Source organism: Pan paniscus, chromosome 10 (genome assembly GCF_029289425.2).
Source record: "Pan paniscus chromosome 10, NHGRI_mPanPan1-v2.0_pri, whole genome shotgun sequence".
Taxonomy (NCBI): Eukaryota; Metazoa; Chordata; class Mammalia; order Primates; family Hominidae; genus Pan; species Pan paniscus.
The window spans coordinates 76,118,742-76,190,830 of NC_073259.2; the positions used below are offsets into that span (position 1 = coordinate 76,118,742).

General features: G+C 38.8%; 2 protein-coding genes across 2 annotated transcripts; one reads left to right on the forward strand and one right to left on the reverse strand.

Moving 5' to 3' along the window:
• Positions 1-39,676: 39,676 nt before the first annotated feature.
• MRPL21 (mitochondrial ribosomal protein L21) lies at positions 39,677-40,793 on the forward strand. Its single transcript, XM_014347229.1, is given in 3 exon segments — positions 39,677-39,869; positions 40,431-40,509; positions 40,511-40,793. Coding segments are annotated over 3 exon segments (555 nt in total).
• Positions 40,794-51,901: 11,108 nt separating this feature from the next.
• IFNG (interferon gamma) lies at positions 51,902-56,765 on the reverse strand. The gene is made up of 4 exons (XM_003808705.4): positions 56,558-56,765; positions 55,253-55,321; positions 54,975-55,157; positions 51,902-52,549 (listed from the first exon to the last, which is right to left on the reverse strand). The coding sequence occupies exons 1-4, from the start codon at positions 56,669-56,671 to the stop codon at positions 52,415-52,417; spliced, it is 501 nt and encodes a 166-aa protein (XP_003808753.1). The 5' UTR covers positions 56,672-56,765; the 3' UTR covers positions 51,902-52,414.
• Between the last annotated feature and the right edge of the window lie 15,324 nt (positions 56,766-72,089).

Here is a 72,089-nt window from a genome sequence, read left to right on the forward strand (position 1 = left end):
TGGTAACTTTGAGCTGTTTCAGTAGCACCGTGACAGAATAAACATCCCTTCCCTAAGAAAGCAGCTTACAGCTAGTATTTCCACAGAGTCAGTGCCTAAAGCCCAAGAGGCTCTCATGAATTTCATATGTGGTTTAACCTACAAAGATTTGCATGTTTCCTTTAACGTAAAACCAAGTCAATTGATGAGAAGCTGCTGTGTCCATCACATATCTTCTACCAATTTCCTAAGGCATGGCTTTTCTCCTTTCTAAAGAATTTTGTTTTTGGTAACTCTGGGCAACTTTTCCTCATCCAGTTGTTCACAATGAATTGATGATTAAATTGTAAGAGTGCCACGTTAGTTTGGGACTTTATTTTCTGGATTGAAAAAAGAGAGCATACAGGCATTTTTAGCAGAATGAGAGAAAACAATTCATTTACTGTTCCTCTTCTCACTCCCTTTACTTCTGCTTTCCTTACTCCTTCTTGCTTCTCTCTCACGCGTATGCACTCTCTCCTGGGTGAGACATATAGATATGGATATAGATATAGATATAGAGATAGATGTATATATTTACACACATACATACATATATAAAGACATTTTGATAAATTATATAGATAAATTTTTCATTTTATATATAATAAAAGTAAATTATATATAATATATATAATTTTTCAAAGTTACTTGATGTAATCAAGTTATTTCTAGAGGCTGGGCATGGTGGTTCATGCCTGTAATCCCAGCACTTTGGGAGGCTGAGGCGGGCAGATTGCTTGAGCTCAGGAGTTCGAGACCAGCTTGGCCAACATGGTGAAACCCCCGTCTCTACAAAAAATACAAAAATTGGCCAGGCATGGCGGTGTATGCCTGTACTCCCAGTTACTCAGGAGGCTGAGGCAGGAGAATCTCTTGAACCTTGGAGGCAGAGGTTGCAGTGAGCCAAGATCATACAACTGCACTCCAACCTGAGCAACAGAGTGAGACTCCATCTCAAAAAAAAAAAAAAAATCTAGAGATAAATTAAGCCATATTTAATGTCTGGACACCAGAGGATCTAGATTGGTGAAAACTCACATTGCATCTGAGGATAGCTAGCCTGCTGCAGTGATTGATAGAGATGTTTTAGTTAAGACCCTGAACTCCTTACCATGAGATCACAGATAGCCCTCAGGCTTGAGGATGCCCAAATTTAATAATCACAGGATGAAGATCTCATATAATGAAATTTATAAAACATCCTATTAGACCTGCGGGTATAAATATGATATCAAACTTTCTCCCAGATGTGAATTTAAAACAAGACCTATTATCCGTGGCATCAAGCTAAAATAATATGTATGGATTACATTTTTTAAATAAATTATGCTATAGTTGAAGATCAGATATATCCAAAGGGCACACTGATACATATTAAAACTTTAAACAACTTTTTATTGGAAGAAGTCTTAAAAAGCTAAAGAAATGAGTCCAATAAGCACTTTGATTTTTGTTTTTTTGAGACAGGATCTCACTCTGTGGCCCAGGCTGGAGAGCAGTGGTTTAGTCACAGCTCACTGCAGCCTTGACTTCCCGGGCACAAGCAATCCTCTCACCTCAGTCTCCCTAGTAGTTGAGCCTACAGATGCACATCACCATACCTGGCTAATTTTTCTAATTTTTGTAGAGATGGGGTTTTGCCGTGTTGCCCAGGCTGGTCTTGAACTCCTGGAGAGGAGTTAAGCAACCCACCTGAGGTTGCCCATCTAGGAAGTGGTGGAGCTGGGATCCAAATCTGTGCACATATACCCCAGACCGAGCTTGTGAGCTCAGATTGCAGCTCCTGAGTGAAGAGATGCTCTTACCACCTAAATCATAGAAAACATGGATGCTGTCAAGCTCAACTTCCTTCATCTTGGCCATATCCCCTTTTAATGTACCTACCTATATTCTCACTCATTACATATATGCCTCCTTCTCCACTTCTGTCTATAGAGCTAACCCTTAAACGTGCGATCTTCACTCATCTCCTCTACCACCTGATACTACTCATCTCCTCTCTCCATCAATCTCTTGTTCCCTTGTCTTAATTGTCTACCTCCCCAATGGCTTTCCCTTAAATTATAAAATGTGAAATCCACTGCCATCACTAGGGGAAACCTGCTTCTCTCTGTATTGACTATCCAATTTTTTTCCCTCTGTTTACAATCACATTTCTTGAATAATAACTTGCATTCATTTTCTCTCCTTTCTTACTTCACTCTCACCCTCAATACTTCCATCAGCTGCAGGCTTCACGGGCTCTCTAAAATTGTTCTTAATAAGATCCAACATTACCTTCTATCTGTTCGCTTAGTCCGATAGATCATCAGGCCTGATCTTACTTGGCTCCGTAAGATATCTGACATCACAGCCAACACCTTCCTTCTTGAAAGCCTCTCATCTCTTCACTTCAATGACATCTCTATTTCTTCCCTTCTCTGTCCTGTTACCCAGCCATTCTTCTCAAATGTTGGAGTCTCCAAGATTCTATTCTTGAACTTCTTTTCCTACTCAATGTGTTCTCCCCAGATGATCTCTTTCTTATGGCAGTTTCAGGCCTGAATTTCCAATGACAATTGTTATCAACAACATGATATTTTATCAGCCACTCAAACTGTGTAGCCCAAAATGAACTAATTGTCCCCCGACCACAAATTCTCATGCATTCCTTGCAGGTTAATTATATCACAACAAACTAACTGAAATCAAAAATTGGGAGTCAACCTCGATTCTTTCCTCTCCTTTATTTCCTACCGGTCGTGAAATCTTTGCTAATTTAAACTCCTGGATATCTTTGGAATTCATATCCTCCTTCCCTCCTCATTGTCATATCTTTCTTCAAAGTTGTGCCTGTATTATTGTGTCATTTTAAAATTTATTTTCCTGAACTTCTGCCATACCTCTTAAATCAACTCTATATGTGATCCTCAGAGTGATACTTCTAAGACACAAATTTGATCAACCATGGTAGGCTAAATAATGGCTCCCCCAAAGATATTTACATCCTACCCTGTGAATATGCTACCTTACATGGAAAAAGGGGCTTTAAAGATATGATTGAGTTGAGAATCTTGAGATGGAAAGTTATCCAGTATTATCTGAGTGGGCCCAATGTCCTCACAAGGGTCCTTATAAAGTGAGAAATAAGAGGATCAAAGTAAGTAGTAGGTGATGTGACAGCAGAAGCAAGAGGTTGGAGTGATTTAAGGAAGTGGGAGATCAGGAAGAGTTAAGCACAAAGTTAACTTATACCTTTAAAAAAAGGAAAATTAAAGACAACAAGCAGATATATACATTATATAAATAAACACAAGAACTTGTTAAACTTGTGAAACACAGGACTACCTAAGACAAATGTTTCCATTTCTACTCTAGGCTATATGAGGAATCTATTTTTCTCTTTTTCTTAGAACTCTTACTCTGCAGGATCAAAATGTCAAGCAGTGACCACATAAGTGGGAAGTAGATCAAGACATGCTTACAATTACATTCTTGTGGTTGGTATAAAATTCTGTACCACAGCCATTCCTTAGAAGCCAGCTCATGGGATCAAACAGACAAGCAAGCTCACTTCTCAAGCCCACGATGTTACGTATTAGTCCATATTGGTGAGTTCCTTTGTGCCCAAACTTAGCTGCCGCACACTACAGTGATAGGAAACTGCCAACAGTTTTTTGTCAAACCCACTACAGTGGATCCCACAATGGGCTGAGACCTCGTCTAGAGTCATCAGGTTTTCCAGGATGTGCAGATGGCCTGGAAACTTGGCCAAGAGGTAGGGATCAGCACTCTTTAGTAAGCTGTATATCCACCAAATGCTGTGACACAAGGAATGGGCCTCAAAATGTTTCAGGCCAGCACAGCTTTGTCTTTGCAAGTCATTTTTCAGTGGCAGTTAAATATTGTGGCAAAGCCAAGGTACAAACTCACATGCATTAAAATATGCTTATGAGTAATAATACCGTAAGTATTTCCATGTGCATTAGGTGTCAAGAACTTCACACACATCATTTCATTCCCTTATCATGGCACTCAGTGTGGTGGGTATTACTGTATCTGTTTCACAATAGGAAACCCAGTCTCTGAGATGTTCAGTGCCTTTCCCAGTTACCCAGCTGGTAAGTGGGAAAGTCAGGACATGAATTTTCAGTGATTTTATTAAAAAGGCAGGATGATACAGTGATTTAAAGGCCTAATTCTAGACCCAGGTTGCTTAGATTCAAGTCCCAGCTCTGCCATACTCTGTTAGTATAACTTTGGCCAAGTCACTATGCCTCAGTTTCCTCATCTGTAAAATGGGGATCATAATAGTATCTACCTTATGGTACTATTACTTTATTTATTGTTATTGTGAGGATGAAATTTGTTACTATAAATAAAATGCACTGCCTGACATATGCACTACATAAGCATTGCAATTATTATAATTGATTCCAAACTCATTGATGTCTTTATTTCAATCTTCCTCTCCACCGAGTGTGTGTGTGTGTGTGTGTGTGTGTGTGTGTGTGTGTGTGTGTGTGTGTGTGTTGAAACTTAACATCTGGAATGGAGGTGGAAGGCAAGACTGAGAGATTGGAGATGGTGTCAGAGAGCTCCTAGCAGGTATGTCAAGGCTCTGATCCAATCTCTGGGCTAGCAGAAGCCTCCAGCAGCTCTCTGGGGCAGGAGCATAAGGAAACTCTAAGCTCTGTACTTCTGCTTTAGCACTAAACCAGTACAATGTAGTCTCCCAACCAGGAAATGGATGGAGACTCCAACTCAGATGCTGTAGATCTTTGCTAAGGCCATTCAATCCATTCACAATAGAGTCAAAATGAGATCTCTGGAAGTTCTGAAAACTCTTATTGTGATTCAGGTCACAGAATTAATTTTCTGATCCTATAAGCTCAATATCTATGTCCTATCTTGAACCCTTTATCCACTTTTATGTACATAAATCTTTGTCTTTATCAGTGACTATTTTAGAGTGTACCCCTAAAAATAGCATTAAGTACAAGGATTTAACATTTTAAGGCTCATCATCCATACTGCCAAACAGCTTTCCAGAAAAGCTGTGTCAATTCGCACTGGCTCTGCCACATCTACCCACCACTAAGTATCATGATTGAAAAACGGAAATCTTTGCAGTTACAGGGACAGATAATGTCAGATTGAATTACCTTGTGTTTCTTTTATTACTACAGAGGTCAATTTTCTCATATCTGCAAACCATTTGTATTACTTATTTTTAAGGTATTTATACTTTCAGTACATTTTTTCTGTTGGGGGATCCTGCTTTATTTAATGATTTCTACAAGATCTTTTTATAGTAATAAAATTATTCTTTGGTTATTTTGATGGCAAATGCTTTCCCAGTAAGTTGTTTGCCAATTAATTTATTTACTTTAAAGTATTTTCTAATAGAATCTTTTGAAGTTTTCTCATAAAAATTCAGAAAGTATTATTTTATACTTTCCTATATCAAACTGACGTATTTAAAAAACACATCACTCTTATTTATTATCTTTTGGCTAAAATTATACATTTCTTAAAAGGTACACAGAAATTTAAGTTTTGTCAGAATTCCAGCTCTTTGAGGAAGGAGGTCTGACTATTCACTCCCCACTGTGTCCCAAAACCAAACCTACAGCTGTTCCTAGCACACAGTAGGTATACTATTTATTATACTAATAAGTTCAGTATTATTTTGGAATTTGTATGAAAGTAGCAAATCAGACTCCCAAATACTTCCCAGGAATAAAAGACAATTACTGCTGACATGCAAGCTCTCCAGTGAGATTGCCTGGTTTCCTGGTCAAGGTATATTTCATTGTTCTAATTTAAGAGCTTGTAAGCTGGGTGCTCTTGTTTTCTTTGTATTTCTAATTTTTTTACAGCATAGATAAATCAAAATTCCATGTGTTTCCCATGGTCTACCTGATAAACATACTTCAAAGATATGTCTGCCCTTGCTCTTGGTCTCCACTGTCACCACTCCAGTCTAAGCCAGCATCATGCTATCCTGACCTCCTACAGTGCCCTCCAACCTAGTCCTTTGATTCTTCTTTTGACCTCTTCCAATACCTTTCCATACACAGCTTGAAGCATGAGCATCTTAAATCATCAATCTGATGATGTCACTCCCCTACTTAAAACCTTTTGTTGTTTCCCAGTATTTTAAGGATAAAATCCAAAATCCAAAGTCCCACATGTTCTGGGTGCATCTACATTGTGAAAAGACCTTCTCCACCTTTCCTATTTACTTTCACTATGCTCAACCACACTGGCTGCATTTCAGATCCCCAAATAAGCCTCCTATTCTGCCCAGGACCACCCCATAGTCTGCTGCCTCTGTTCAGACAGCTCTGCACACCTCCTGCCTGGCCAGCTCCCTGTCATCTGGCCACTTCCTATGTATCACCTTCCCCTATAATATGCTCCTTCCCCAGGCTACCTTAGGTGCCTATCTTAGTCTTTCCAGCACCCTATGGTCCACCATACTTTTAGAGCATTTTTCACAGTTTGTAATTGTGTATTTAGTTGTATAATTCTTTGCTTTACCTTTCCCCGAAAGGACTGTAAGTTCATGGGGGCAGGAATGGGTCTGTTTTGCCCATCACATATCTCCAATACCTAGCAAAGGCCTGGTACATATTTTGCACTCAAAAAATGCAAGCTGAGAAAATGAGTGCATGAGAACAGCTCAAGGCCATCCTCTCCCAGGAAGCCTTCCTCACTTATGCCCAGGCCACTGGGTTACTTCCCTTTTCAAATACTCAGTAACATTCTTGTTTGCAATAAGACAAAATAAGCACCACTTATTTCGTTCCAGATGATGTATTGCACTGTAAGAAAAAATGCTTCTGGTTTTTATTTTTAAAGTCTTCCTTATTTTTCCCCCTACAGTGCTCATTGAGGGCAGGATTTGGCTCCCAGCTCCTTCTGGAACCCAATTTCCTTCCATGTTCCCTATCACAACCCTACAGACACTGGCCTCCTTGCTGTTCTCAAATACCCTTGACACATCCTTGCTCAGAGTCTTTGCTGTTCCCACATTTGGAATTCTCTGCCCTGAGATGTTTGAATGTCTGCCTTCCTGCTCATGCAGCTGCTGCCCAAAGGTCACCTCTTCAGATAGCCTTTGCCTCCACCTTCTCTCCCACTTATCTCAATCCTGCTCTATTGTTCTTCCCAGCTGTTGTCACTATTTACCATTACACCACACATTTACACATGTTGTTTATCATCTGGCTCCCTTGCCAGAACACAGGCCCTGTGAGGATATGGGAACTTTTCTGTTTGATTCCCACCATGTGCCTGGCATGAAGTATTTCCCTTTAAATACTTATCAAATGATGGAATTTCAACTCCAAGGAGAACCTAGAGGCCTAGTGTAGATAAAAATGAACATAGTAGATTTTAGCTGGTTTAAGAAACTAATCCAGCCTTCACTTGAGGATCGTAACTCAGAGAAGGAAGGCAGGCATTCTTTAATCAATAGATTGCTTAAGATGCAAAGAGGCAAGTAAAGGAAAGAAGTTGGTTAAAAAATAAAATAAAGTAGAGAATAGTGGAGAAGAGAAACTAAAGTGGATGAAAGACAAAAATATGAAAATTGCAAGGATCAGAAATCCTTTCAGTAGCTATGTGACAACCAGAAAGTCAAAGTCCTGACTTGCTCCTCCTCCTGACAAAGGTGGCTCTGAATGAAGGGCAACCTCTCCATGCCGGCAAATCCGCTCAATGTTCATGCATTCGATGAAGTATGCCACACAAGATAGTAATCAGAGGAAACTCCCAAAAATCAAAATAAAAAGAATTAAAACAGTGAAGAAAGAATTATGGATAATAATAAAAAAGAAATTAGATGATAATGGGGAAACATATAACAGTCTCACAATGAAAAGAATATTTCCTTTATTAAACATAACTGGTATTACATCATTACATCAAACGGGTTGACCTGTTCAGAGTTCCCAAAAAGAAAAGGGTATAAGATGTTGTCACATTGAAAACCACCCCAAATCTATAACTTGAGATTTGCATATATATATGAAAACATAAACAATTTGGGTGTGTTAAGGCCTTGTTGTAACAGAGCAGTAAGAACTGTAATAAATTGGGGTGGGTGGGAGGTTTGCTGCTGTCTGATTGTCTGACTCAGAAAACAAGCCCTTAATCAGTTATTGACCAGCCCTGTGTTTTGATTGATTGCCCAATATAAGATTAGAATTATGTTGGCAGTTTAATATTCAATTGTTGAGGAGAAAATAGCTATGTCTATAATATCACATCCGGTCTCAGAATCTGCAACCCTCTGAAACAGTCTGGCTTCTACCATTAGCCATTACTTTGACCTTAGCTGATCAAACTTCTTGTATCTCAAAAATTAACTTCTATCAGAAATGAGTTCTTAAAATTCTTATTGACTTCCTTGATAAACTAATAATTCAGACTACACAAATCTGACAATAAAATTGAGAAAAGTCCAGGCACAGTGGCTCATGCCTATAATGCCAGCACTTTGGAAGGCAGAGGAAGGAGGATTGCCGGAGGTCCGGAGCTTGAGACCAGCCTGGTCAACACAGCAAGACTCTGTCTCTACAAAAAAAAAAAAAAAATAGAAATAAGGCTGGGCGCGGTGGCTCATGCCTGTAATCCCAGCACTTTGGGAGGCCGAGGCGGGCGGATCACAAGGTCAGGAGATCGAGACCATCCTGGCTAACATGGTGAAACCCTGTCTCTACTAAAAATACAAAAAATTAGCCAGGCGTGGTAGCGGGTGCCTGTAGTCCCAGCTACTTGGGAGGCTGAGGCAGGAGAATGGCATGAACCCGGAAGGCAGAGCTTGCAGTGAGCCAAGATCAGGTCACTGCACTCCAGCCTGGGCGACAGAGCGAGACTCCTTCTCAAAAATAAAATAAAATAAAATAAAATAAAATAAATAAAAGTTTAAAAACACGTTTTAAATGGAGGAAAAAAATTTGTTAATTATGGGATTGATATTTACATTGCAAATCAAGATTTAGGGAAAAAAGAAGTATATATATAAAACTCATAACTGAAGAAAATCTAAAGTATGAGGGAAAAATGGAGTAAGCAGTATATTAAATATGATTGTCACTTGTGTATTTAACTTTTCATCTTTTTCTTTGAATAAACTAACCATTCATTAGTAATAAGTGATAGCACACATTATTTATTTGTTCTTTTCCAAAAATATTCAGTGTAAACTATAAAACCCTCATATACAATGATAAATTCAAAACACATAATTTTACTTCTGGTCCAATTTGAAAAGCCATGCAATTAGATGCAAAGTCTCTTTCATTGGTCCCTGGAGCTCCAGAAGTTATATCAGTGAGTCAGCATCTCTCCTCCTGTTTCTCCCTTGATAAAATGAAACTTACTGGGTGAAAGAAACAGAAAAGAAGGCAGGAGATCAAAGGATCAATTTCTTCTTCACTGATATTTTTAGAAGAGCTATGAAATTTTGTTTACAGATGAGCTTCATAATTCTCACCATGATTTGAAGGTGGAAAGCAAAACAGTGAAAGAAATACACAAGTGTTAGAGCCTTAAAAATGACATTGACAATTATGTTATCATTTTATTAATTATATTCTCTGAAGCAGAATTCAGCATTTCCACCCACGTTTTCGTCACTGTGAATTCTTGAAGGAGAGTGTAGCATTAGAGTATTTGAAAGACATTTATCACTTTATCATGATATGCATAAGCTTAGGTGAGAAAAATTCAAATGATTCTATGGTTGTCTGATGGTTCATTTTATAATCAATGGTTTTAGGATTCTATTCTGCACTGTATTAATCTGCTTAGGCTGCCATAACAAAACATCATAGAGTGGGTGGCTTAAACAACAGAAATATATTTCTCACAGATCTGGAAGCTGGGAAGTCCAAGATCAAGATGCTAGCAGGTGAAGTTTCATTCTGAGGCCTCCTCTCTTGGCTCATAGACAGCTACCATCTTGCCATGTGCTCACATGATCCCTTCTTTGTGTGTACAAGGGAGTGAGAGAAAGAGAGAGAGAGAGAGCAAGCTCTCTGGTGTTTCCTCTTTTAAGGTCACTAATCCCATCAGACCAAGGTCCAACGTTCATGACCTCATTTAACCCTAATTAACTCCCCAAAGTTTCATCTCCAAATACTATCACATTGGGCATTAAGGCCCATTTGAATTTCAAGGGACACAAATGTTGAGTCCACAACATGCACGATAAGGCACATATGTCACTTAGTCCTTAAGTCACTAAATAATATATATTTTAAGAATAAAAAATCTAATGTCCTAATAATTCAGGTAATCAAAAATATGAGTATATTTTATACATATAAATGTTTATTTTGCATATAAATAATATATATAATACATATACATATATACTATATATGTATATGTATATTTTATATATGTAAAATATTAAGTTCAGTTCCTTTATATAAATTAATAAGCATCAATTAAATGATGAGTCCTTTATATTCATTTTTCAGATGTCATACTTGAGAACCACAGAAATGAAATCTTGCTCCAGAACACACAGCTGGTTGGTGGCAAGGCCCCGCCAGCTGATTACCAGTCCAGTGCCCTTTCCAGCAAACCACACCAACCTTAACTGGTATGAATGCATCTCTACATATCAGTCAATAAAGCATATAATAACCTTGGGTCATATTAGAGTTTGAGGGATAAGTCCTAGGTTCTACATCACTGACCTCTAGGAGCCAACACAGATATCAGAGACCTGAGCCCTATCTCAAGACACTACAGACAGTGATGTGTTACACTGGCAGACATCCCCAATGCAATGGAAGAGGGCTTCAAGCAGGCTCTTTAAAACCTTTTCCAGACTCATAGATGCTGCTGGAAGGTTCAGGAACTAATTCACTTTGAGCAGAATAGGAAACATATAGTGATCCAAGTTCCTAAGAACCCAGTAGCCATTTTAAATGGAGACAGACACCAGAGTTTCAATGGGGGCTACCACCAGGAGGAGCTCCTGAGAGCCTCTGCCACACAAGCTGATGGTAGGAGCCCAGGTGACAAAAGAGACTGAGGGCACCTCCCAAGGACTACTGCAGAGGGTACTGTCAGACCCCATGCTGAGGGAGAGGGGCAGTGGCTGTGCCTGGCCAGGCTAGCGACCAGAGATTATGTGTGTTGGTTCTTTTCTTTCAGAGCATTTATCTCAATTGCAATCAGTTAATTACATTATTATATGGTTAAAGTCTGTCTTCTGAGCTGGATCATAACCCCCACAGTCCACAACGGTTTCTATTATCTTTACATTTCCCCCCCAACACCTTGAATAGTATCCAGCCCATAGTAACTGCTCAATAAGAAGCTGTTTAGTTGAGAAAAGGAATGTCAACTACCTTTTCTAACACCTTCGGGATGAAGAATGTACAAGGAATGAAGGTTAGAAAGAGGAAATAGAGATTGCTAGTCTTCCATTTCATTCTTCCTTGAGCAATGTGTCTCAAAATATGATGAAGTTGAAAGCTCTAAAATGGGCGGAAATTTAAGTAATAACAACAACAACAATAATACAAAACTTTAATTTGCATCTTTAATGCATTTTATTCTTCCCAAGTAATAACATATACTCATTTTCATTTGGTTTTCATGATGTAACAGTTCCTGTTTATGATAAGGAAACTGTCAGAGAGATTATAACTCCTCCAGTATCACCAAGCTATGAAAATATGAAACCAGGATTCGAATTCAGGTCTCACAGTTCCACACCCACTATTTTTTCACTTCAACTACATTAAAACAATAAAAAATATTAGTAAATGCAAATGTCTGAAATAAATTAGGAAAATCACCATTTTAAAATTAGCAAGCTGCTTCTGTCTTCTAGACTAGAGATTTGGATTTATCTTTGTGGCAGACAGTCCCGTTGTTCTGGGAAAAGGAAAAAGAAAACATATGCTTGAGAGGGGCTCTGTGGTTATGCAAGTAGAAAGCAAACATCTGCTCGCCTTTTTTGGAAAAGACTAGAATGCAGTGAAACATCCCTAATGTTCATGCGTCCTTCATTCACTCCGTATTTACTGAGTACCATGTGTGCAAGTCATTTCAGAATGAGACACTGGATGCCATATAATAAAGTCAACTAGGAAGGTCTTTGATAAACCTTTATTCTTGTGAATTATGTTTCAGAAAGAGAAATGTTTTGTTCCCAGTGAACATTTTGTCTGTTCTATTTAACCTACAACCTATGTGGACCCCCTTGCAAAGTGGGTGTATCAATGTTTGAGCTCTTTGTAGAAGCTGAGGAGTTGGGAGGAAGAGACTTCCGCAAGGAAGTACAGACTTGCACATCCTGAAGGAAAGACCAACACTCTCTCAGGGTCTGGTGCCACGCAACCCAAGCTAGTGTAAAGAATCCCACTGAAAACTTTGTTTGAGAGGAAGAGCCAGATGCCAGGAAGCGTTAATGTCTGACTTGAGTGTTCTGATGATTTGAGGGAGCTGGAGGTTAAACCTACACCCCTGCAAATAAAGGTAGAGTTTTTCCTAAAGAATGTTTATACTTCCAGTCTGTCACTGCACACAGGCAATTCTAGTACAGAGAATGCAATTGTGGCAGTGGGCGTTAGAGTATGGAGAAGTCTATTTCCCATCTCTAGGTCCTGGGGAAATTTTACAAGTTTTCCTCATAAGGCTTGGTTCCTTCTTATAAGTAGGGTGATTGGGGAGGACCAGACTTTGCCTAGGTTGAGGACCACTGGGAGCCAAGTGATTTTCACAGCTCTAAGAAAAGCCACAGTTAGAACAGGGGTGATTTCAATTCTACAATGGGCATACCTCAGAGGTACTGTGGGTTCAGTTCCAAATCACCACAATAAAGCAAATATCACAATAAAGTGAGTCACACAAATTTTTTGGTTTCCCAGTGCATATAGAAGTTATGTTTACACTATACTATAGTCTATTAAATATGCAATAATATTATGTCTAAAAAACAATGTACATATCTTAATTTAAAAATACTTTACAGGCTAGCGTTGGTGGCTCATGTCTATAATCCTAGCACTTTGAGAGGCAGTCGTGGGAGAATCACTTGAAGCCAGGAGTTCAAGACCAGACTGGGCAACATAGCAAGACCCAGTCTCTACCAAAAAAATTTAAACATTAGCTGGGCATGATGGCATGCGCCTCTAGTCCTAGAAAGTCAGGAGAATGAGGCAAGGGGATCGCTTGAGCCGAGGAGTTCGAAATTACAGTGAACTCTGATCATTTCACTGTACTCTAGTCCAGGTGACAGAGTGAGACCCTGTCTCGAAAACATAAAAGATATTTTATTGCTAAATATTGAAAATGATTATCTGAGCCTTTGGCAAGTTATAATAGTTTTTGCTGCTGGAGGGTCTTGCCTAGATGTTGATGGCTACTAGCTGATCAGGATGGTGGTTGTGGAAGGTTGGGGTGGCTATGGCAATTTGTTAAAATAAGACAACAATGTGCTTTGCTGTATTGATTGACTCTTCCTTTCATAAAAGATTTCTCTGTGGCATGCAACACTGCTTGATAGCATATTACCCACGGTAGAACTTCTTTCAAAATTGGAGCCAATCCTCTCAAATCCTGCCACTGCTCTATCAACTAAGTTTATGTAATATTCTAAATCCTTTGTCATCATTTCAACAGTGTTCACAGCATCTTCACCAAGAGTAGATTTCATCTCAAGAAATCACCTTCTCTGTTCATCTCTAAGAAGCAACTCCTCACATACTCAAATTTTATCAGGAGGTTGCAGCAATTCACTTGCAGCTTCAGGCTCCACTTCTGCTTCTTTTGCTATTTCCACCACATGTGCAGTTACTTTCTCCACTAAAGTCTTGAATCCCTCAAAGTCATCCACGAGGGTTGGAATTAACTTCTTCCAAACTCCTATTAATGTTTATATTTTAAACTCCTCTCATGAATCATGAAAGTTCTTAATGGCAGCCAGAATTGTGAATTTTTTCTGGGTGATTTTCAGTTTACTTTTCCCAGATCTATTCATGGAATCACTATCTATGGCAGCTATAGGCTTTTAAAATTTATTTCTTAAATAATACAACCTGAAAGTTGAAATTACTCCTTGATCCATGGGCTGCAAAATAAAGCCTAACACAGAAGGCATGAGCTCTTGGGTGACTAGGTGCATTGTCAATGAGAAGTGACATTTTGAAAGAAATATTTTTTTCTGAGCTGTAGGTCTCCACAGTGGGCTTAAAATATTCAGTAAACCATGCTGTAAACAGATGTGCTGTTATCCAGGCTTTGTTGTTCCATTGACAGAGCACAGGCAGAGTAGATTTAACATAATTCTTAAGGACTTTAAGATTTTGGGAAGGATAAATAAGCATGGGTTTCAACTTAAAGTCACAGCCACATTAGCCCCCCTAACAAGAGAGTCAATCTGTCCTTTAAAGCTTTGAAACCAGGCCTTGACTTCTCCTCTCTGGCTATGAAACTCCTAGATGGCATATTCTTCCAATATAAGGCTATTTCATCTGCATTTAAAATCCATTGTTTAGTGTAGCCACCTTCAACATTGAACTTAGCTACATCTTTTGGATAACTTGCTGCAACCTCTCCATCAGTACATGCAGCTTCACCTTGCACATTTGTGTTATAGAGACAGCTTCTTTCCTTAAATTTCATGAACCAACTTCTGCTTCCTTCAAACATTTCTTCTGTAGCTTCTTCACCTCTCTTAGCCTTCACAGAATTGAAGAGATTTAGGACTTTGCTCTGGTTTAGGCTTTAGCTTAAGAGAATGTTGTGGCTGGTTTGGTCTTCTACCCAGGCTACTGAAACTTTCTTCATAGCAGCAATAAGATAGTTTTACTTTCTTGTCACTAATGTGTTCATTGATGTCACACTTTTAATTTCCTTCAAGAACTTTTCCTTTGCATTCACCACTTGGCTAACTGTTTGGTGCAAGAGGACTGGTTTTCAGACCATCTCGGCTTTGGACATGCGTTTCTCACTAAGCTTAATCATTTCTAGTTTTTGATTTAAAGTGAGAAAACATGTGACTGTTCCTTTCACTTGAACACTTACGGGACATTGTAGGGTGATTAATTGTCCTGCTTTCAATATTTTTGTGTCCCAGAGAATAGGGAGGCTCAAGAAGAGGGAGAAAAACAGGGAACACCTGGTTGGTGGAGCAGTCAGAACACACACAACGTTTATCAATTAAGATCTCTGTCTTACAGGGGCACAGATCTCGGTGCCCCAAAACAATTACAATAGTGACATCAAAGATCACTGATCACAGATCACCACAACAGATATAATAATAATGAAAAGGTGTGAAACATTATGAGAATTATCAAAATGTGGCACAGAGATACAAAGCGAGCATATGCTGTTGGAAAAACAGAGCCAATAGACCAGGTGGATATAAGGGGTTACCACAAACCTTCAATTAGTAAAAACCACAATATCTGCAAAACACAGGAAAGCGAAGCGCAATAAAACAAAGTATGCCTATACTTACGTGGTTGGCCTCAGTTGTATTACGGGGAATTATGGAAGGGCCTGTGCTACATACAGTTCAGACAAGCTGGAAAACAGGAGGGCAGAGGTCTATTTCCTGAGATCAAGCAGAGGGTATGAGAGTGGTCTCTGGAAGTGGCAGGGATGATCACAGCAGCCCAGCCCTGAAGGTCATGACAGCACAGAGGAAGACAAAGAGACCTGGGGAGTGGAGGAGGGAGGAACAGTGAAACCTGACACTGAGAGCTCTCAGAATACTGAGAGAACAGTTGAGGTAGGGGGTTCCAGTTTTTAGCATTTGGGCAAGAAAAGGAGGGGAGTACACAATTTCATAATTTAGGCAATTACAAAATAAATAAATAAATGTCTCTATTCTGTAGTCATGATGAGGCCTGAGACATATGGGTCAAAGCCCTCTGTCTCTAACTGCCCCATCCCTCAGATTGTCAAGAGCAACAGGCTTCTGGAAAAAGATTCAAATGACCTTGAGATAGGGTCAACAAAAGTTATTACAGATGATTAAACGTATGTCTGAAACACTGATTTATGTCACTGGAGTAATTAACTTACCCTCAGGTATCCCCGCTTCTTAACCATGAAGAGTTCTCAATGGCCCCAGGACCCTGACTTAGGCTATGACTTAAGGGATCCCTGGGTGTTTCCAGAAGCTAGGCCCAGCCCAGCCCAGAGTGTCCCACCCAGACCTGCCTCTTGCCTGCTGGACATATCCCTGAACAGAGATCAGCCACCTGAAAGAATTAAAAAGACTTAAGAATCCATCACATGTAAAAAGATCGTTGCACCATCTTCCTACACCTAATCACAATTGAGTGCACATTTTCAGATTAAATGGACAAACTCCTGACTTCTATTTCATATATATCCATACACAAAAAAAATCAGAAAGTGGTATAGAAATTGTATTTACTGAACATTAAGCACAACCCATTTATTTCTATTTAAATAGCACCAAAACCTCAGTAACATTTAACAGGTTAACAATATAGACTTGAGTCATATTGAGTCTGACATTGAGTCAGACCTGGATTTATATCATGCTCTGCCACAGATACTCTGGTGTCTTTAAGCTAATTACACATCCCCAAGCCTCAGCTGTCCCCAACTGCAAGATGGCCATGATGACAGATGAGAACAGATAACTCAGAGTGTGGCTGTGAGGACTAAATGATTTAACGCCTGTAAAACATTTAGAAAAATGCCTAGCATGTGGTAAGTGCTCATTAAACATAGCTATATTTAAATATTTCTAAAATATTGCCAAATCCAGATGCTAATGACTAGGGCATCCTAAAAGACAGATGTAGAAAGGAAATTGCTGTCTATATTCTGAACAGTACAGTAACTGTGTTTTGACTTCGTCATTTGCCACTTCCATCCAGTGCTTTTCTGGTAGCATGCTGGAAAATGAACCACAGCACACTAACACCCACACCCCAGCAGCTCTCTAAATCAGTTGTTCTTAAATGAGTCAGCACACACCCAAGCATCTTGGTCACTAGTCGGATGTACACAGGCTGCAGGTTCCCAGACTCCAGCTGCTGCTCTGAGTAAACATTTTCTGGCAGCACACCAAGGGGGCGGGTGGGGACACAGGTATGCATCTTCTCGTGTCTAGGTTCAGATTTCATATTGAACTCAAAATGAGCTGATGAGTTCAAGGTCCCTGTTTCTGCTAAAAATAAGCCTACACAGCAAGGGTGTTGCACTAAACAGTTTGCCCAAGCTGCCTGGAGGAAGCATCTTCTGCCCACATTGCGCCTTGGTGTAACCAACATTCAGAGTCCCACAGTTTCATGACCACCAACTTCACACAATTAGCTGAGCTCTATGTAAAACTGTTTCTATCTGTTCCTACCTAGATTTTTCTCCTTGAGACATAACTCTTCTTTTTAAATTGTGAATGAGGATATCTGACGTGAGTGCTGGGAAAGTCATGGCAAAAGGCCTGGGTGGAAAATCAAAAGGTCACCATTATATTCTTTGGGTTCATAACATCCAAGGAAATAGGTACCTTATACCTTGATCTTCTTAGAAGTGAAATAAAAATAGCCCATCTACCTCACAGGGATCACAATTTCATGGTCCTTTGCAAAACTTAAAAAAAAGGTGTTAAGTATAAAATCTCAATTAATGGAATACTCAGGCAAGAAAATACCTGGATTTATGCATTTAAGTCTTTTTCTAGTCTTTTGTCAAAAGCTTTTCTAAAAATACAGTCACCCATTAACTAAGTACATTATGATGACAGTTTTTAGCTTTGAGGATTTGGAAGCTTGAAATCAATCAAGCACATTAAATAGTACATGTCTTTTGATTTGTGGTCAATTACTATTTCAAAATGCAATTCTTAAAAAACCTCTGGTCAGTTGCTTTCCAGTTAGGGTTTATATTTCAGCTAAGAAAGTTGTTGTTTCCCAGGAATGAAACTGAGCTCAATCTAGTTTTCCATGCACAAATTATAGTAACAGGAACACCGCCATCCCTAGCTTCTAAGGAAGAGAACCAGGCATCTTAAAAAGTAAGGTCCTAGGCAGGACTATAAAGCAAACAATGATGAAATTAGCTTTAGAATATGTTTGGAAAATTTGGCTTACACTAATAAGGTGCTATTTGAAAGGGATAAATGTTAAAGGCCTGCATTAAAGGTTTTAAAAATAATCGATTATGCACATTTCAGATAGAAAGACCCTGGCTTGCCAAGGTTTAAAAAAAAAGTCAGAAGATCTTAGTTGACCACAAGCTGAAACTGAGCCACCAGCATATATAATATGCTTGCTAAAAGCAGCACTTTCCTAGCAGTTCCACTGTAGTGCAACAGACTACCACATCTTAAAGAACATAGACAGATGAGATCTTTCTCCTTTCATTTCTTTACTCAGCCCACTGCTTTCTAAGTTCTGCCCCCACCCATCACCACCAACAACTCTGAAACTGTGACTGCCAAAGGTCACCAAGGACCACAGATTGGCAAATCAGTGGACTCATTTCTGGTCTAAGAACTTGCCATCTTTCAGCATCTGACATCATTGACTATACACTCTTCCTTTGGCTTCTCTGATGCCACTCTCTTGGTTCCCCTAAACCCCTGGCTAGCCCTTTCCAGTCCCCTCTTATCTTCCTGACTCTCCATGTTACTGTGACTGAAGATCCAGTCCTTACCCCTCTTTGCTCACTCTCCGACACTACTTAGTGATCTTAACTGCTCCCATAACTTCAATTGCCACCTGCAGAAGAAGCCCCAGATCTTTCAGTCTAGTCTTGACCCATCCCCTGAGCACCAAACCTATTCTCCCCAACTGTGCTTGGATCTTCTCACTTCTCCTGATCTTGCTTCTCCTCTTCTGCCTGTTTTATACAGTGCTTTTATCTTGCCAGATAACACCACTATCCATCCAGTGGCCTAAGCCAGGAACTTCAGGACTTCTTCAATTCTCCCTATCCCTTAGCTGCTATACTGAATCAGTGACAAAAATTTGGCCTCCTTTGCTTATTTTCTATTCACCTCTTCTTCCCAATAGCTCACCTCACACTATAGTTTATCTAAGAGCAGGAAGAACCCCTGGTTCTTGTCCCTGGGGGTCTAGAAAGACTATCTGTTAGGCTGCCTGCCTCAAAGCACATCATCCAATGACTCTTCTGAAAAAGTTCAACTTTCTATATGCTACTATAAAAAAAACTTTAATAAAAAACTATTTTTAAAGAATGTGAGGCTAATGCTGATAGGAAGTGAAAATAACTTCTTTTCCTTGATGTTAAGGCATCTTGTAGGAATGAACCAATATTAAGAACTTTTTCTCAATAACAAAAGAAGAATGACTATTATTTATTCTTCCAACAAATATTCATTGACTTTTCATTTTGTGCTAGGTGTTCTTATAAGTGCAGGCTGGCCAGGCTGAGGTGGGGTGGGTAATGGATGATAAGCAACTAAAGAAATGAGAACAGAAGCAGAGTATAACAGAGAGTGACTTGGACGCAGCATTGGATTGAGTCGTCAGGCAAGGTCTTGCTGAAAGGATGCCATGTAAACTGAGACCTGAGTGATTAAAAAAAGAGAGAGAGACAGCCATGGGAAGGTCAGGAGGAAGAACATTCCATACCAGGAGAGCTGTTTGTGGTAAGGCCCTAAGTCAGCTGTTTTAAAGGGATAAATGTTAAAGACCTGCATTAAGTTTCTAAAAAAAATCAATTACATATATTTAGGATAGAAAGACCTCAGTTTGCCTAGGTTTAACAACAAAAAAAAAACTCAGAAGATCTTAGTTGACCACAAGCTAAAAATAAGTTCTGCCCGTTGAAAAAATGAAAAATAGTCATGCACGGTTAGTGCAGAGTGAGCAAGGGCTGCAATTGAGTCACATACATCCTATCTATTATCAATAAATTTCAAAATAATCCTACAAGAAACATTTCATTATTCCCACTTAGAAGCTAAGAAAATGAAAGTTAAGAGAGATTAGCTTCATACGACGAGGAATAAAAACCACATTTTTCTTTAGGCTTAGTTTATTCATCTATTTCTAGTTCCTTGCAGTGTAACATTAGGCTGTTTATTTGGGATCTTTCTTCTTTTTTAATGTAGATGTTTATTGCTTTAAACTTCCCTCTTGGAACCATTTTTGCTGCATCCCATAAGTTTTGGTATGTTGTGCTTCCATTTTTATTTGTCTCAAGATTTTTAAAAAATGTCACTTTTAATTTATTTGTTGATCCATTGGTTATTTAGAAACATGTTGTTTAATTTCCACATATTTGTAAATTTTCCAAAATTCCTCCTATTACTGATTTTTAGTTTCATACCATTGTTGTTGGAAAAGATACTTGATAAGATTTCAATCTTCTTAAATTCGTTAAGACTTGTTCTGTGGTCTAACATATGATCTATCCTGGGGAATGTTGAAGCAAATGTGTATTCTGCTGCTGTTGGATAAAATGTCATGTATATGTCTGTTAGTTCCATTTGGTATATCCAATGTTTCCTTATAGATATTCTGTCAAGATAATCTGTTCATTGTTGAAATCCCCTACTATTATTGTCTTGCAGTCAATCTCTTTCTTCAGGTCTATTAATATTTGCTTTATATATCTAGGAGCTCTGACATTAGGCACATATATATTTACAATTATTATATCTTCTTGATGAATTAATCCCTTTATCATTAGATAATGAAGTTCTTTGTCACATTTCACAGTTTTTGACTTAAAGTCTATTTTTTTTTTTGACATAACCATAGCTCTCCCTGCTCTTTTTTGGTTTCCATTTGCCTGGAATATTTTTGTTCATCCTTTCATTTTCAACATATGTTTGTCCTTTAAGGTGAAGTGAGTCTCTTGAAGGCACATATTATTATTTTTTCACCCATTCAGCCATTCTGTGTGTGTCTTTGGTTAGAGAATTTAATCTATTTATATTCAAGGTAATTATTGATAGGTAAGGACTTACGCCTGTCATTTTGTTAATTGTTTTCTGATTGCTTTGTAGATTCTTTGTTTCTTTCTTTCTCACTGGCCGTCTTCCTTTCTGATTAGATAATTCTTTCTAGTATGCTTTCATTCCTTAAAGTTTTATCTGTTGTTTATCTACTATACATTTTTGCTTTGTGGTTACCCTGAGGCTAACATAAAATATCTTATAGTTATAAAAGGTTATTTTAAGCTAGCAACTTAACTTTGACCACATTAAAAAACTTAACACTATTACTCCACCATGCCTCACATGTTTTGTTTTTTATGTCACAATTTACATCTTTTTTTATTGCCTATCCCTTAACAAAGTATTGTAGCTATTATTATTTTTAGTAGTTTCATCTCATCTTCATAGTATGAATATAAGTGATCTAATCTCAACCACCATTAGATTATTGAGTATTCTGAATTTCACTGCATCTTTATTTTACCAGTGAGTTTTATACTTTGATAAATTTTCATGTTAATAATTAATATTCTTCTATTTCAGCTTGAAGAACTCCCTGTAGCATTTCTTATAAGACAGGCCTGGTGGTGATCAACTTCCTCAGCTGACGTAAGTCTGGGAAAGTCTTTCTTTCTCCTTCATTTCTGAAGGACAGCTTTACCAGGCAATATATTCTTAATTGACAGGTTTTTTTTTCCCCCTGCAGCACATTGAATACATCATCCAATTTTCTCCTGGCCTGTAAGGTTCTGCTGAGAAATCTGCTTCTAGCCTTATTGAAACTTCCTTATATGTTATTTTCTTCATTTCTCTAGCTGCTTTCAGGATCCTCTCTTTGTCTTTGATTTTTTGTGGGTTTTTTTGGCAGGGGAGGGGGTTGTTTGTTAGTTTCTCGGGTTTTTTGTTTATTTTTCCTTTTGTTTCTTTTTTGTTTATTTGTTTTGTTTTTTGAGACAGGGTTTAGCTCTGTCATCCAGGCTGGAGTGCAGGGGCACGATCTTGGCTCACCACAGCCTCAACCTCCCAGGCTCAAGTGATCCTGCCATCTCAACCCCCTGAGTAGCTGGGACTACAGGTGCATGCCACCACACCTGGCTAATTTTTGTATTTTTATATTTTCATTTTTTGTAGAGACAGGGTCTTGCCACGTTGCCCAGGTTGGTCTCAAACTCCTAGGCTCAAGTGATTTGCCTGCCTCGGCATCCCAAAGTGCTGGGATTACAGGCATGAGCCACCACACCTGGCCTTCTTTGTCTTTTGATTTTTGACAGTTTGATTACATGTCTTGGGGTAGTCTAGTTTAGATTGAATCTGATCAGAAAACTTTGACTTTCCTGTAGTTGGATATTTATCTCTTTCCCTTGATTTGGACATTTTCTGCTATTATTCTTTAAATAAGCTTTCTGCTTTTTTGTCTTTCTATTCTCCTTCTTGAACTTCTGCAACTTGAATATTTGCCATTTTGATGCTTTCCCATAAATCTCATATGCTTTCTTCTTTCCTTGTTATTCTGTATTCTTTTTCTCCTCTGATGGTATATTTTCAAATAACCTGTCTTCAACTTCACACTTTTTCTTCTGCTTAAGACTTTTTAAAAATTTTTTAATTTTAATTTGTGAGGGTATATAGTAGGTGTATATATTTATGTGGTACATGAGATGTTTTGGTATAGGCATGCAATGCATAATAATCATTTCATGGAAAATGAGGCGTCCATCCTTTCAGGCATTTATCCTCGTATTACAATCTAATTATACTTTTTAGTTACTTTTAAATGTACAATTACATTATTTCTCACTATAGTCACGCTGCTGTGCTATCACATACTAGGTCTAGTTTATTCTTTCTATTTTTTGTACCCATTAACCATCCCCACTCCCCTACCCCAAATCCCCTACTACCCTTCCCAGCCTCTGGCAACTATCCTCCTACTTTCTATCTCCATGGGTTCAATTGTTTTGATTTTTAGATTCCACAAATAAGTGAGCACATCCAATGTTTGTCTTTCTGTGCCTGACTTATTTCACTTAGCATAATGACCTCCATTTCCACCCATGTCATTTGCAAATGACAGGATCTCATACCTTTTATGGCTGAATAGTACTCCATTGTGTATAAGTACCACATTTTTTTTATCCATTCATCTGTTGATGGACACTTAGGTTGCTTCCAAGTCTTAGATTCTGAACAGTACTGCAACAAACATAGAAGTGCAGATATGTCTTTGATATACTGATTTCCTTTATTTGGGGTATATACCTAGCAGTGGGATGGCTGGATCATATGGTAGCTCAATTTTTAGTTTTCTGAGGAATCTCCAAACTGTTCTCCAAGGTAGTTGTGCTAATTTACATTCCCACCAACAGTGTACAGGGTTCCCTTTTCTCCACAACCTCGCCAGCATTGTTATTGCCTGTCTTTTGGATATAAGCCATTTTAACTGGAGTGAGATGATATCTTATTGTAGTTTTGATTTGCATTTCTCTGATGACCAGTGATGTTGAGCACCTTTTCATGTGCCTGTTTGCCATTTGTATAGCTATTCAAATCTTTTGCCCATTTTTTAATCAGATAATTAGATTTTTTCCTATAGATTTGTTTGAGTTCCTTATGTATTCTGGTTATTAATCCCTTGTCAGATGGGTAGTTTGCAAATAGTTACTCCCATTCTGTGGGTTGTCTCTTCACTTTGTTGATTGTTTCCTTTGCTGTGCAGAAGCTTTTTAACTTGTTGTGATTCTGTTTGTTCATTTTTGCTTTCATTGCCTGTGCTTATTAAGTATTATTCAAGAAATTTTTGTCAAGAACAATGTCCTGGAGTTTCCCCAATGTTTTCTTGTAGTTATTTCATAATTTCAGGTCTTATATTTAAGTCTTTAATCCACTTTGATTTGATTTTTGCATACAGTGACAGCTAGGAGTCTAGTTTTATTCTTCTGCATATGGTTATCCAGTTTTCCCAGCACCACTTATTGAAGACACTGTCTTTTCTCCAGTGTATGTTCCTGGCACCATTATCAAAAATTAGTTTATGGTAGGTGGTGGATTTCTTTCTGGGTTATCTATTCTGTTCCATTGGCCTATGTGTCTGCTTTTATGCCAGTACTGCTGTTCTGATCACTAAACCTCCATAGTATAATTTGAAATCAGGCAACATGATTCCTCTAGTTTGTTCTTTTGGATTAAGAAAGTTTTGGCTCTTGTGGTTCCATATCAATTTTAGGATTTTTTTTTCTATTTTTGTGAAGAATGTCTTTGGTATTTTGATAGGGATTGCACTGAGTCTGTGGATTGCTTTGGATAGTATGGACATTTTAATAATATCAATTCTTCCAATCCATGAACATGGAATATCTTTCCATTTTTTGGTGGCCTCTTCCATTTCTTCCAACAGTGTTTTATAGTTTTCATTATAGAGATCCTTCACTTCTTTGGTCAAGTTAATTTCTAGATATTTAATTTTATTTACGGCTATTGTAAATGGTATTACTTTTTTATTTCTTTTTTAGATTGTTCACTCTTGATATATAGAAATGCTGCTGATTTTTATATTTTGGTTTTGTATCCTGTAACTTTACTAAGTTTGTTTATCAGTTCTAACAGCTTTTCTGTGATGTCCTTAGGTTTTTCAAATAGAAGATCATACTATCTGCAAACAAGGATAATTTGACTTCTTTGTTACCAATTTGGATGCCTTTTATTTATTTTTCTTGTCTAAGTTCTCTAGCTAGAATTTCTAGTACTATGTTGAATAACAGGGATGGTGGTGGGCATCCTTGTCATGTTCCAGATCTTAGAGGAAAGGCTTTCAGTATCTCCCATTCAGTATACTAGCTATGAGTCTGTCACATATGACTTTTATTATGTTGAGGTATGTTCCTTCTCTTGCCAGTTTTTTTAGGGTTTTTATCATAAAGCAATGTGAAATTTATCAAATGCTATTTCAGCATCAATTGAAATGATTACATAGGTTTTGTCCTTTATTCTGTTTATATGATACCTCACACTGATTGATTTGTGTATGTATATTGAACCATCCTTGCATCTCAGGGATAAATCTCACTTTGTCATGAATCATCTTTTTAACATATTGCTAAATTCAGTTTGCTAGTTTTTTTTTTTTTTTTTTTTTTGAGACAGAGTCTCACTCTGTTGCTCAAGCTGCAGTGCAGTGGTACGATCTTGGCTCACTGCAACCTCTGCCTCCTGGGTTCAAGCAATTCTCCTGCCTCAGCCTCCAAAGTAACTGGAACTACAGGCATGCACCACAACACCTGGCTAATTTTTGTATTTTTAGTAGAGACAGCATTTTGCCATGTTGGCCAGGCTGGTCTCGAACTCCTGACTCAAGTGATCCACCCACCTCGGCCTCCCAAATAGCTGGCATTGCCCAGCCAGTTTGCTGGTATTTTGTTGAGGATTTTTGGATCAATATTCATTGGAGATATTGGCCTATAGTTTTCTTTTTTTTTATGTTTCTTCGTCTGGTTTTGGTATCAGGATAATACTGGCCCGGTAGAATGACTTTGGAAGTATTCCCTCCTCCTCTACTTTTTGGAATATTTTGAGTAGGATTGTTATTAGTTCTTCTTTAAATGCTTGATACAAATCAGCAGTGAAGACATCAGGTCATGGCTTTTCTTTAGTGGGAGACTTTTTATTACAGCTTTGATCTCATCACTCATTCAGGTTTTGGATTTCTTCATGGTTCAATCATGGTAGGTTGCATGTGTCTAAGAATTTGTTCATTTTTTCGAGATTTTCCAATTTATTGGCATATAATTGCTCATAGTAGCCACTGGTGATCCTTTGAATTTCTGCGGCATCATTTGTAATGTCTCTTTTTTTATCTCTGATTTTATTTCTTTGGATCTTTTCTCTTTTTTTCTAAGTTAGCCTGGCTAAAGATTTGTCAATTTTGTTTAACTTTTCAAAAAACTTTTAAAACAGTTTCAATGAAATTCTTTGTTTCATTGATCTTTTGTATTGCTTTCTTCATTTCAATTTCATTTATTTCTGCTCTGATCTTATTGTTTCTTTTCTTTTACTAATTTTGGGTATAATTTGTTCTGGCTTTTCTCATTCTTTAAGATGCATAGTTAGGCTATTTATTTGAAGCTTTTCTTCTTTGTTGATACAGACACTTATAGCTATAAACTTCCCTCTTAGTACTGTTTTTACTGTGTCCAATGGGTTTTGGTATGTTGTATTTTCATTATCATTTGTATCAAGAAATGTTTCAATTTCCTTCTTAATTTCTTCACTGGTCATTCAGGAGCATATTGCTTAATTCCATGTATTTGTATAGTTTTCAAAATCCCTCTGTTATTGATTTCTAGTTTTATTCTATTATAGTCAGAGAAGATACTTAATATTATTGCAATTTTTGAATGTTTTAAGACTTGCTTTGTGACCTAACATATGGTCTATTCTTGAGAATGATCCATGTGCTGAGGAAAAGAATGTTTATTCTGCAGTCGTTGGATGAGATGTTCTGTAAATGTCTTTTAGACCCATTTGGTCTATAATGCAGGTTAAGTCCAACATTTCTTTGTTGATTTTCTGTCTAGAAGATCTGTATAATGCTGAAAGTGGGGCATTGAAGTCTCCAGCTATTATTGTATTGGGGCCTATCACACTCTTTAGCTCTAATAATATTTGCTTTATATATCCAGGTGCTCAGTGTTGGATATGTATATATTTAAAATTGTTATATCCTCTTGCTGAATTGATTCCTTTATCATTATATAGTGACCTTCTTTGTCTCTTCTCATGATTTTTGCCTTGAAATTTATTTTGTCTGATGTAACTATAGCTACTCCTGCTCTTTTTTGGTTTCCATCAGCACAGAGAATCTTTTCCCATCTTTTTATTTTCAGTCTGTATGTGTCTGTTTTTTTGTTTGTTTGTTTGTGTTTTTGTTTTTGTTTTTGTTGTCAACTCTGTTGTTGAGACAGAGTTTCGCTCTTGTTGCCCAGGCTGGAGTGCAATGGTGTGATCTCGGCTCACCGCAACCTCCGCCTCCTGTGTTCAAGTGATTCTCCTGCCTTAGCCTCCTGAGTAGCTGGGATTACAGGCTTGTGCCACCACACCCAGCTAATTTTGTATTTTTAATACAGACGGGGTTTCTCCATGTTGGTCAGGCTGGTCTCGAACTCCCAACCTCAGGTGATCTGCCTGCCTCAGTCTCCCAAAGTGCTGAGATTACAGGCATGTGCCACCATGCCCCGCCTATATGTGTTTTTAGAGGTGAAATGTGTTTCTTGTAGGCAACAGAACACTGAGTCTTGTTTTGTTTTGTTTTTAATCTATTCAGCCACTCTGTGTTCTTTGATTGGAGAGTTTAGCCCATTTACATTTAATGTTATTATTGATAAGTAAGGACTTATTCTGCCATCTTGCTATTTGTTTTCTGGGTGTTTTGTGGTCTTCTCTTCCTTCTTTCTTTTCTTCCTGTCTTCCTTTTAGTGAAGATGATTTTCTTTGATGAATTTATTTCATTTCCTGTTTTTTATTTTTTCTGTATCTTTTGTATATTTTTTGGTTTGAAGTTACCATGAAACTTGCAAATAGTATCTTACAACCCATCATTTTAACCTGGTAACAACTTAGCACTGTTTGCATAAACAAGCAAAAAGAAAACTAATGAAGACTCTATGCCCTAACTTTATTCCTCTGCTTTTTAACTTTTTCTTGTCTCTGGTTATATCTTATTGGACTCTCTATGTCTTGAAAAGTTGTTATAGTTATTATTTTTTATTGGTCCATTGCTCAGTCTTTCTACTTAAGATAAGAGTAGTTTACATATCACAGTTACGGTGTTATAATGTTCTGTGTTTTGAGGTACTTACTATTACCAGTGAGTTTTGTACCTTCAGATGATTTTATTTTGCTCATTAATGTCCTTTTCTTTGTGACTGAAGTGCTCCCTTTAGCATTTCTTGTAGGACAGGTCTGGTGTTGTTGAAATCTCTCAGCTTTTGTTAGTCTAAGAAAGTCTTTGTTTCTCCTTTACATTTGAAGGGTATTTTCACCATATACGCTATTCCAGGGTAAAAGGTTTTTTCTTCAGCACTTTAAATATGTCATGCCGCCCTTTCCTGACCTATAAGGTTTCCACTGAAAAGTGTGTTGCCAGATGTAGTGGAGCTCCATTGTATGTTATTTGTTTCTTTTCTCTTGCTTTTCTTTTAGAATCCTTTCTCTATTCTTTACCTTTAGGAGTTTAATTACTAAATGCTTCAAGGTGGTCTTCTTTGGGTTAAATCTGCTTAGTGTTTGAGAACATTCTTGTACTTGGATATCAATATCTTTCTCTGGGTTTGAGAAGTTCTCTGTTATTATCCCTTTGAATAAGCTTTCTACCCCTACCTCTTTCTCTACTTCCTCTTTAAAGCCAATAACTCTTGATTTGCCTTTTTGAGGCTATTTTCCCAGTTTTATAGGTGTGCTTCACTGTTTTTCTTTCTTTCCTTTGACTGTGTATTTTCAAATAGCCTGTCTTCAAGCTCACTAATTCTTTCTTCTGCTTGATAAATTCTAATATTAAAGGACTCTAAAGCATTCTTCAGTAGGCCAGTTGTGTTTTTCAGCTCTCGAATTTCTGCTTGATTCTTTTTAATTATTTCAGTCTCTTTGTTAAATTTACCTGAAAGAATTGTGAATTCCTTCTCTGTGTTATCTTGAATTTCTTTGAGTTTTCTCAACACAGCTATTTTGAATTCTCTGTCTGAAAGGTCACATAGCTGTTTCTCCAGGATTGGTCTCTGGTGCCTTATTTAGTTCATTTGGTGAGGTTATGTTTTCCTGGATAGTGTTGATGCCTGTTGACATTCTTTGGTGTCTGGGCATTGAAGAGTTAGGTATTTACTGTGGTTGTCTCAGTCTGGGATTATTTGTACCTGACCTTATTGGGAAGGCTTTCCAGATATTCAGAAGGACTTGGGTGTTGTGATCTAAACTGTATCTGCTTTAGGGGGCACCCCAAGACCAGTAACATTGTGCATCTTGCAGACTCATATAGGCACCACCTTGGTAGTCTTGGACAAGATTCAGAATAATTATCTGGATCACCACGCAGAGATTCTTGTTCTCTTCCTTTACTTTCTCCCAAATGAATGAAGTCTCTCTGTTCTGAGCCACCTCGTACTGGGGATGGTGCAACACAAACACCCTATGGCTGCCACAACTGGAACTGCACTGGGTCAGACCTGAAGCCAGCACAGCACTGGGTCTCACCCAAGGCCTGCTGGAACCACTCCCTGGCTACAGCCTACACTTGCTCAAGTCCCTGGGGCTCTACAATTAGCAGGTAGCAAAGCCAGCTAGGCCTGTGTCCTTCCCTTTAGGGTGGCAAGCTCCCCAGTCCCTGGGCATGTCCAGACGTGCTGTCCAGGAACCAGGAGCTAGAGTAAAAACCTTATACGTCTACCTGGTATTCTCTTGCACTGTGTCTGAGATGGCTCTTAAATCATAAGATGTAGTCCTCCCACTCTTCCCTCCTCTTTCTAAAGCCAGAGAAGCCTCACCTCATGACCACCACCACAGACCCAAGGGAATACTGCCAGGCTATCACTGATGTTCCTTTCTGGCCCGAGGTTTCTCTGGTCAGCTCGTGGTAAATGCTGCTTGGCCTGGGACTTATCCTTCAGGGAAATGGGCTCCCCTCTGGCCCAGGGCAGGTCGAGAAATGCAGTCCAAGAGCCAAGTCTTGGAATGGGGGACCTAAAGGGTCTGCTTGGTGCTCTAACCCCTGTGGCTGAGCTGATACCTAAGGTGTGAAAAAAAATCCCTTTGTTTTCCCTCCACTTTTCTCAAGTGGAAGGAGTCTTGCCCCATAGCCATTGTATCTGGGAATGTGCTGAGTCTTGCCTGAGGCCAACAAGTCTCAGAGGTTCACCTAAGGCCTTTGATATAGTACCTGGATATCTCTGCTGGTTATTCAGAGCCCAAGGGCTCTTCAGTTGGCAGATGGTAAATCCTGCCAGGGCTGTGTTCTTCTTTTCAAGGCTGCCGATTCTCTTCTGGCCTGGGGTGTATCCAGAAATGCCATCTTGGAGCTAGGGCCTAGAAAGGGAGCCTCATGACTCAGACTGGTGCCCTATTCTGCTGTGGCTGAGCTGGTATCCAAGATGAAAGCAAAAGTCCTCCCCACTCTTCCCTCTCCTCTCCTCAAGTGAAGGGAAAAGGTCACTTTTGATGCCATGAGCTGTGCAGCCTGGTGTTAGGGGAGAGGTGAAGCTAACATTCCCTTAGCTACCCCAGCTGGTGTCTCAGTAGGTTGTGTGCCCGCCACCCAGCCACCGTCTCTGGACCCAATTTGGCACTAGAACTTGTCTAGGAGTTGCAGTCCTTGTGGTCTAGACTGCCTTTCAAGCTTATTTACAGCCCCAGAGCACTTTAGCCCATTAGCGAGGATTGCAGAAGCTCAAGTTTAGACCTCTGGGATCTGTGATTTCCCTCTGGCTAGAGCTGCTTTGAATGCTCCCTCTGTGGGTGGGTGTCAGCTGAATTTGGTCCAGTTTTGTTTTCTGTTATAATAGGGCAGCACTGTGTTCAATGCCTGACAAATGCTGTGATCTTCCTCTCTCCAGTGCACTGAAAGCCTCTCTGCACCATGCCACCCCCGCTTGGGGATTGGGCAGGAGTGGCATTGGTGATTCAAGACTGCTTTTCCTACCATCTCAATGCCTCTTTCAGTGATATAAAGTTAAAACCAGGTATTGTGAGTACTCACCTAAGTTTTGGTGTTTATGAAAGTGATTTTTTATATAGATAGTTGTTAAATTGGTGTCCTTGCAGAGGGGACAATCTATGGAGGTTTCTATTCCACCATCTTGCTCTCCTTGATTAATTCTGTTGTTGACACTCTTTGCTGCATTTTTTAATTTCATTCACTATAATTTTCAGCTCCAGAATTTGTTTGATTTTTTTTCTTGTAGTTTCAATCTCTCTCTCACATTTATAATTTTGGTCATTTATTCTTTTCCTAATTTCATTGAATTATTTTTCTCTTTTTTCTTGAAGTTCACTCAACTTCCTTTATTCAGTCATTCTGAATTCTTTGTAATGCAGTTTGCATATTTTAATTTCTTTGGGGTCAGCTACAGGAAGGTTATTGTGTTCTTTTGGTAGTGTTATATTTTCTTGGTTTTTTTATGTTTTTTGTCTCATAGTGATGTCTACACATTTGGTCAAGTGGACACCTCTTTCAGACTTTACATGATAGTTTTGCTGCAGGTAGACCGTCTCCAATGGTAGGGGGATGGTCTGAGGGCACTTGCTAGGTGGAGCACAGTAATTCTGGCACAAGTGAAGGGGAAGCTGTGTAGTCTCTGTGCAGCTTTGTCAGCTGAGGTTGGTGTTGACAAAAATTGCAGGGATCCTCAGCAGCCAATGCTCTGGATGTCTGCAGTGGGGTCCTCAGTGGCAATGGCCGCTAAGAACCTCCTGGTCTTTTTCTCTCACTGGGGATGTTGTGGCTGAGGCATCCCTCTTGGCTCTGGGTCTGGCTTGTGTACCCTCTCACAGTGGTCATGCTACCAATGACTGATAAGTGGATCATCCATGGAGCTGAGGCCTGAAGCACAGGCACATATGGAAGAATAACAGCTCCAGGATCCACAGAAGTAAAGGCATTGGTGCTTGGAGCACAGGCATCTCACTGCTGTGGTGGTAATACTATGTAAAGTACATAGCTTGTAAAGCAGCTGGGAGGCTGAGAATGGGAGGACAGGTGTGTGCAGAGTTAAAGTGGCTCCGGTATAGAGCCTAGCTCTCTACAGTGGCTGAGCCAGCACCAAGAGCATGGGCATAGATAGGAAGAACTTGGCTCCAGGGCCCAAAGTGAAAATTAATTCACTGTGGTGATGCCTCCAGTATCTGATATGTGAGCAGGCACAAAGCAGTCACAGAGCTTGGGTCTGGAGTGAAGGCAATCTCAGGGGAGCCACAGCTTGGGGGCCAGGGCCCACACAAAGTTGAAAGATGTGGCTGCTCCTTTCCCAAAGCAGCTTCATGGCAACTGCTTCTTGATGGGTGAGGCACAGGGTATAAAGCCATGTCTCCTTCTCCAGAGCTAACCGGGGGAAATGGCTGTTAGTTGCCTCAGTAGCAAGAGATATTGGTGTCCTGTGCAGAGCAGGCTGCTGTGACCATGGCGGCTTCTGCAGAGTGGCTGATACAGATAGCTTCTGCCTTTTTCTTTGTTATTGGCTGTCTTCCAGAGTCACATGTAGGCCAGTATCACCAGCAATGCTTCCTATGTGGATGGATATGCTCCATATTTTTTGCTCTACCACATTGCTACAGATTCTTTGATGAGCACTTGAGGTCTGTATTTTGGTTTGTAGATAGCTGTCTATATTTGTTTTTTTGTGTGGGGGAATGAAGGCTTGTATCTCCCACTCTGCTATCTTGGTGATGTCACCCTAGTTTACTTTCTTACAAGCCTAAATCTGGTTGGGGAATGATAGTGGCAGTTATTGAATTTAATTAAACTGAATCTGCTGAAGTTCCCTAATGGTTACCTCTTTGTAGTAAGACTGCCTGGGCTATAGGCATTTTCTGATTTTTTCCCCTAAATGAATCCTGTCATTAAGGTTTTTTTTAATCCTAAAATGAATCATCCTAGAGTGTCCACTCCCCTGCTCCCACTTGAATACACCAATGGATACTTGTTTGTTGAGTTTCTTTCCTACAGATTATGTGGTACACAAAATGCATGGTACACGAAATGCATGAGGAATTGTTCCTGTCCTAAAAACTGATCATCCGTTTGACAGACAGAATATACACATGAAACAGTTAGAGAATAGCTTAAGACAGCATGAAATAAAATGCATTACACACCATGCATCTCATTTAAAATGCTGCCAGTAGAGAACGCCCAGCTTTTTCTCACATATGCAGACTGATCAGTAATCCCCTGCAACTTACAGGATGCCCAAAAGTCCCTCCAACACTGCCACAGAACCTGAAGCCTCCCCCTGGAAACTTGATTATTTCAGAATCAAGTCATTGACATTTCAGGAATATTTATTGAAAATATCAACATCCCTAGGATAAGTCACTCAAAGATCTGTATCCAGTCTGGGTCCTTAGGTAAAATTAGCCTATCAAATTTCTTCCAGCTGGGTCAGCCAGGAGGTTAGAGTCACAGAACAAGTGAAACGTGTGATGGGAGGAACAAGGAGGGTGCATTCTGGGCTCAAGGCTTTTGGACAGAGAAAGCCAGGCCTAAGTGAACCATCACACTGAGGGGTCCAGGGTAGACAAAGAGCTTTGAGGTCCAGAATAGGTAGGAATATGAGAAGGGAGAATCACAAGAGGAAGGGAGTGGGCACAGGATATGAACTTCCTACTTTGCAAATTTATGCAAGACTCTTTCTCACCTAGGTTTGACCTTCCTCCGAGGTTCTCTGTGGCCAGGCCTATGAAGCCCGGCTTGAGACTCATGATCATTTTTCCTCTTAGAATTACGCTGATCACTTTCCTACTGCTGCGGTTGCTGCAACATCTGGCCAGGATGCTTTCTCTCATCACTTCAGGGGCACTTCCAGGAAGCTGTAGGCTTCAGGAGTGAGGGAAAGGTGAGGAGGGTTGTGTGGAGGCCACAGTCCAGCAGAATCGATGAGCTGGCTTTGCCTCTGCCCCTGCCCCTGCAGACCCTCCCTGCTACAGCTCCTGTCTGGTCTAAGGACTTCTCTGCTACACCAGAGAAATCCATCTCCTCTTCCTCACATGTATTCCCAAGATTTGCTACACAGATGGAACCCCCCAGCAGGTGTCAGAATCCTCCAGTTCCTGGCTACTGTCTCATTCTCTCAGGGGAGGTGCCCCGGTGTCTGCCTGGGGTTGAGCCCTGGCTCTGCCATTTATTACCTCAGTGATCTGAGGCCTCAGTTTCCTCATCTGTAAAAAGAATAGTACTGATGTCCCACTTACAGAGCTACATATAAAGAGTTCAGCATCTTTATTATAGTAAGTACATACATAGTCAATCCAAAATCAATGTTCACTACTATTATTACCACTGTGACTACTCCAATTAATTATCCAATTAACAAGTGCTAATTAAGAAGCTACTTTGTTCCCACCATTGGGCTGGGAATAAAACACTCCACCAAAATGAACAACGATAATGATAAAATAATGGTTTTCATTATGAGTGCTAATTTTGTGCCAGGCACTGTGCTAAAGACTTTTAGTAATTTGTATTGTCTTCTTTACTCTTCCAAACCAAAACTCTGGGGGTGACAGGTAGGGAGAGAGGAGGGAGTGGGATATAAACTTAGAATCTCCCTTTCACAGACAGCCTTTGCAGAAAGTCCAACTTACTCCCAGGAATGGCCAAGTCTTTCTCAGAGCTAGGATGCAATCTCCCTCACCCAGTCGCACGCCCCTGGGCCCTGCCTACAACAGTCCAGGGAAGCACCTTTAGCCCTCCTTTACTTCTTTTTGAATCTTCTACCAGCCTGCTTTCCTGTCTCCCCTTCCACTCCCATCTAATCAATGTAGAAATGGCCTCTCATTTCACTTCTGAGAAGCCATTTCCTGTCATCTCTTTAAAGTCTACCGCTTTCCCACTGACTGTCTCTAATAAGCAGAAAGCAAATGTCTAGCCCTCCTTGTCAGCATAATTAGGAAACTGCTTCCTCTGGACGTGCCTGAAGTCCCTATGTTGCTAAGAGCAAGACTCTTCATGTTTTGCCATTTGGGACGTAACTGTTTTGGTGAGCAGTGTGCAAATCAGTTTTTAACACCAACATTCTGGTCTAGTCTTTGAGACAGGAAAAAGATGAAAATACATATGTTTCCACATTTTAGGGTAGAAAACCCAGTCTGTGGTTTCTCTGGCACTGCTTGTGGTACCATTGAGACCTTCAAGCCATGCAGCCCCATAGGTATACTGTTCCTTATTTGCTAACCTGGTGTTCAAAATAAAAAGACTGGTTTCCTTAGTAGCATTTGATTCTGATTTTACTGAAACTTGTGTGGTTAAAAACGTTCTTATACTATTAGTATGTGACCTTTAAGATATTTGTCAGGAAAAAAAATCTCATAAGAGTAGAACCTTGTTTCCCAACTGAGTCTCTTTTCACTTCAGAAATGGAGTCCCTTAAAATGATCCCTTCCCAACTATACCCTGAAATGTTCAAACCCCTATTTTCTCCTCTTCCCACTTCAAGAGAAATTTTGGGTCACATGTCCCATTACTCCAAATGGTAGATACTGGCCAGCAACAATTTTTCTAAGTTTCATACCTTGCCTGACTTTTTTTGTGTCAACCAGCCTGAGCTCATGGGCCATGGGCATGAAATAGCAGCAGCTGTAGTAGCAGTAGCCACAAAATGTATCAATAAAAGATGAAAAATGACATTTAAACAAAGAACAAACCAGAATAAAATGATCAGTTCATTCCTGTCTGACATGCACATCAGTTAAGAATCTAATAACCTGATGCCTTTGGAAAGATGCAAAGTCTCAGATGTTGGGACCACTGTTTGAAAGTCATATGGACATTTGTCTGGGGGTGCTTGTTCAGTAATTCATGGTGTGTCCTTCTTGGTTGCTGTGTCCTTTGAGTATGTGTTTTCTGATTTACCTCTGGTAAGCCTGAGTCAGGAATTAAAGTAGAGAAAGAACTCAGGGAAACAATAATCAATTTTTAACTACATTATGACAAACTGTCTTCACTGATGTTATTCCTTCAATTGGCCAGTGTTACATTGTCTGGTGTCTTCTAGACATGGTCACACTTGCAGACTAATACAGCTATGAGGTCTGGCCCCTTCAGTTACATCCAATTCAACCCAGTATATTACCCTAGGGAAACTGACAGTGGGGATTTCCTAACTCCTGAGCCAGAGTTTCCAACATGTCATTTTCCAGTTACTCAGCATTTTCTACTCTAGTGATAGTCCCTAAACTTACTGATTAAAAACAAAAATAGCTAAGCCCCAATTACCCAGAATTCCTGGTGCCCCTAACCCACCCAAGATCAGTTACTCATATTGATGATTCTTGTTACCCCAGAGTTTTCAGTGCCTTCTACATAGTACCCTCAGTGAGAGAAAAATATTAATTTGAAAATATTTGAAAGGATCTTGTCAAACTCCTTGGAAGATTAATCATATGCCATTGATTGGAAACCAGAGAAAAGCAAGGCTGCAAAATTATGGCTTCATGCATGCACAGGTGTGGAAGTTTCCATAAAATTCAATTAGTCCAATGGTCATAGGGCTGAGTGGGTGATAGCCATCTCCCCACCCTCCAAGTAATTTTGGAAATGTACTGTGAGCAACTCTGATTGTCACAATAATTTCATAGGTTCTACTGGAATATGTGGGTGGGGAAGTCAATGAGGTTAGAACTCCTGCAATGCATGAGACAGTTTTGTGCAATGAAGAATTGCCCCATGTCTCATGCAACTTACACACATAATTTATCTTAATTTATACAGTGGCCCTGTAGGTAGTGTATTTATCTCCATCTGGCAAATTATAATGGAGGTTAATGGGGAGCCTTCATCTTCCCTACCTGCTTGAAAATCTATGTCCCTAGAATTAGTCATTTTGGTTCAACGTATGCAGACAATATTCCTCCCTCAATTTTTCTAGATTGTTCACATCTCCATGCGGCACATGCAGGGGCCTCTAGAGACCCCACTACAACATCTAAGATAATTCTCCACCTAAAGTAGTGAAAAATCATGTTGGACACCAGAAAGCTCTTAGCAAGGCTCAATAATTAATTACTGATGTTATTTTCACATGGAAAGAAATATTCTTGGTAAATCAGAATAAATTTCTTGAAACTTCATGTAAAATTCATAATTGTGTTAAGGTAATTTTGAGCCACTGTCTGTGTATGCCGTTCTGTGGGATACACAGAGTATACCTTTGTGAGGCTCCAGGGACATTCTTTCCACTTCGTACTTCTTTCTAAATCACAAGGTAAGATCTTATGAGATGCAAAGATTAATTTGTTTTCCTCCACCAACTTAAATTTTTCTCCCTTTCTTTACTACCTGTAGGATTTTAGCACTGAATAAATAATAGGCTTGAAGGTGAACTATTTTCATGAGCCCATATGCATTAGGACAAAAACTGAATTCTATGGTTTAACCAGGACATAATATACATCAATATGGTCTTTGAATGGCTTACAAAGGAAAAAAAACATTTCCTGGGTTATTGGAAGCAGCATGGTGTCAAGGTAGTTAAACAGATTCTATCTCTGTGGTCAAGTACCAGTGCTGTAAAATCACATGAGGTTGAAAAAGAGGAATAAAAATGGAATTTGCTTACCCACACATACCCTAATGACCAAACATTGTAAGTAAACTGAATTGGGCAATTACTATGTTAGTGACTGGTGAAATACTCCCATTGAATTGATTGGTCCTGTTCTTGCTCCTCCCATGGGGTACACACCTGGTTGTGTACCCCCAACTCAGAGACAAAAAAGTTTGCTTTCCCTTCAGTCAGCGTACTACACTTTCCCCTGTTTGAAACTTATTCTGCTGTGGGTTCTTTGTTTATTTCATGTCATCTGCTCTTCAAAAATAAAGACAACTCTCACTTCACCAGTCTAAGATAAAGTAGAACCACCCACACAACCATGAAACACTACAGTATATGTGTTTAGCATTTTTTCAAAAAGTGTTTTGTGACACACAATATTGGCTCTTTTTCCCTGCACCTGAAGGCCTAAATTATAGAACATTAGTTTGCTGGGTCTCTATTAGTTCACCAATGGATGCTGATGTCTCAATTTTTCAAAAGCTTTCCAGTGACTTATGCAAAGCCCTCAGGAAACCTGAGTAGCAAATAGGATTAGCATATTTGTAAAGACCCAGAAGTAATGCATTAACATGCTGAGGTGTCATAAGCCCCAATGAATATGTTGATAATTAGTGCTTCTTAGAGAGCAGCTAGATCACCTTCCTCAATGCTAATGATGTGCAAATAATCCTTGGTGAATCTGAACATCTGCTAGTGGGTGTCCCCAAGCAGGATACAATGACAGGAGACAGATTTATCAACATTGCTGTTGGATTCCACCAAAAACATACTCCAGCCCATAAAACCTTCTATCAGGCATAATCATATTCCTAGCCATAATTTTGCTATTGTTTGCAATCCTATTTTTTTTCTATCTATACTAATTAAAGTCTTGGTGCACCCAAAGTAGTTTGTATAAATTACATGAACTCATAAAAATTTCAGTGTTCATTTGACATGAATCGTTAATACCACTTTTTTGGATGGTTAAAGAGCAAGTGCATTGTTTTTTTAATTGCCACTACGGCAGTGAATGAGAGTATCAACTATATTTGTTAAAATGTAAACAGAAAAACAAAACAAAATCATATTCTAGTGTTTGGTGAGTTAATAACAGATTTTTGCAGCCTGAAATAGAGTTTGTTTCCCAGAATCTTCTGGTGAAAATGGAAGCACATGTCCCTTAGAATAATGCTCTTTGTGTCAGTCTAGGTGACACATGGTTACTTTGCTCAAGTAGAAGCTGGCTAACCTCCAGATAGCGACTCCATTATGGGACATATGATTCTCTCTGTTCCAGCTTTGTGACCCCAGAGCTCCCCAACTTATCCTCCCCCATCACCTTATTTCCAGTTTCCCCTAGTATTTTCGGCCAGAAGAGTTCTTGATTAATGTGAGGGTTAGGGTAGAACTTGCTCCTGTAGCTCAGGATGCTTTCTCTTAAATTGTTTGTCTATATCATAAGTCTTTTTTATTTTTTAACATCCTAGGCTTTTGAAAGTGGAGACCTAGTTTTTCTCCATTTTCCATTGTTACATCAGTTCTCCTTGACAACTAGCACAGAATGGCCTATTTCAATGGGAGGGATGGTCCAAGATCAAACAAATACAGAGGAAAAACAATGAGTTAAAAATTCAAAACAATTCCACTACAAATTCTTAACATGAACCACAAAATCCTTCTGAAGGCAATATTTGAGAATAAGCACTAACAAGATTTAAATTCATGAAATTAGATCTTAATTGATTATTTAAGCATCAGAGAAGTTTAAGAAACAGAAAAATCTACTACATTTCATTATCTCCTACAATTCATGAATCTGGCACCCAGAATATTACAAGGCTCCTTCCAGAAACTATGTTAGTGTCATAGCTCACATTTACACAGAACTTTGCCATTCGAAGTCACAAATATTATGTCATTTGATCCTGAGTTAGTCAAAGTCACATAGATGGTGAGAGTGACAGTGTCAGATCTCCAAAAATACTTGGTATTTCTGAAAAGCAATTGCCCTCTAAAAATCATAACCTCAATTAAATAGAGTGTTTATCCAAACATGATCACTGATTCATTTGGACTTCTTACAAATCTTTTCACAATTTGTGTACCTTTTCTTATCTAAAGCATATCATCAGGCCCCTATATGTCATTTTCCCAGCTCTCTATGGTTGTAGTCTCAGCCTGCTCAAACCCCTTTACCCCAGGTCTTGAGCAAATACTGATGATATGGGCAGGGCCCATAGCAGTCACATCAGTTTACATCCACAGCAGTTTAGCAAGGACCTGATGCAACAGAGAAGAGTCTGATGCTGTTTGGACCTCTCAAGCCCCAGGACTTCCTGCCCCTTCCTCTTCTCAAGCTGTTTCAGTGCATTTGATCAGGTATGCTGGTCAGTACTCAGATCCTCATCGCCCTTGTGTCAGTGCTTGCTCAAAAGGACTAGATGCCACCATGGGGACCCCGCTCACCAGTAGTGGCCTCGTCTTTTATAGATGGATTCCTCAAAATCACACTTGCCGCCTTTGTCTCCAAGATTTGGATCATGGTCTAGATGCTCCCACCCTTTCTCCTCAAAACTGCCACACCACAGTCTCACCAACCGCCAGGGTGCTCTGCCCTTTCGTGACCAAAACCCTGAAGCTAGGTGAGTTTTGCAAGCCCTATGCACGGCAGTCCCACTCCCTGATGATCCTAAGATGTAAGACCTCACAGAATTTACACTGGAGCCTAAGTAACAGTGCACCACGCCAAAGAAGACACAGTTAAACTAAACACAATCCAGGGATTCTGACTTACCGACTTCTTTTGCAACTTGCTTCGTCTGTCAGTTCTTCTAGAAATGGAAAATTTTTCAGATCAAGAAAAACTGAACAGAACTTGCCAGAATGACGAAGCTAATGACAATGATTCATTGATTTATTCAACAAAAATCACAATAATAATAATAGGCATTTACAGAGCATTGTCTCTCTTCCAAGCATTTTATATGCATTTTATTTAATCTTCACAACAATCTTATCAATGAGGCTTGGAGACTATAAGTAACATCCCTAAAGTTTCACAGCTAAAGAGATCTAAGTCTAACTGAATCCCAAACAAGTACAGCACGTGCTTGCTAGTTGCTCACGAGTATAATTTTACACTAGCCTATTACACATCCTTGGGGGTGGCCATAACCAAGATGTCAATGGTTCTCTGATGTAACTTTACATCGCCACGGGGAAAGATGGCAGGCTTTTTCCCATGGTGCATTTTGCCAGTCACCAGTGGAAGGTGACCTCTGAAGGTCACCTTAATTGGAAATGAACTAGACCTTGCATGTGGAGAGAGAATTCTACTGAAGAAGGTCCTGCTGGTTGGGGCAGACAACTTCACACTGCTTGGCAAGCCACTCCTCAGAAAGGATCTTGTTTGAGTAGAAGCCATAGTCATTGAAAAGACAGAATCATGGACAAGAGTCATTATGAGATTTAGGAGAAGGAAAAGCTTCAAGAAGAAATAATTCATTGTGACCCCTCAGACCGTCCTCCGGATAAACAGCATTGAGATTGCTCTGTGTCTGTTGTAGTCACCGAGTTAGTATTTGCAGAAATATAAAAATAAACTCTTGCTTTCCAAGGAAAAAAAGAATCTTGGGTATGGCCACCCCCAATAATGTGTAATGGGCTAGTGTAAAATTATACTAATGAGCAACTAGTGAGCACATGCTGTACTTAACAGCTCTTGTTCAGGATTCAGTTAGACTTAGATCTCTTTAGCTGCAAAACTTTGGGAATGTTATTTATAGTTTCCAAGCCTCATTGATAAGATTGTTGTGAAGATTAAATAGAATGCATATAAAATGCAGCTTAGTTGGTGATGGCACTTTCACCTTTGATCCTTCATCACCATCTGCCCAAAAGAAGCCCTGTCATGGAGCAGCCAGATTCTCATTTTAGGTAAACAGAAAAGGATAAGGCACTTCTGGCCTTGTATTTTCTCCCAGAGCACTCAGATGCTGATTATATTACAGACAAATCAAGATTTCTCAACCCTCTCCAATTCTTTCAATCAATTATCCATTTAGTGTAACTATGTGATAATGTCTAACACATAAAATTATCATGAAAAATGTGAAAGCTACTAAACTAAAAAAAAAAAAATTCTTTTTAGTAGCAAGGATTTTGTATGGGGAAGCCTGGCTTTGTGGGAAATGATTTGATAAACTTACACTGGAAACTGAACCTTAGGGGATGGATTCCATTCCAGTCAAATCTTCAAAGGAAGAGAGGAAGCTACTCTGGATAATAAGAGTGAAGAATTGGAAGTTCCTGGGAGGAAATCCTGGAAAGGAAAAGAAATTGGTACTGTGTAGAGGAAAGAGAAAACTCTCCCCTCTCCATGATGGTGCAGCTGAGGCAGAACTTTGGAAAAAGAAAATCTCTGGAATACTGACAATCGTGTTTCCCTGAAAAACCCTCCGACACCTTCAGAAACTATTCTGAATTGCTGAGTATTAATGCTTTTGTGTGAGTATGTTATTTTGAGGAGTTAAGCTCTACGTCTTGATAAGAATGTATCAAAAATAGACCTCGCACATCAACCCAGGAGTCAGAGGTCACAAAGGAGACTGACAAATGGGTCATGGTGAGAACTACAACCACCCGTGTCCATATAGCTTAACTAGCGGAACTGAAGCTGAATGCCACCTTGGTCAAGATGACTTAAAGAAACCAGTAAATAATTTCACTGCTTGCTTCAGAAAAGTATTGAAAATCAATTTATCTGAACAAATCATTTGCTTAACTGGACAAACGACCTCCTTCTCAGGACAGTAGATTGCTCCCCTGAGTAAACAATTATCAAATGACTACTTATATGTCAAGAATTGCTTCAAGAACCTTGCCTTACATTTCCACCAGACCTAAATCAACACACCAGATTCCCCAATCTCAGTTTCCCTTTACTAAAAGACTTTTCTCAAACCACTTGATCCCATAGCCCCAAGCCCTATAAATATCCTCCTGACCTCCTCTGAACCTCTAGGTTCTGAGACCTAGTAAGACTTTGTCAAGCTTACTATAGTAGGCTTAATACACAGCTTTGATTCATCAACAGGTGCTTTTCTTTAGGCAAGTCAACAGGGGCTAGTGCTGAGCCTGTCACAGACCACATACTATGATATTAACAATATAATAATAACAAATAAAGGCCTAGCAGAGGCTAACATAATACCAAATACTCAATAAATGAGGCGGCATAAAGCTACTTGCATAACTGTGGCAAGAAAGATGGTAATATCAATAAAATATCAGGTGACAAATAACAGGCCACAAGATATCCTGAGCTCAACTTGAACTTTTCCATTCCAAATGTGATATCAAATTTCTTTACCAAAGAAATTTTGTTTCTTTGCTTCTTTAGCAAAGAAATTCAAATCTAAGTACAAGAATACACAACGAATTGTTTTTACCTTAATAGTCAGGACAGAACAGAGTGATTTCAAATAAGTGACCCTTGTACTGAAAGCAGAATAAGTAACTACCTTTTTTTTAAGTCAATTCCATATTGATATTTCCAATATAACAAGGTTTCTTTTCTCCTTTCTCACAAATTAGTTTATAATCCTTTTTTTTTTCTAGTTTTGGTGTCCCACAATTACTTATTTTCATTTCAAGCAAAAATGAAAAATCACAGTATTATCCTTCCTGGAATCAGCTGCCAAGTCAGCTTCCATTCAGACAGTTCATCTTGTTGGCATCAGTCACAATCTTCCTCAAAGGAACATGAAAGAATGCACAAGTGTAAGTCTCCTAGCGTTCTAGCATCCCAAAAAGAGTCCCATACAATTAGTAAACAACAGCAATGCAAGGACTCAAAAATAATAAGTCCTTGGTATTTGATCTAAATTTTTTCACTAGTTTTTCATTTTTATAGCTTTAATGCCATGAGTTTTGTCTAGGATTTTTTTTTTTTTGCATATGTGCATCCAATTGTTCCAGCAACATTTGTTGAACAATCTATGCTCTCTCCATTGAATTACCTTTACTCTGTCAAAACTCAGTGGACTATATTTGTGTGAGTCTATTTCTGGGCTCTCTGTTCAGTTCTATTGATTTATATGGCTATTCTTTCACCAGTACCATTTTGTACTAATTACTGTGCCTTATAGTAGGTTTTCAAGTTAAATAGTATGAGTCCTCCAAATTTGTTCTTCTTCAGTATAGGGTTAGCTATTCTATGTTTTTTCCCTTTCCACATAAATTTCAAAATTTGTTGGTATCTACAAAATACTTGCTGGGATTTTGTTGAATCTATAGATGAAGCTAATAAGAAATAACATCTTAATGATATGGAGTCTTCCAATCCATGAACATGGAATGTTTCTCCATTTACCTAGATCTTCTTTGATGTTTTTCATCAGTGCATTGTAATTTACTACATAGAGGTCCTGTACATATTTTGTTAGATTTATACCTATTCCATGTTTTGGGTGCTATGGTAAATGATGTTTTTAACTTCAAATTTTAATTGTTCAGTGCTGGTATATTGGAAAGCAATTAACTTTTGTGTATTCGCCTTGTATCCTGTCACCTTGCAACACTCATTTATTAGTTCCAAGAACTTTTTGTCAGTTCCTTGAGATTTCCTGCACAGACAATTATGTCACTATGAACAGCTTAATTTCTTCTTTTCCAATCTGTATACCCTCTGTTTTCTTCGACCAATATGTTAGGTTAAATGGAAAAGAATTAAGGTTGAAGATGAAATTAAGGTTGGTAATCACCTGGCCTCCAGATGAGGAGATTATCCTGGATTATCTGGGTAAGCCAATATGAAAGCAAAGGTTCTTATAAATGGGTAATATAGGCAGAGAGAGAGAACCAGAGAGATGGCAGCATGAAAAGGACTCAGCTGACAAGGAGGAAGCAGACTGTGAGCCAAGTAGTGCAGGCAGCCTCTAGAAATTAAAAAAGATAAGGAAACAGATTCTCTTCTCAGAGCCTCCAGAAGGAACACAGAGCCTCCCTACACCTTAATTTTAGTCACTGAGACTGATTTTGGACTTATGACATCCGGAACTGGAAAATAACAAATTTGTGTTGTTTTAAGCCACCAAGTTTGTGGTAATTTGTTACAACAGCAATGGGAAACTAACATACATATCTTCTGAAAATAAGCCTGTTGTAATTTTTTGTTCTTCCACAGGTAAAGTGGTGTTTTTTCCCTTTGGCTCTTTCAAGATTTTCTCTTTGTTTTTCTGCCATTTGAATATGATATTCTGTCTTAGATCATTTTGTGCTGCTATTACAGAACACCTGAGACTGAGTAATCTATAATGAGCAGACATTAATTTGTCTCACAGTTCTGGAGGCTGGGAAACCTAAGGCCAAGGGGCTGCACCTGGTGAAGACCTTCTTGCTGCATCACAACCTGGCAAAAGGCATCACATGGATGAGAGAGAGCAATAGAGCTTGAGAGAGAAAGGTTCAGAGGAGGAGGAGGAGAAGGAGGCTGAATTTATTCTAAAAGTAAACCCACTCTTAGGATAACTAACCCATTCTCAATAATGACATTAATCCATTCATGAGGGCACAGCCCTCATGACCTAATCACCTCTTAAATGTCCCTGTCTCAACACTATTGTGTTGGAGATTAAGTTTACAATACCTGAACTTCTTACAAACCATAGCATATTCTTAGGGGTAGTTTTATGGCAATTTGTTCTGCCCAGTATTCTATGAGGATCTATTGTTTTGCTACATATTTTGAAATTGCCAAAAAAAAAAAAAGGAAAAAAGAAAAAAGATATTGTCCCCTCCCCAGTTCTTGGAAGTTCTTTTTTGTGTGTTTTTTTCTATTCTGTTTGTTTGCTTGTTCTTCATTTTCTCTCTCTGCATTTCAGTTTGGGAAGTTTCTATTTACCTATCTTCAAGCTCACTGATTCTCTTCAAGCTCACTGATACGTTGTGTTTACTGGAGCCTATCGAAGACAATCTTCATTTCTGTCACAGTATTTTTTAGTTATAGTATTTCTATTTGATTCTTAGAATTTCCATCTCTCTACTGACATTACCCATCTGTTCTTGCATGTTGTCTACTTTCTCCCTTAACATATTAATTTTAGTTATTTTAAATTTCTTACCTGGTAATCCCAAACTCTATGTCATATCCGAGTCTGGTTTTGATGTTTGCTGTATCACTTCAGGCTGTGTTTTCTCTCACCTTTCCGTGTGCCAGAGGCTTCAAGTTCTCTGGCATTCTTGCCTTTGTCTCCCATCTTTACCTTGTGCTTCCGTAACTACTCCTACTTAGACAGAGTCTGTGCCTTGCAGCTCTTTCACCTGTGATCCACTGTTATTGCTGGAGCCCCGTGGTATGTAGTAAAGTATGGGGAAAGGGAAGTGTTTTATAATCTTTAAATCTCAGCATTTTAGTGGGCCTGTGTCTCAGGACTGTGATCTTCACAAGTGTTTCTTCTTGTATAGCTTTAGGTGTAACAGGACAACTAGAAGGGACTCAAGTTAGAGAAACATCCTTCCCCCACAGCCCTCTCACAGGAGTCTGGTAAAGCCTTTCCCCTGGAGAGCAGACCTTTGTTTCTGGACATACTTCAGAAGGTTACTCGTCCCCTCCCCCTGCCAGAGCCACAGGGGTATCTTTGTCAGAACTTCACCAGGAGAACTTGGTGGGATTTCTGTAGGTATGCTCACGAAGACATGGAGGACCCATCACAGTTCGGCCCCCAGGTGTTTCTCACTCCCATGCTAGTCCACACTCAGCCTCCAGCAAGTCATCAAAATTACCATTTAAGTGTTTTAACAAGTTAATTACTCCAGTGGATTCAGGTCCAAGTAAGCAGATCTTGGCTGTGAATTTCTGGATTTGCCTACTCTCCAGATTTTATTGTGGCAGTTTGTCCTGCAAATTCCGTTCTATGATGGAACTAAAAAACTCGCTGATTTTATTTGTCCAGCTTTTCCTTGTTTTAAAGGCTGGAGTAACAACTTCCATGCTCTGTATATGTTGGAGCTAAAATTGGAAGTCTGTCATGATGGTTTTTTTTCTTTTTTTTCTTTTTTTTTTTTTCTGAGATGGAGTCTCCCTCTGTCACCCAGGCTAGCGTGCAGTGGCATGATCTCAGCTCACCACAACCTCCACCTCCCAGGTTCAAGCGATTCTTCTGCCTCAGCCTCCTGAGTAGCTGGAACTACAGGCATGTGCCACCATGTCCACCTAATTTTTGTATTTTTAGTAGAGACAAGGTTTTACCATGTTGGTCAGAATGGTCTCAATCTCTTCACCTCAGGTGATCCGCTCACCTCGGCCTCCCACAGTGCTGGGATTACAGGTGTAAGCCACCACACCCAGCCCATGATGGTTTTTTTCATTGAGGCCTCAGTTGGAAAATTCAAATGCTTGGAGCTACAATCATCTAAGAGCTTGCTCACACACATCTGATGATTTGTGCTGATGCTGAGTGGAAGCCTTACTGGAACTCTTGGCCAGAATATGCACACATGGTTTCCCCATGCAGCCTGAACATCTCAACATGATGTTGGGTTCTGAGGGCAAAAGTCTTGAGATGGAGAGAAGCCAGGTAGAGACTGCACCCTAGACTTCAAAGGATGTGACTTCATTTCCACTTCACTTCACTGGTAAGCAAAGTCACAAGCCCCCACCCAGTATTTAGGGGAGGAACATACCCTCATCTTTAAGTTGGGGGAGTGTCAGTCACATTACAAGAAGAGCATGGGGATGGGGTGAATATAGAGGTGTGATTACTTTTGGAAATTTCACCTTGTTGCAAGTTAAATATGCGGAATTCTGAGTCATCAAGAATTTTAGACCTCACCAGTCTGTGACTCTGAAATAATCTCAGAGTGACTTTTTCGTATTTATATTTTGAAAAAATATTGCAGGCTGGGCGCCTGCAAATCCCAGCACTTTGGGAGGCCAAGGTGGATGAATCACTGAAGTCCAGGAGTTCAAGACCAGCCTGGGCAACATGGTGAAACCACGTCTCTACAAAAAGTACAAAAATAAAAAATAAGCTGGGCATGGTGGTGCATGCCTGTGGTCCCAGCTACTCGGGAGGCTGAGGCAGGAGGATGGCTTGAGCCCAGGAGGCGGAGGTTACAGTGAGCCGTGATTGCACGAAATGCACTCTAGCCTGGGTGACAGAGTCAGATCCTGTCTTAAAAGAAAGAATAAAATTGCAAACTTACAGAAGAGTTGGAAAAGCTTTATATTTCCTGAATCATCTCAGAGTAAGTGGCTATCCTGATGCCCCTTCACCTCTGAATACATTCATGTGCATTACCTACCCACAAAGACATGTCCTGCTTAACCATGATACAAACCTCAAAATCAGGAAATTTAAATTGATACATTACTACTCTCTCATCTTCAGACCTCATTCAAGTTCACCAGTTGTTCTAAAAATGATTTCTACTGCACAAGGATTCAGTTTAGAAACTTGCATTGCATTTAGCCATCATGTCTCTATAATTCATTTCAGAACGAACTTGTTCTTCAGTCCTTAGTCTTTCCTTAACTTATACAACTTTGATACTTTGAAGACTACAGACAAGATATTTTGTAGAATGCTTCTTAGTTTGCATTTGTATGTTTTCTCATGACTAGAATAGGTTATGCATCTTTCACAGAGATATCACAAAAGGTGTGCTGTGTTCGTTTTCTTGCATCCTATCAGGTAGGATACCCTTTTCATTTATCTCATTACTAAGGATTTTCACTTTTATTCCTTGATTAAGATGATATCTGCTAAGCTTCTCTACCATAAAATTACTCCTTTCCAGTTTGTAATTAATAAATATTTTGTAGGGAGATATTTTGCAATGATGTGGCTATACCATTCCTCATCAAACTTTTGGTGTATTCATTTATATCAATATATACTCATGGTTTCCTATTATATTCAATAGGTCATAATACATTACTATCACTATTTATTTTGATGCTCAAATTTTCTCATATTTAACCAGTGGGAGTCCCTTCAAGCTGGTTTCTGTGCCTTTTAACATGTTTCCATCATCCTCTGAATACTTCTTTTTTTTCTAGCACTTCATGTACTTTCACTACCCCTGTTCTGGGATCAGCCAATTCTCCAAGGAGTTCTGGTTCATTCTAGCAAAGAATGGTATTTAGAAGTCAAGATATGGGTGATCAGTGTTCTCATTGTTATCGAGATGTTACTACTCCCAGGCCCCCTCAATGGACAGAGTTAGGGTGAACTAATATTTCTATCTATTATTTATTTCTATATCTACCTCTATATATTGAAGAGTGTAAGTTAATACTGATACATCTAATTCTAATTCAATATCATAGGGTTTATTCTAATTTTCTCCTTTTCTGTACTGTACCTTCCTTCAATAGTGAGGAAAACTGGCTCCCATTATCTTTAATATAATTACTTAATTAATTTCCCATCTGCACTGATATGTCTTCCCCTATGCAGATGCCATTCTTACTTCACTCTAACACTCATGCTGGGCCATCCTAGGACACAGATGTCCTCCTCACCTTGCCTGGACTCTGACACCCTACTCCAGGCCATTCTTCCACATGGGCACCTCCTTGCTAGGCTAAGGTTCAGAGGACCCATATCAGGCTGCCGCACTGTGATAGACTGCATAATGGACCCCCAAAGATGTCCACATCCTAGTCCCCTGAATCTGGGACTGTTGATTTATATGGCAAAAAAAAAAAAAAAAAAAAAAAAAACTTCTCAGTTAAAAATCTTAAGAAGGAGGAGACAATATCCTGAATTATTCAAGAGGTCTTAATGTAATCACAAGGGTCCTTATAAGAGGAAATCGGGAGTATCAGAGTCAGAGAGAATGAGAGAGCCTGGAAGATACTCTTCTGCTGGCTTTTAAAAAGGAAGAGGCCACTAGCTGAGGAATGAGAGTGGCCTCTAGCAGTTGGAAAAGTCAAGGAAACAGATTGTCTCCTAGAGTCTCCAGAAGGAACAAGCCCTGACGATGCCTTGATTTTAGCCCACTGAGCCTAGTTTTGGATTTCTGTCCTCCATGATGATAAGATAATAAACGTGGCTTTTTTTTTTCAGCAACTAAGTTTGTTGTCACTTATTACCAAAGCAATAGGAAACTAATATGCTCACCCACCTCTTCAAGGACCTTCTCCTCATTCTGCTCAGGTTCTGACACCTTCCACACCAGGTTTCCTCCCTACACACTGTGCCTGGAATTTGGCTGCCCATAGTGGGCAATTACAGATATCTACCTTACTCTGATGCACTTAATTGATTTAGAATAATATTGTTCAAATGGGAAGAGAGAGGAAGAGAAGAATGAAGAGAACAGGATAAGAAAGAACAGGAAAATCCATTGACACTTCATGCTCAAGTTTTAATCACCAAAAATTGCCCCACCAGCAAGCATATGCCAGCAATTTCTGAAAGTCACTAAGGGTGAAAGCTATACGATAAGGGCTCTCCCACTGCAAGCCCAGGCTGCCGTCCCAGCTGCTTACAAGATTAGGGAGATACCTGCCCCTGCTGGCATTGGGAGAGGAATCAGCCCCCAAGGTGTCTTAGTCTAAAGCATGGTCCATCCCTCCTACAAGCTCCATCACACTTCTGAAACTAGGTGTGTTCATAAGAGAAGAAACATACAACATAGAGAATAATTGACAACCACTGCATAGGCCAGTCTCAACTCAAGTTCTCTTAAAGGATCTTCTCCCTGTCTCATTCCCTGCTATAATCACAGCACCTAATACAGTTTATATCTCTTCATGTCTCACAGTCTGGGCCAAACTGAGACCAACCTCAGAGAGAGGGAATGTTTTATCCAGCCCTAGACTAAAATTTATCTCCTGGGGCTTCATTACACATGGTATGATTAATCACTGCTCAAGATGATCGATGGTGGGAATTTCCAATCCCTTCCCCAGAAGTATGGTCTAGAACTGTGGTCCAGGCAAGACAGCTTCACAGTAGCCCTCCATCTGTTTATACATCAAAGTCTGCATCAATGAATCTTAATTCAAACAAGAGTGGAGACACCAGTAGCAGATCATATTAGCTGTAGTTGTGCCAAAATTAACCAAATTTACTTCCAATCTTGCTTCATCAAAGATTCAAAAGTTTTAGCATCAGATCTCACCCACTGTCACTTAGTTACCCAATAATCAAAATAATGACCCCTGATTATTGTCAATGACTCAAATGATCCTTTGTGTGATCTATTTCACATAATCCTACTGTTGCTGTTGGCGGGTTATGTGAAATTGTTGAGAAGGAAGCCCCAGATGTCTAAACCTCTCTATCCTTGACATTCATGATCTTGCCACCACTACATGTTCCACAGCTGGTAGAACTAATCTCACTATATCCATTATCTTGTTTATGTCGGTGATCATAAGAAGTCTCAGACTCACAACACATCCCTATGCACATTCCCTTTTATGACAGCCTCTCTTACTTTGTCTCACTGGGTCTTCTGGAATTTACAGCCCAGAACTAACCAAATCCATCATATCCTCAACTTCCTCCTTCTCAAAAGATAAACTGGCCCTCCCCTAAGGACATTGCTTCCCCTGAATTCCTCTCAAGTGTGGCTGATTTTCTCTTCCGTCTTCTGGGCCCAGCACACTGGTCTGCTGGTTCTTCTACCACTCCAGGAAAATCTCTTCAGAGCCTTTACAAGGATATACCTTTTGCCTGGAATTCAAATAGCTACCTCACTTACTTCTTAAAGCGCTTCCTCAAATGGCATCTCCTCAATAAGGCCACATATAATTACCCTTTTAAACCTCTAGCCCTCCCACTCCACCATACATAGGACTCCTAATTTCCCTGTCCTGCTCTCCTTTAACTATTTTTCCATGACACCAATCACCTTAGAGAATGCCATGCAATAGACTCACATATTATGTATTTTGTTCATTGTTTATCTGTCCCTTGCTTAATTTCAAATTCCCCAGGGGCAGGGATCCTTGGCTGTTTTGCTTGAGTAAGGTATCTCAAGGTCTACAACAGCACCAGGCACATAGTAGGTACTCCAATAAATATTTCTTGAGTGAAAGAATCAATTCGTACCACAATATTATGAGGAACACACAATTATTTTTCTTTTTCAGACAATAAAGCTGAAACTTAGACAATATACATAATGTACTAAAGGTCACACTACTTGTAATGGAATAACTTGGATTCCAATCCAAGCCTTCTCCCTAGAGCTTACACCCACTACTCCACACCCACTGGTGTTTGCCAGCATTGGATGAGGGAGAGGAAGATTCTGAAATGAAGGAGGGAATAGGAAGGTGGAGAAGGGGCTAGAAATAAATCTCTGTGTGCCAAGCTAAGCAGTTTAAACTACATTCCATAGCAGAACCTCTGAATTGAATAGTGACATAATTAAATCTGTATCTTAGAAAGATAATTCAAAGAGCTGCTAACTGGAAAAGCGAAAGCCAACAAAATGCTAGTGGAAAGAAATACCACATTTAATGGAACCAAATGCAACTCTAAAATTTCCACAGCTAAGAAGACTCCCCTCCCTACTAATTCATTAATAGGTAGTTCTTTCACTCCAGTTCTCACTTAGAAAAAGTCCAACACAGCATAAGTAGTTGTGAACTTACACTTTATTCATATATATTAGATATTGATAATCTTAACAAATGAGTTACTTTCCATTTGGGTACAGTCACAGTTGTCAACAATATTTGGAAGCACCAGGCATGAAATCTCCTGAGATGCTATGTTTTCATCAGGGTCACCTGACACATTCAAGTTCTGTCTGACATGCCATTAAAGCACTGGCTCAGATTGCAGGCATATTTTCAAACCGGCAGTAACTGGATAGTATCACTTCACTTATAAGTGTTCATTGTATCATCAAGTGAAATAAACACACAACCCACGGGATCTTGCTTAGGTTGGCTGCCTAGTTGGCCCCTGAGATAAAGCCTTGTAATCACATAGCCTTGCCTAATTAGTCAGAAAACAAAGGATTAAGTGAGACAGTCACAGGATATAGGAATTATAAATAATACATATATTAATAGATATTCATTTTCATTACACAAAAGTTGCTATTATAAATACTTATTTGATTGATGAGTCTAAAAATATATTCCCCATATAAATAATGTTAAATATTAATAAATAGATTTAGATTTAAAATTCAAATATTGCAGGCAGGACAACCATTACTGGGATGCTCTTCGACCTCGAAACAGCATCTGACTCCTTTTTCGCTTCCCCGTTTTAACTGCTGGCGACAGTTCAGCCATCACTTGGATGAGTTCATGTATTGCTTTGCGTTGGACATTCAAGTCAGTTACCTATTGAGAAAGAAAAGAGCAAAATTAATTTCAGGCACATAAGCCATCAGGATATTCTGCTAATGTCATGATGGTCAGTGAAAATAAAAGTATTCCTTTAAAAAATGGACCGTATTACCTTAATATACAATATTTACTTCTTCAGCAGTTGAAGCTAAAAATTACAATTACATTTCTAGTTGTGCTATAATGTGGTGGAGTCCATCACATATCTTTAAATCTACTTCTATAGGATTCTTGAAATTATATAGTGAAAAGACTCCTGGTGTGGAGTCAGCATAAAAAGGTGGGTTTGAATCTCATGCATGCAATAATTCTGACCTTGAGCCAGCTACTTAACCTCTCTGACCTTCTATTTTCTCATCTAAAGGAGGATGAGACTGTTTCTATGACCTCTCTATCATCAATCTACCAATTATATCACTTTATACTTTAGTCTCTCCTGTATGCATCAAATGAGTAACTATAGGTCAATGATTCTCACTGTTGTGCATAGCAGATTAACCCGGAAACCTGTTAAAGACCTCAGAGATCCAGGTGCATGAAGTGGAAGGACTGTGCCCTGTGCATTCACTAAGCTCCCCAGGTGATTCTGACATCCACCTAAGTTTGAGAACCACTGATCTAGGTTAGGTACCCTAGAAAACACCAAATCCAAAACGAGTGAAAACTGTAATTTTTAATTTCTCCCAGATTAGGTCAGTCTCTCAATTTCCATAATAGATTTTAAAATAAACACCCCCAATCATATTTATATATGGCTTACTGATATATAAAGTTTAAAAGTAGGAATTGCAACAACTTTTCCAGTACCCTGCCTTCTAGGCAAGCAAATTGAACTACTTGCATTTCCTCACTCTAACCAATAGGGCCATTTAGATGATGCTTCATAAAATGTGGACCATTTACCTTCCTCTTGGCTCTGCCATTACATTTTTTCTAATCTTGGGAACACTATGGCTACCTCACCACATTTCTGAGGATGGCTGGGGGATTACAGCTAAAGACTAATTGTCAAAGGGCATAACATGCATAAAATGGCTTAGCAACTGAGCCAAAGAGAATAATAATTAATAGAGCTCACTCAAGATTGCCCATCAGGAAACAGGAGGTTTGTAGCTTCCAGAAGGAAGAAACCAACAGATTTTTTTTCATTTTTTTAAGTCCCAGTTCCTGCAGAGTAGAAAACATTTTCGACAAGCTGTGTGTTTGCAAGTGACAGATTTTACTTTCCAATGTTCAAATCATCACCAAGAAACTAAGAGACTTATCCAGGACTGAACAGTAAACCAGGGGCACCACTGGATTAGAAACAAGTGCCGAGTGTCTAGTTTATAACCAAAGGAGACCTGTTGCCATGTCTCTCCTTTCTGTTTCTGGGGGCTTACATGAGAGGAGTGAGAGGCAGGCCCAGCAATAGTGAAAGCTGAGCACAAATCCTAAGAACACAAATGCTAGCTTGAAGACCCAGTCCCTCTCATTTGAGCCCATTTGTATCAAAGTCAACCCCAAAGGAATCTAGAGGCCTTTGTCTTCTAGAAAACATTTTGAAAAACATGATTTGTCTTTATGCCTCAATGTTATCTTTCTGTTTATAGAAGCCATAACTTAAAGATACAAGTTCATGAGGTAAGACTTAGGAGTCTAAGGAGTTCTCCAGCTGAGATATTCTGAAAGTTGATAGCGAGTTGATAGAACAATCTTTTCATAAGGTATACATTCTATCTATTTTTCCCTAAAAACAAACAAACAGCAACCATTCTTGCTTCTAACTGGGCAGTACAATCTGATAGGTTGGCTAGAGACTTGCAGTGGGGTGTCCCTGGTACCTATTCAAAGACTGTAGCTTTCTTCTATCTCATTCTCATTTTCTATTCTTTGCATTGTAGAGTTTTGGAGCAAAGAAGGTCATCAAACTTATGCAGTGAACCTAACAGTTTCCTTTTAAGATGAGGAAACTGAGCCCCAGCCAGCCATGTGATTCATCACAGTTCCTTGGTGGCTGAGTTGGGAGGAGAACACACATCTTCTCAGCTCCTCCCACTGCTCTTTCCATTAAGACAGACAGCCTCTCATTCAAAGTAAGAGAATTTCCATCATATGAGCAAGGGACAATGAGAGAACTGCTTCTCAGTACTCCCCGCTGCTTCCTCACCTACTTCCTCTTCACTGGATTTGTCAACTCACCTGTCTTTACGCAATAGTTACAATGCCAGCATTTTTCTACATTACATACTTCAGCGATTCTCTTACTGGCTTTGCAAAGTCACCCAAACACGAATGGAAATAGTAAGGTAGAGTTTCAGCCATGAGTTGAGTTCATAGCTTTAGCAACTGTTAAATAGCTAATGTCTACTTTCTGGAGAATAAATGCTTTGCAAGACCCTCGGCAATGAAACCAAAGAAAGAATTTAAATAGCCTCACCGAATAATTAGTCAGCTTTTCGAAGTCATCTCGTTTCTTTTTGTTGCTATTGAAAAACTTGACATTCATGTCTTCCTTGATGGTCTCCACACTCTTTTGGATGCTCTGGTCATCTTTAAAGTTTTTAAAAAGTTTGAAGTAAAAGGAGACAATTTGGCTCTGCATTATTTTTCTGTCACTCTCCTTGGAAGGAAAGAGCACAAACAGAGGATGATGTGAATTTATCTATCAGAAAGCAAGCAACAGGAAAATTAGCCAAATGGGAATATTCAGCTTACCTCTTTCCAATTCTTCAAAATGCCTAAGAAAAGAGTTCCATTATCTGCTACATCTGAATGACCTGCATTCTAAAAAAGAAAAAGAAAAAATTGGTTTACAATTAGCCCATAAATTGCCTTAAAAATACATTTCAAGTTTCATTGAACTCAGATGTGACAATATTCACTGATTTCCTTTTCAACTCTTCCGCTTAGTTCTAACAATAAGTATTCCCAAAAGGCTTATGTGAGATATAGACAAAGACTATTATGCTCTTTTAGCTTTTTTATTTCCCAATACAGCCATTAAATTGCAATGTCACAAATGAGCTCAACAAAGCTGATGATACTCCAAAGGTCCCAAAAACTATAGTAAGCTAAAGAAAGTATTTTCAAGCTAGGCTAAAAAATACAAAAACAAAAAACAGCAAAGCCACCCCACTATAAAATACTGCCCCCCAATGGTACAGGTTTCTATTACATCTACTGTGCCTTCCTGTAGGGTATTATTATACGAGCTTTAAAAGATAGTTCCAAACATGTGCGAGTGTGTGTGTGTGTGTGTGAGATTTGATTTTGTGTTGTAAGAATAAAATCAATTGTGAATGTCTGAATATTATTATGACAGCTATAATTATAATAGCTAAGTTTTAAACAAATAATGAAATATTTAAAATGTAAAAACTTTTCATTAACCATCAATAAAATTTTAAAAGAAACTCAAAAAATTCACTTAAAATTTTTAAACATTCCTTAGCCAGAATCATAATTCTTCCAAAATCCCAGTGAGCAACGAAGTTCAGGAATACTTCACAAGTAATATAGATAGAGAAGCAGAATGTTGAAATCACTCTTTGGAGAAAATCACCTATCAGTTATTTTTTTAAGCCAAAGCTTTAAGGACCTTTTTTACTTTAATTTGTAAATGTTTCCTATTACCTTTTTAAGGCTAATCTTGACCTTAGAGTCTGAGAAGTCAAAAACTAACAACCAATCATTTTTTTCAATCTGCATACTCCTTGACTATCACAACTGAATGAGTTCCCACCACAAAATTATTAACATCATTATGCTTCATACCCATATTATGCCCATCTTTTGGAAAATTCATAAATCCCTTTTAAGTCTCTATACAAACTGAGCGGAAGGTTAAAACAATATCTAGATTATTTAGTCAAGGAACTCATCTAGTCAACAATTAACAAAATAACACCAAATCTCAAAATGACTGCCTACAAGAGATGACAGCCTATCAGAGATGCTACAGCAAGTCGATATTCAGTCATTTTCAACCACAAACAAGTACTATTAAAAAGTCATACTTACAAAATATTTCTTAAGGTTTTCTGCTTCTTTTACATATGGGTCCTGGCAGTAACAGCCAAGAGAACCCAAAACGATGCAGAGCTGAAAAGCCAAGATATAACTTGTATATTTCATCGTTTCCGAGAGAATTAAGCCAAAGAAGTTGAAATCAGTAGTTCTTGTATCAAGCTGATCAGGTCCAAAGGACTTAACTGATCTTTCTCTTCTAATAGCTGATCTTCAGATGATCAGAACAATGTGCTGCACCTCCTCTGGCTGCTGGTATTTATACCTAATTGAAGTCTCCTGAGGATTACGTATTTTCACAAGTTTTTTAAGATGAGATGGTGACAGATAGGCAGGGATGCTAGTTTGTATTAATAACTAAGGTTTTGTGGCATTTGGGTGTTGTAGTTAGAGTTTCCTTTAGACTCCTTGGGTCCTTTGACGATGAGACAGACCCATTATGCCCACCTGTGCCATTCTGGTGGGATTCTTTGAAGGCACTTTTACTTCACACCATTCAAGGACTGGAAATTTTTTTGCACCTCCCCACTTCGCCCTGGTAAAATGTTGACTCTTCATTCACAAAGCACATTGATCATTTGCTTGTGGTTGGGAACAAGTGAAAAACGAAATTCTAGGGCCTCTCAAACCTTTACAAAGGGGCAGCCTTTTAAAATTTTTCTTGCAAATGACCAGAAAGCAAGGAAAGAATGTGGTTAAAAGAACAATTTGGTGAGGAAGTCCTTCATCAGAGTTGGTTAGTAAAATATCTACCACAAGTTTCAAATTGCTCTAGATCAGCACTGCCCAGTAGAAATATAATACAAGCCACACAGGTAAATTTAAATGATCTAGTAGCCTCATTAATAAAAGATTTTTAAAAAGGTAAATATAATTTTAAAATATATTGTATGTAAACCAATATATCCCAAATATTACTTCAGTATGCATCAATATACTACATTATTAATAAGGCATTTGACATTCTTTTTGTCATATTAAATCCTTGAAATACAGTGTAGAGAATATTCCCAGAGGGAGTTCCAGACGCAGTGGCTCACACCTGTAATCCCAGCACTTTGGGAGGTCGAGGCGGGTGGATCACAAGGTCAGGAGTTCGAGACCAGCCTAGCCAATATGGTGAAACCCCATCTCTACTAAAAATACAAAAAAATTAGCCAGGCATGGTGGTGTATGCCTGTAATCTCAGCTACTAGGGAGGCTGAGGCAGGAGAATGGCTTGAACCCAGAAGGTGGAGGTTGCAGTGAGCCGAGATCGCACCACTACACTCCAGCCTAGGTGACAGAGTAAGACTCCGTCTCAAAAAAAAAAAAAAAGAAAAAAAGAAAAAAGGAAAGAAATACAGTGTATATTTTAAGCCTACGGTGCATCTCAATTTGGTCTAGTCATATTTCAAACGCTTAATGGGCACATACTGCTAGGTGCTACTATATTGAACAGCATAGCTCTAAACAATTTATTGTTCCAAATAATCAGTACTAACAGAGAATCTTTTTAACTTTTTATTTCTTTGTCTTTCAGATACAAAAAAAAATAGGATTCTTTCTCCTCCTTTGTAATTTATTTATGAAGTACAACACTTTGGGATGGCACAAAAAGCCCTCCACTCTTTGGTTCAAACCCACTTTGCATTTCTACCTGCACTGTGTACATAACAGTATTGCAGTTATGGGGCAAACTTGATTCCTGACTCCTCTACTATCTAGCTATATGATTGTGAGTTAGCTTCTTAAATCTTCTATGACTCAGTCTCCTTACCTGTAAAACTGGCTTGATAATAGTATCTTCTTCCATGCTTCAGTTGAAAATTAAATCAGGTAATCCTCATAAAGTGCTAGGAATTTTTCCTGGCATATAGTAATCACTAATAAAAGTTTATTATTATTTTGGCACATTGGATGACTAGTCATTTCTTTTTTTTTTTTTTTTTTTTTTTTTTGAGACGGAGTCTTGCTCTGTCACCCAGGCTGGAGTGCAGTGGCGCAATCTCGGCTCACTGCAAGCTCTGCCTCCCGGATTCACGCCATTCTCCTGCCTCAGCCTCCCGAGTAGCTGGGACTACAGGCACTCGCCACGCCCGGCTAATTTTTTTTGGTATTTTTAGTACAGACGGGGTTTCACTGTGTTAATCAGGATGGTCTCGATCTCCTGACCTCGTGATCCGCCCGCCTTGGCCTCCCAAAGTGCTGGGATTACAGGCGTGAGCCACCGCACCCGGCCTAGTCATTTCTTTAAAAAAAAAAAAAAAAAATACCCTGGACCTTTGCTCATGCTGTTTCTTTGGTCTTGAGTTCTTTTTCCTCTCATTTGTGCCCCTGAGAGTAGTAGCCATCCATCCAAGCCCGGCTTAAAAATTACCATCTCCCTGAGTTTTTCCAAAATTATCCTCCTTAAAATTAATCTTACATTCTCTATACAAGTCTTGGTTTATACTTTTCTAAGAGTTCTGATTCCTCAATCTTGATTGAAGATAGCTATTCGCGTGTCTTCTGCCATGTTAGATTGAGTTTCTGAAAATCAGAAATTGTTTCATTGCTTTTATGATGGCTTTCTCTTCCCTAAAATATTTTAGCATGGAGATTTGCTCATAAAGAGCACTGAATAAATGTAAATTCGAATGCTTGCCTAAGGCTCTCTTTTGAGTTATTTGCCCTCAAATTCTAATTCCGATGTTATCAGGCCTAACCTGTAAGAAACTAGTTTTTAATTAAATAATATTTATGATTAATGTTAGAAACATGATGCTGTGTCTCTTTAGCCAACACTTGCTGACTGCGACAATTTCGTGTATTCTTTTATGTGGGAAAAAAAGCCAGAAAGCTCTTTGAGGGGCGATCTTCCCAAAGAATAAATAAGATCAAAACATTTATGTGGAACCAAACCTCATGTTAAGCAAGTGAAGAATGTAAAAATTACATTGTTGCATACAAAGCTCTACTGTTGCTCTGCTCAAGAAAAATTACGTCCAGAGAACATGCTTGCAGGTGGCACAGGGATTTGGGTCAGAGCCTGAGACACTTTGCAGGTTCTCAATACCTGCCAATGCCCAACCTCTGAGTCACTGGAAGGAATGTTCCCAACCGTCTGGAAATAAGTAAAAATTAGTTCTGCCTGGTCCTTGATTGCTCCACTGGAATGTAGTACTAGGATTGAGGAGTTAAGAATAGTGGGATCCATAAGAGGGAATGATATACTGCCTAGCCACTTGTAAATTGAGAATGCCTATTCAAAATAACAGATTATATTAAGAATATGTTTACAGTGTGGCAACTGTTTACAAACAGTAATTACACGGCTAAAATCCAAGCTCTAATAACTCTTGATGGCATGGTCAAGCACAGAATTATGGAATTATAGATTATCTATGGTCAACCCCTTACCTTTTAGATTTGTAAATCCAGACCCAGAAAGACAAGTGATGTGCTTAAATTCTTTCAACTGGCTAATGCAGAACTGAGTCTAAATCCAAGATCTTCCCAAAGAGGATGGAACCCTTAGTCAATCCATCCCCCAATCTATCAATCTCCATTGAGATGATTGCATGTACCTCTACGTTAGATATGTGAATTCAAATAACTACACACTATCAGGCTTTAGTTTCTGGGATTTTTTCTTCTGTAGAATTTGTGAGATAGTAATCACACTTTAATTCCTTAAAACATAGTAAGACTGCAAATATAATTTGAAATTGTTTCTGAAATATATTTTTGAAATTTTTGCCTAGACATCCCAGCCAACCTGACTTCATGGACATGCAACCTGTGCAGTCTGACAGGACCCTGAACTTAGAACAGCCCACACTTGGTTTAATGCTTTGTTGTCACTTCCTTGAAATTTCTAATAACTCTTCAAACAAAGGACACACATTTTCGTTTTGCACTTGTTTCCACAAATTATGCAGCTGGTCCTGCATTCCAGACTGGCAGTGAAACATCTGCTATTAGATTTTCATCTTTCAACATATGATTCTTTTGTTCAGAACATTATCACTACAATAAGTATATACGTTTGTGATCTTTTCCTGTCTTGTCAACTTTGCAAACAAAGAAATTTCTCTCTCTTTTCTGCCTGTAAAACACCTTTTGTTGCACATGCAAACTAGAGGTTTCACACTTTGTTGGTTTGGCCAGTTCTGAGACTGCAGAATAAGTCACCATCAAGATATACTTTAAAAGTTTTGCAGAGCCACCAGGAGCCAAGGTGTGACCATATTACTAAAACAGAGGGGCTGAAAACTTTCTTTTTTCTTTTCAACTAGACTTTTTTTCTGAAAACTGGCTATGGTTATATATGACACGTCAGCAACATTTCAATCATATCTCATGCTATCCTCAGTCTTAACTGAGTAGGTAGTCAGTAAGCCAAAACTTACACCTTGGTTTCCCTTTTCCTCTGTCATCAGCAGTCACATCCTAGCACTCACAACCAAATTATCTCATCCAGACTTCGGCGTAGATTTCTTCCACTCAATATGAGTCAATATTGGATCCATGCCCCCACGCTATTTTGACTTCCGGAACTCCTGACATCATGCAAGCCAAACCTACGGAAGAAGCATGACATACAGAATAGAAGTCCACACGGAGTCAGATTTTCCCCGCAATTTGACTCATGAAATCCCGTAAGTTAGAGGAAGATTTTCTGAATCCCCCCTTTTCTTTTGTGCCTTCTGGCCATTTTTGAGGAGTGGTTCAAAGACTATAGAAGGTATGCTACTTACACAGTACAATCATCAGATTACAATATTCTTAATTTTATACCAGATGGGATTGTGTATTGATAATCCAGAGATTCATGGTCCTGCTTTGAAGGTTGTATTTTTGTTCCACAAGGAATTTTAATGCACCAAGTGCCAAATACTTTGATTGATATGGGGTTACCAAAGAAGGATGAAAAGTTCTATTGTGAAAATGTTGGTTTATATCCCAATTTCAATTAATTAATATGTCCTTATTGAATTGAATGCCTACTAGATATCCATAGCTTTAGGGGTTACAAAGAAGTTAGCAGTGAGACAATCTGGTAGGAGCATATGTCACCACATTGGAAGCTAGGATTGATTCCTGTTCTTGTTGCTGAATAGGTAGAATAGGTATCCATATTCCCCACCTTTTCTCCATGTACATCCTCTCCAGGTGGTTCATATCGTTAAGAGGACTTATTATTGGTCAGAGGGAAATACACACATTGACATATGTATTGTGTTTCCTCCTCCTATACCCAAGGCAGACGTCACTTATCAGTCATGGCATTCCTTTCTATTAAATCCAGATATCACTGCTGAATCCTTCTCAACACTGAAATCCAGATAGATACTGACTTATTTATATTTCATTGCTTATTTTCCCTATTAGGGCAAAGGTTTACTTGTTGTTATGCCTCTTAGTTAGATCCTCCATATGGGTTCATTCAACTTACAAAGAAGTAAAAGGCATAATCTCTTCCTCCAAGAAAATTAGTATTGGGGGAAAACGTAACAATCCATGAAGTAATATAAGGGAAAGAACTTTGGCCTAAGAGAAAGGAGTCCCAAATTCTGGTCCTGTGTCTGCAAGTGATGTGAGATTTTGAACAAAGCCTTTACCCATGCCTTATATTTAACCACATCATCTTTAAAATGAAGACTTAACTCTAAATGAACTCTAAGTTTCCTTCTATTCTTAATATCCTACATTTCTATGATTGTGATTTATGAGGAATATAAGACATTACTAAGGACTAAGGTTGCAAGAAGTAAAGACTCCAACAGACTTAGAAATTCAGAGAAATCAGCCAAGTGCAGTGGCTCATACCTGTAATCCCAGCACTTTGGGAGGCCAAGGCAGGCAGATCACCTGAGGTCAGGAGTTCGAGACCAGCCTGGCCAACATGGTGAAACCTCATCTCTACTAAAAATACAAACCCCATCTCTACTAAAAATACTAATCTCATCCCTACTAAAAATACAAAAATTAGCCGGGCATAGTGGCATGTACCTGTAATCCCAGCTATTCAGGAGGCTGAAGCAGGAGAATCACTTGAACCCAGGAGGCGGAGGTTGCAGTGAGCCGAGACTGCACCACTGCCCTCCAGCCTGGGTGACAGAGCAAGACTCTGTCTAAAACAAACAAACAAAAAAAAAAGAAAAGAAAAGAAAGAAATTAAGAAAAAATCATTGTCTGAATGGTGGAAAAGTTGGGAAATTTTACCCATCACTTGAGTTTTTAATTTAATTTGAATTTGAGCTTTGAATTGGAATTGAATTTTTAAACATATATACAATTTGTAGGACTAATACTTCACAGCTTGTACTTAAACCTTCAGGTCATGTGCTTTTTTACCCCAGTGATCTCAAGAAATGAGTTGTCCTCAGGGTAGCCCCTGAAATGGCAATGGCATGAGGCTTTGAAAACTTGTATATTTTTCCAATGGAAACTTACTCCTGTATCTCTCATGATAAAAGTTCTATACAGCAGACTGGCAGGTTCACGTTCTCTCCTATGCTACCTGGCAGAGGAATTCTGAGTCCATGATGAGCCAATAAATAAGTTTCTTTTCTCACCAGTGTTTAACCTGTCATTATTACCATGTCACCAATCCCTGAACTAATTTAAGAAGTATCAGAATTAAATTCCCATCCATTGATTTTTCAAATGGAAATATTTTTTAATGGTTGTAAAATTATGTGGGATCTTTTAAATAAAAAAAACAGACAATACAGAACAGCATAAGAAAAGAAAAAAATCACCTATTATTTCACTTTCCACAGGTAAATATAGTTAGCTTTTGGAGACAAAGTATTTCATTATTTTTTTCTACCTACATAACACAGTGCCTGGCACAAAATTTTTTCCCAATAAACTTCTGTGGATTAATGAAATATGAGCCAAAGTGATTTAATGATTAAGTTCAAAGGCTCCAGAGTCAGGCTGTGTGTGTTCAATCATGACTTTGCTCCTTACTGTCTTGTCGATTTTTAATGCATTACTTAACTTCTCTGGGTATCACTTTCCTCGTCTATAAAAAGGTGATATAAATAATAACTGTCTCAAAAGATTTCATGAGTATAAATTATGTCAACATGTGTAATAGTGCAATGCCTTGCATGTGGTAAGAGCTCATTAAATGCACAGTCATTATTGCTAGTGGCTTCCAATATTCAGATTCAGTCTCCTCCTAGCACATGGAATAAGATACTTCACAGCCTCTTTCAATTAAATGGTATCTTGTAACTTTTTTCTGGCCAATCTACTCTAAGTAATGACAGACATTACTTTGGATTAGAGTAGATTGGCCAAAAAAAGTCATGAGATACCATTCTGGGCCAAGGCCAAAGAAAGCCCCTGAGAATCCTTCCAGCTCTCTCTTCCCTTGCTGCAGTAATGATAAGGGTCACATGTTTTGAGGACACAAAACATGGCAGATAGAATACATGCTACCTCTACATTCTTTCAGAATCCGTAAGACAAAAATAATGACATAAAAGGCTATAAAGCTTCAACAACAAAAAAAGCCAAAAGCAAATGAGAAATGTCAATGAAGTTATGGAAGATGGAAAGAAGATGAGCAAGTGGTGAGTAACTTCAACTTTAGATTTCTCCACTGCGGCAAGTACCAAGTAGAGGAAATTTAGTTCACACTGCAGATTAGTAGAAAACTCAGGAATTGTGTTATTAATCACTTCTGAAGAAGGAAGTCCAGGGTGGGATTGAAAATAAGACAATTGGTTGAAAAATGTATATAAGATGTAGTTAGATCCCTCGTATCCCACTTAGCCACACCACTGCCCCCGTATACCTGTTTGAAGACTGGAAGTTTACCTTCCAGCAAGGTTCTGGATATCTTCTGGATATTTAGCATAGCTGAGAAGGAAGTAAGTACCTTCATAAGGTTTGGATTTAATTGAAAGTCATCATACTGAGCAGTGAGAACACGAGGCTTCCAGAATGCTTACTATCAGGCTTATATTCCTAGTCTCTAGGAAATTGCCAAGCCAAAAAGAAAAGATGTACTAATGTGGGGTTCCTGCCAGTGAAACCCACCAGTTTCAAGTATCACCCTACTAGGAGGCTTGTAAGTCAGGAAGTCCAATCAATATATTTAATGTACCCAATCCAACAATTTGGACTTTGTTATAAAACATAAACAACATTAATGAGCAGAAAAATACTTGAAAAAATACTTTAGGATAAAATACAAAGTCTAAAAAACAAACAGAAAAAATAAATAAAAGAAATGAAGTTTAATGCAGAGAAAAATAACAAAGAGAAAAAAATTTAAAAAGTAATAGAAGATTCATGGAACAATAACATTTAGAGAAGAAGAAGCTCTTAGAACTTAAAAGCTGGTGGTAGGGCCAGGTGCAGTGGCTCATGCCTGTAATCCCAGCACTTTGGGAGGCCACGGTGGGCAGATCACTCGAGGTCAGGAGTTCGAGACAAGCCTGGCCAACATAGTGAAACCCCGTCCCTACTAAAAATATAAAAATTAGCCAAGCATGGTGGCACACATCTGTAGTCTCAGCTATTTAGGAGGCTGAGGCAGGAGGATTACTGGAGCCCGAGAGGCAGAGGTTGCAGTGACCCAAGATCGCACCACTGAACTCCAGCCTGGGTGACAGAGTGAGACTCAGTCTCAAAAAAAATGGTGGCAGAAGTTTAAAAGCAATAGAAGGGTTGAAATATAAAGTTGAAGAAATCTCTAAGAAAGAACAAAATGACCAAGAACTGGAAAAATATAAAGAAATTCAGGAAAACTAAAGAATCTACTTAGAAATCCAACACTTAAGTAACAGGTGCTCCAGAAAGAGAAAATATGTAATTGAAGGAAGAAAATTTTCAGAAGATTATTTGTATAATTTTTCCATAGCTGAAGAATGTGAGTTTCCAAAATGAAAAACCCAACGCACGCCCAGCCCAATGAGTTTAAAAAATAAAAATAAAAAGACAGGCCTTAGAGTGCATTTTTAAATTTCAGAGAATCTTGTATGTGGAGAAGATCCTCAAAGTTCAAGAGAGAAAACATAGGTTGTAAACATTATAAATACAAAGGATGAGGAAACAGAATGTCACCGGACTTCTCAATAGCTATTCTGGAAGCTAGAGGTTGATGGAGCAATGTTTTTAAATATTGGAATAAAATAGTGTCCAAACTAGAATTTCATGCTAGCCAAACAATTAATAGTTAGGATGAGACAATTTTTTTTATTCATGGGAGATTTCATGACTTTATGTCCCATGTGCACTTTCTCATGAAGCATCTTGAGAAAGTCAAGAAAGTGTTTAACCTAAATAAAAAAATTAAATTAAGGAAGAAGACCTGGGATCCAGGAAACAAAGGATTTAACACAGGAAAAAGCTAGAGTATTTTCTAGCAGGTGGTGAGGGAAGTCCCAAGAGGATCATTGTGCAGCAGGCCTACAGAGCAACCAGCACTGGTTGGAACTAAAGGACTGGGAAGCCCAGGAGAAATGTCTCCAAGAAAAGAAATGGAATTAATATGAACATTGCGAAGAAATTTCACCCCTGACAGCGACTGGGGTAGGGGAAGGTAAATTAATGATGAGTATGTGGAAAACTAAGAAAACCAACCAAACAATGCCAATTATTAACTTCAGGAAAAGCAAATATTGTGCACGAAAAAAATGTAATATTGTACCACAAATGTCATGAACAAGAATTACCTAATCATAGTCATGTCCATTTTACCACCTAAAGTGTAATATAGCTATAATGGGAAGACAGAGGACAAAGGGGCTAAGTGTGTATGTGTATAGGGTAGAGTAAGTCATAGTCATATTACCTGAAATGGGAAAAATTCAATGTAAGAAATAGGTAGTTTTACTGGGTAAGTAGAAGTTGAGCTAAGAAATGAAGCTAAAGGAATTGAAAGTGATAGCCTCAGAGAAGTATGTTTTAGAGATGGAACTGCATGAATCAGAGTTACTGGCTTTTTGTTATAAGCCTTGTGGTATTTGGAACATCTGGGAGTCCCCAAAGCCACCTTCATTTCTGACACCAGCTGAAAGTTTGGAACCAGCCCCAGGTTCAATAATTCACTAGAAGGACTCATAGAACTAAGAAAAACCATTATACTCATGATTATGGTTTATTACAGCAAAAGAATACAGATTAAAATCAGCAGAGGAAAGAGGTCCATAGGGCAGGGCTCAGGAGCACTCCATGCTTAGAGCTTCCAGTCATTCTCTACCAGTAGAGAGGTGGTCAGTGCTAACTTTTCCCAGCCATGATGTGTGACAATATACACAGAGTACTGCAGACTAGGGGAGCTTACTTGAGTCTTGCTGTCCGGAGACTTTATTGAGCTTGGTCACATAGACAAGATTGACACCTGTATGACTGACTTTGGCCTCTAGCCCTTTCAGAGGTCAATTTGATACTTTGTGGCCCAAGGCTCCCACCATAGATCACATTGTTAGCATAGATTATGTCGCAGGGCTTAAGGCCTCTAGGAAACCAAAGACACTCTTATCAGGCAGGACATTCCAAGGGCATAGAGGTTACATCCCCAGTGTTGGAGACAAAGACCAAACCTCTCTTCGGATGAAGTTAATCCTGTACTGCATAATATTCCTTTATTTTTTCCCTTTTAAACTGTTTGTTCTGCTATAACTTTTTTATGATTACCTCATGCTCAACTGGCAAATAAGAAAATGATGTTGATAAAATGTGGAATTATTTTTGGTTTATACTAGACTTTTCCCAGCATGTTAATGTTTTAAGACAACCAAGGCTTAAATGGTGGCTAACGCCTGTAATCCCAGCAATTTGGGAGGCCGAAGTGGGTGGATCACCTGAGGTCAGGAGTTTGAGACCAGCCTGACCAACATGATGAAACCCCATCTCCACAAAAAATACAAAATTAGCCAGGCCTGGTGGTGCATGCCTGTAATCCCAGCCACTTGGGAGGCTGAGGCAGGAGAATCACTTGAACCCAGGAGGCGGAGGTTGCAGTGAGCCAAGTTCGCATCATTGTACTCCAGCCTGGGCAACAAGAGCAAAACTCCATCTCAAAAAAAAAAAAAAAAACACAACCAAACATATGTCTTCTCACATTTAGGAAAAAGCCTTAGCAATATTTGAATACCTTTTTAAAAGGTCAAAAGTTATAGAAGTGTTTTACTTTAATACCAGTAGTAATTGGTTTAGTGGATCCAAGAATTGCTAAATTTCCACTATCTGGGAAGCAGCAAGTGCAGATGAAGGAACTTTTCCTCCTGTATAAAATCAATGGATTAATGAAAATGGCTGTACCTCAGGTGGAATTTTTAATCGGGATCAAAATGTTCTCTACCAGAAACACATGTCCTCAGGCCCTACATCTCAAAAGAGGAAGCAGCAGTCCAAATTACCAGGCTGCAAAGAATGGATTCACTATGATGATTGGCGGAAATTCCCAAGAGATTTTTAAATGCCTGGTTTTGGTTAGGACTTTTGTTGCTTTTGTTAATGCTCTGATTATAAAGTTTGAGAAGTATTGAATGGAATGTCCCAACTCTAGTTGTCTCCATAGGCCTTGTTATTTTTAGTCTTAGGTTTTGCAGAACCTATATGTTATGATTTCCCAAATTAGGAAAGGCCATTATTAGTCAAGCAATATCTAAACTGAAGACCCTAACCTTAGTGTAAAGACTGCAAAAGTCAAAAAAAATTTTAATAAATCTGGATTTGGCTCCAGTAAAACAGAGCTTAGGAATAAGTGTGCAGCTCAAGATTTCTATCAGCAAAAATAATGGTGCGTCATAGTAACTAACAGCTGCCACAGTGCTTTATACGCACCATCTCATTTAATTATGACAACCATCCAAAGAAGACAAATTTATTTTTGTTTTATAGAGGAAAAAAATGAGGCTCAGAAAATAAGCAACTTATCCAAAGTCACTGGCCTAGTAAGTGATAAAGCTGGGTGTGGCTAAGTTCACTGTTGATGCTCTTAACCACTCAGCTGCAACCAGTCTAGCTACTGCTCTCTAATTTGCTCCTGAAAGCTTAACGTGCCTAATATTATATTATTAAAATTATTTGTGCACATATATGAAAAAACAAATCTGACTAATTTTAGCTGAAAGGTAACATTTAATGAAGGCATACGGAGGAGCTCATGGATGGAAGACATAGCTGAGGAACCATGTTCAATACAGACAATCTACCAGGCAATTCCAGAAGGTCTCTGCCCCAGAAACTACTCAGCCCTTCTGCAGAGCACCATGCAGGAACAAATTGGTAAATTCCAATGCTTTTGTTCTTATCTTTGTACCACTCTGCTCCAGAATCAAACCCTAGAAAGTGAGTCTAATGAACATGGATGAGTTGACTGCCTGCTGGCATTAATCCTACAGTGCTGAGTAAAAAAAAACTGGTAGAAGGACCCTCTAGGTATCCTTTGGATTTCATGATGGGGTACAGGCAACCCCATGTCCCAGATTTACCAATCCAACCTGACCAAACATATTGAAGGTAATGAGATTCAAAAAAGAAAAAAAAAAGAACAAAACAAAACAAAAAAACTAGATTGTCATTAAAATGAGGGCAGATTTTTTTTGGCAAAACAGAGAAAAAAATGACCTCAACAGGGACTTTCAGAAGCACTCTTGAAATGACAAAACCCTCAGTGGAATTTATAGCATAACTTTCTTTTTAATATTCCATTTCTGGGTCAATCCTTGATCCTGTTAACACTTTAATAAGCAGCAACAAAGAGAGGCATCACTGCAGAGACTGTGCAGATACTAAATCAGCTTATGTACATTCTGTCTAGGAAGACTTTGGGAACAGAGGCTGGCTTGCTGTTCATCAAATTTATTTGTGAGTTCTAGCCCATGGAATGTGAGTGGAAGTGATGTGTGCCATCCTCCATGGGCCATCTTCCATGTTTCTTCTCTGTTGACCAACTTGATACGAACATGCACAGTGACCTCACAGTCCAAGTATTGAAGATGGTGAAGATGGTGGAGCCACAGGATGAAAGGATCCTGGTCCTGCTTAGAGAAGAGATATCTCCTGTTCTGTTACATCTATTTTTGACTTTACATGAGCAAAAAGTTCTATTAGGTTTAAGCCATTTTACATTTTAATATAGCTACTGAAACCTCGCATCTTGACTACAGCTTTTATGTAAATAAGAAATATGGCCTGTAATCCCAGCTGTTTGGGAGGCTGAGGCAGGAGGATCACTTGAGGCCAGGAGTTAAAGGCTGCAGTGTACTATGGTCAGACCACTGCACTCCAGCTTGGATGACAGAGACCTTGTCTTTAAAAGAAAAAGAAAAATGTATATTTCATATTTTAAAATAAATTTTTGGCTGGGCACAGTGGCTCATGCCTGTAATCCCAGCGCTTCAGAAGGCCGAGGCAGGAAGATCTTTTGAAGCCAGGAATTCAAGACCAACCTAGGCAACATATTGAGACCTTGTATCAAAAAAAAATATTTTTTTTAATTAGCTGGTCATGGTGTGTTGTGCCTGTAGTCCCAACTACTCAAGAGACCAAGGTGGGAGGATCGCTTGAGCCCAAAAATTCAAGGCTGCACTGAGCTGTGATCACGTCATTGTGCTCCAGCCTGGGCAACAGCCTGAGCAACTCTGTCTCTAAAATATATACATGTATTACATATAAAGTAAATTCTTGGCTGGGCGCAGTGGCTCACGCCTGTAATCCCAGCACTTTGGGAGGCCAAGGCAGGTGAATCACGAAGTCAGGAGTCCGAGACCAGCCTGGCCAACATAGTGAAACCCCGTCTCTACTAAAAGTACAAAAAATTAGCTGGATGTGGTGGCAGGCACCCGTAATCCCAACTACTCAGGAGAATGAGGCAAGAGATTCACTTGAACCCAGGAGGCAGAGGTTGCAGTGAGCCGAGATCACGGCACTGCACTCCAGCCCAGGCAACAATGTGAGACTCTGTCTCAAAAAAAAAAAAAAAAAAAAAAAGTAAATTCTTAAATTTACTTTAATGGCTTTAGAGCAAACACTGTCACTGCCTACTCAGACTTATATTGCCCAAAAACCTATTCCTTTCATGTTTATAATACTTCCTTGTTGGGATTGCCTTCTTAAGACATTTTAAATTTGAAAAACCTATAAAGCCACTGTTTATTTGCTATTTATCGAACTTTAATTTGGGTTTTTTGTTTTGTTTTGTTTTGTTTTTTGCATTCTAATGTTTTTTTCTTTTTTGTTTTAATTTATTTGCTTGCATGATTATTTTAGCTATAATTTTAGCTATCATTTCCCTAATTCCAAAAGAATTTGTGGTAACTGGCATTTAAAGGTTTTTTCCTAATCTTTTAACTTAGAAAGACAATGGGTATCATAAAGCTAAGTAAGAAAGCTAAAGTTCTTATCTCTTTTCTTCTTCAAAGAGGGTAGCTTCTTTTAGATTGCAGCACAGATTTTTTTTTTTTTTTTTACTTCGGGCAACTCTAAACATGTGTCAGTTTCTTTAATTAAGATTTGGCATCCCCAACCATCTCATCTGACAAGAACAAGCAAGGGGGAACATATTCCCTATTTAACAAATGGTGCTGGGAGAATAGGCTAGCCATATGCAGAAAATTGAAACTGGACCCTTCCTTAAACCTTATACAAAAATTAACTCAAGATGGATAAAAGACTTAAATGTGAAACCCAAAACTATAAAAACCCTAGAAGAAAATCCAGGCAATGCCATTCAGAAGATAGGCATGGACAAAGATTTTATGACAAAAACACCAAAAGCAATTGCAACATAAGCAAAAATTGACAAATGGGATCTAATTAAAATAAAGAGCTTCTGCACAGCAAAAGAAACTATCATCAGAGTGAACAGATATCCTATAGAATGAGAGAAAATTTTTGCAATCTAGCCATCTGATAAAGGTCTGATATCCAGAGTCTACAAAGAAGTTAAACAAATTTACATTAAAAAAAAACTCAACCCCATTAAAAAGTAGGCAAAGGATATGAACAGACACTTCTCAAAAGAAGACATGCATGCAGCCAACAAACATGAAAAAAGCTCAACATTACTGGTCATTAGAGAAACGTAAAATAACAATCAGATACCATCTCATACTGGTCAGAATGGTGATTATTAAAAAGTCAAGAAAAAATGATGCTGGTGAGGTTGCAGAGAAAAAGGAATGCTTTTAGATGGTTAGTGGGAATGTAAATTAGTTCAGCCATTGTGGAAGACAGTGTAGCAATTCCTCAAAGATCTAGAAACAGAAATACCATTTGAACCAGCAATCCAATTATTGGGTGTATACCCAAAGGAATATAAATCGTTCTATTATAAAAACACATGCACACATATGTTCATTGTAGCACTATTCAAAATAACAAAGACATGGAATCAACCCAGATGCCCATCAGTGATAGACTGGATAAAGAAAATGTGGTATAAATATACACCATGGAATACTATGCAGCCATAAAAAGGAATGAGATCATGTCCTTTGCAAGAACATGGATGGAACTGTAAGCTGTTATCCTCAGCAAACTAACACAGGAACAGAAAACCAAACACCACATGTTCTCACTCACAAGT

Excerpts from the sequence above, each read along its gene's own strand:
- IFNG (XM_003808705.4), bottom strand. The coding sequence starts at position 56,671 with ATGAAATATACAAGTTATATCTTGGCTTTTCAGCTCTGCATCGTTTTG. Across the intron at positions 55,322-56,557 it reads AAAACCTTAAGAAATATTTT|AATGCAGGTCATTCAGATGT; the intron begins GTAAGTATGACT and ends TTTCTTTTTTAG. Across the intron at positions 55,158-55,252 it reads TTTTGAAGAATTGGAAAGAG|GAGAGTGACAGAAAAATAAT; the intron begins GTAAGCTGAATA and ends TTTCCTTCCAAG.